The 62,821-nt window shown below is 56.4% G+C and overlaps 1 protein-coding gene across 5 annotated transcripts; it reads right to left on the reverse strand.

Moving 5' to 3' along the window:
• Positions 1 to 31,562: 31,562 nt before the first annotated feature.
• On the reverse strand, positions 31,563 to 59,398 carry MFNG (MFNG O-fucosylpeptide 3-beta-N-acetylglucosaminyltransferase). 5 transcript variants are annotated; one of them, XM_042993213.1, is made up of 8 exons: positions 58,935 to 59,398; positions 53,720 to 53,768; positions 53,298 to 53,400; positions 52,724 to 52,877; positions 50,439 to 50,524; positions 48,600 to 48,765; positions 39,920 to 40,012; positions 31,563 to 32,119 (listed from the first exon to the last, which is right to left on the reverse strand). In XM_042993213.1, the coding sequence occupies exons 1-8, from the start codon at positions 59,187 to 59,189 to the stop codon at positions 32,081 to 32,083; spliced, it is 945 nt and encodes a 314-aa protein (XP_042849147.1). In that variant the 5' UTR covers positions 59,190 to 59,398; the 3' UTR covers positions 31,563 to 32,080. The 5 variants fall into 5 exon arrangements, with proteins under 5 accessions (XP_042849147.1, XP_042849148.1, XP_042849146.1 ...); XM_042993211.1 differs by lacking the exons at positions 31,563 to 32,119; positions 39,920 to 40,012 and adding exons at positions 45,131 to 45,287; positions 46,939 to 47,024; XM_042993214.1 differs by lacking the exon at positions 39,920 to 40,012 and having other exon boundaries at positions 31,565 to 32,119.
• Positions 59,399 to 62,821: the final 3,423 nt, after the last annotated feature.

The following is a 62,821-nucleotide window of genomic DNA, read 5'->3' on the forward strand; positions in this document are numbered from 1 at the left end:
ACCGGCCCCGCCTGCACACCCGCGCTGCACGCCCAGGGCACTTCTCGGCGACGCCCCCATTCCATCCACGCCCACCTGACACCCCCCCCCCCCCCGGCCCACACATCGCTGGGTCCTGGCTCCCGCGCGCCACCCCCCCCCTCAACGCCCGCACGAGACCTGCCGCCAGCCCCTGCCCGGAGCCCGCGGGTTTACGATCCGCACGCCGTGCCGAGCCCAGAGGCCGTGAAATTGGCTGCGAGCGTCAAGGGATGCGGCTGCAAATTCTAAGCACAGGGAAGTAAGGCAGAAACCGGGCGGGCTGCGGGCAGCGGGAGGCGGCGCGGGCGGGAGAGCGGGCGGCCCCGGGAGGAGGCGGGGGCGGGGGCTCCGTGCGCGCGCTCCCGGCCACCCCGCCCGCCCCGCCACGGAACAGGTGCCCCGCGGGGGGCTGCGCCCCGGACGCGCCCCCCGGGGATGGGCACACCCCGCCGCCAGCCAGATCCGGACCTGCCTCGGCCAGGGCGCCCACCGGATCGCAGCTACGCAGCCAGGCTTTCGCCCTCCTCTGGCTTCTCTGCTCCCACCCGCACGCCCGCCCGCCTGCCTCTGACCTCTGCATGACCAAAGGCTGAGCTCCACCCGCGCCCCCACCCCCACCCTGCCTCCGAAACCAAAGGAAGGGAGAGGGAGGGCATCGTCCGTCCAGGACGCCGGGCAGGCCCTCTCCAGTCTCACTTCATCCCCAGCCGCACTGTCACGCCTTTACCAGCGAGGCCGCCTCGAACCCGGGACCGCGGACTCTGCCTCCGTTTCCTCATGTGTGCAACAGGAGCGCTGCCGAGGGTCGTTCTGAGGATTGAACGAGGGCCACTGGACAAGCTCAGAGCAGCAGTCAGGGCACATGGCAATCGTTAGTCAGTACTGGCCTGGCCTTGCTGCAGAGAAGCGGCCACCCTTCTCTGAGCTCAGGCTCCTTGAAAAAATGCAGATGGCTTTGTTGCCTCCCCAGGGTGAGTGGGAAGAGTCTGGAAGACGCAGCCCCCTCAGCCGCCTTCCAACCGGCAAACGTGGGTGAATTAATATCCTGGAAGCGCACTCACGAGGCAGGTTCCCCGGGCCCCCCCATGGACCCTACTGAATCAAAATCTCCCCCGCAGCGGCCCAAGATTCTGCATTTTAACAAAGGCACTCCCGGACCCACCGGGTAAGGCTCCCTTTCTTAGCCCAAAGTTTGCGGTCCTGTGTAATTTGATCCTCAAACTACATTCCAGACTCATCTTCCCAAACTCCACTCCAGGCTTTCCGACCTCCAGACCTCGGCTCACGTGGTCTCTCCACCTGGCCTGCCCCCACCCAGAGGCCGGCTGGACCTCTTTCACAATCCTCCGGCCAAAATTAAACAAGATAATAGACCGTGTTTTGCCCCGTGCCTGGCACATAGCAGGTGCGCTATCCCGGGGATCCTGCACCGCCCTGAGCAGAAGAGGCTCCAGCCTCTTCCCCTCCCGCCTCCCAGGCTGCGGGAGCACCTGACCTTCAAGCCTGTAGTGCCAGCCCCCTCGGGGGAGGGTCACAGACACCCAAGAGACGCCTGGCACACAAGCCCTACTGTGCGCAGGCCCCACACTGGGCACTCGGCTGATGCCCCACGCGTCCCCTCTCTCGTCCGGGACGGAAACTCATCTCTGTAGGTTCCTGCCTGAGCCCCAGACCCAGCAGCTATCCCTGAGTCAGATATGCTTGTGCGTGTGTGTGTGTGTGTGTGCGTGTGCGCGCGTGCGCTGAATGCAAAATGCACAGTCCAACCTCAATAGCGTGTCGATAAGAGGAACTGTTCCACAAGTAATTTTTGAGGGCCTACAAGTCTCCCCCTGTGTGGACCTGACAACATAGTAGGAGACAGACAAGAACTAGCTAAACACGCAGAACCACAAACGCCCCGAATGCACACACACACACACACACACACACACACCAGGTAATGAGAAGCGCAGGAAGCAGGGAAGATGGGCCATGCTGACCCCACTGCCTGTGTCTCTCCCCCATCCAAAGAGAACTGCGGAGAGGACAAAGACAAGGCCAAGGAAGGAAAATGAATCAGGCCTGAGTCTTGGGGCTGCGCCCAGAGCAACCTGGTCGGGAGGCCCTCAGAGCTGTTCCCCACTTTCCCCTGGGAGAGGTGGGGACCCGTGTGCGCATGCACATGCCGCGTCACACTCAGAGGCACATCCGTGCACAGGGATGTGCACACACCAAGATACGCCCTGCCCCCTCCCAGCCCCTCTGCACATCCCAGCTGGGGGGAGGGGGTGGGGCGCAGGCAGCTCTCAGGCCCTTCTCATACTTCTGCGGGCACCGCTCCCCCCCATCCCCGGCCCAGCTCCAGAAACAGTTTCTATGTATTTCAGGGGGTGAACATGGAAGCTGAAAGGAGAGAGAAGGATACACATACACACACACACACACACACATACACACATACACACACACACACACACACACACACACACATACACAGCCCAGGACCCACTCCAGAGAACCAGGAATGAATAAGGAAGACAGATGGGAAGGGGGAGGGAACTCATCTAATCGACACCTACTATGTGCCAGACACAATGCTCCACACTTGACATTCGCTTATGTAACCACGCTGGAAAAGTTAGGAAACCGGTATCATTATCCCCACTTTATATCGAGGAAGCAGGGCCTTCTGGAAGGGAACCTACTTGCCCAAGACACACACTGTTAAAAAGAGGCAGAATTTGGCCCCCAGGCCCCTACTCGTTCCACAAGTGAGACGGAGGGAGACACAGGGGTCGAGGGGGACCGCGGCCGAGGCCATAGGGGGAGAACAAGAGGCACGCTGCTGGCTTCGGGATGTCACAGGTCACCCACCCTGAGGGGAGGAGCACGGGAGGCTTGTGGACCGGGCCTGAGACCCCAGACCCTTTCTGCCCCCTCAGGGCCTCTCTGGGGCCTTCCTGGGGGACTGTCTGCAGAGCAGAGGGGAGGGGCTCTATTATTCCAACCCCCCCGGACACCTCAGACTAATAAGGGCTGCCCGGAAATAATGGCAGTGACTCTGCCCCAGGTGCTAATTGAGCCACGAGAAGGTTAATTTAATAGGGGATTGGACCAGGACAGCGGGAGGCAGAGGATTGAGTTAACCTTCTGGACTATTAATGCTGTCCCTGAAGAGGCCTGACTCGCTAAGGAAGGAGGCTGCAGCTTTCAGGCAATCCTGCTCCCTGGCTTTCTGCTCTGCCCGGCAGACTGCGGGGTGCGGGCAGAGGATGGGCCTGGGCCCGGGAGGTGGGGGGCACCGTAGCCGGCACGGGCGAGGGTAACGGCGATGGGCACCTCCTGGCCCTGTGCGCGGACGCCACACTCTCACGCTCGCTCACTGAGCCTGCGAGACGGCAGCCACCGCCTGGCAGGCGCAGGGAGAGAGCGGCTGACCCCCGTGTCACACACAGCCACTCGGCGCTCAGCGGAGGTGTCACTGGAACCAGTTCTGCTTCCAGAGCAGGCAGGCTGCAGACTTCAGGGGACAGGGAAGTCACACCGGGGAGCGGGCATGGCGCGTACTGGAGCAGGCTCAGAACGGCTCGGCCAGAAGCACCCATTTCTGTCACCCCGCCTATCTCGGGTAGAACAATCAAGACCGGACTAGGAATCCAGAAGCAGCCTCTACAAGGGGACCCCTCGGCCCCGGGCATTCGCCACCCCCACTGCGCAGAGCTCCCTGTCCCTCCATAAAGGATGAGAGCGCCCCGCGGGAAGGGACCTGCCGCCCCAGCCTGTCTCCCTGCACCTGCACCTGCGGAGCTGGAGTAGCGAGATGGGGGCAAACTCTCGCCAAGGACTCAATCACCAGCCAGCTTACTCTCCCCTTCAAGCCTCCGTGTGCTCATCTGTCATCTGTCAAGTGTCCACACGAGAGCAGCCGGCCTGCCAGCCCCACAGGACTGCCATGAGGATCCAAGGAGAGAAAAAGAAGTTCTCTACGAAGTTAGACTTGAACGGAGACAGGAGCGCCGGCTCCGAGCTGGTGGAGCGGGAGGCCAGGGGAGTTGGTGTGCCGAGCCCCCACCCTGTGCCAGGCCCCCCGCCCCCCAGAGGCCCACCGGTGTCCTGTGGCACCCCTTACCTTTCTAGCCACCCCCGCCCCAGGTGACAGATGAGAAACTGAGGCCCAGAGGGGCGTCAGGAATGCCTAAATCACAAAACACAGAGCAGCCCCATGGGCCTGGAAGTAGCGGGCGCTGTCCCCCTGGCTGTGTTGTCACATGCATTTGCACACACACCCTGGCTCTGTGACCTGGCCGGGGCTGATGGAGAACAGGGCCTGCGGGGACAGGGGAAGAGGCGCCCCATATGAAATGGGGGGGGGGCAGAGGCGATGCCTCTGTGAGGGGAGGGCACCTTAAGGAAAGGGGGCCCCACACCCACTTGGGGCACCTGGGAAGGGACCGCTCACTCAGAGACTCTTTCCCCCTCCCCTTGTCACCCCTCCTACAACACAAGGGACATAACCACATTCAGCCACACACCCTCCCGCTGACATGACACAGTCCGGCTGCCGGGGGTGACCCCTCATGCTGCTGTCCCAGTGACGTCACTGGCAGCCTGGAACTGACGTCACACCCACAGGCCCGAGCTGACGTCACACACACTTCTACCTGACACCCCCCCCTTCGATCACTCCTCTTTGTTCCTGCCCAGGGGCAGATGGCCCAGGGGACCTCGCCCACGCACCCAGCTCCAGGGTCACGGCTCACTCCGGACAGACGCCTACAGACAGTGCGTGTGTGTGTGTGTGTGCGTGTGTGTGCGTGCACATTCCTCGTAGGAATCCCACATATTTGCACACATGTGCAGGCCCACATGCCCTACGGATGGCCTAGACGCAGCATGTCCCACAGGTGCCCACAGGCCACGGGACCAGGTGCGTGAGCCATGCACACACACGTCCACAGGCAAATCCTCCCAGCACTCCCCCCCCCAAGATGCGGCTCCCCACATGAAAATGTCCCTCAGTAACTAAACCAGGCAGCCCAGGGGCTGGCAGCTGCCACCACATTCTTCCAGGTGTTGCTAGCAGCCCCCCTCCTCACCCCCCCCCCAGCTTTCCTCCTCCAACAACCTGGCCTGGTGACAGCGACAGCCGCACCCCGGACACACACACACGCAGACACACACACTCTCAGTCCAACACCTGTGTCCTGGCAGGGGGAAGAGGCAGTGCCCGCCAGAGGTAGCCACTGAGGCAGGAGGAGTTGGGGGGGAGGGGGGGGATGGAAGGGGCACAGGACAAAGCTACAGAAAGTGCCCTCAAGTACCACGATCCTCCTGAGCTAAGCCGAGGGCCAGATCCACCATCCGTCTTTCGTCTGTCTCCTTGGGCACGCCTGACACACCGTGGCCGCTCCTGTCCTGGACACACGCTTCCCGAGTGCGCGCGCACACACACGCGCGCGCACACACACACACACACACACACACGCCAGCCTGCGCCCTCCAGACATTCCAAGAAAATCCTGCTGGGGCTATGGACAGTGTGTGTGTGTGTGTGTGTGTGTGTGTGTGCACGCGCGTGTGCAGACAGAGCAGGGTCCATCCCTGCACACAGCCCTGTGGGCACGCAGCACCCTCCCCACGTGCACACACCGCCCCACCAGCCAACACGCCCACCCCCCTGCCCCCATCTTCTGCCAGTTGCTGGAGTCCACACACACACACACACACACACACACACACACACACTCACAAACACACGCAGCCCGGCAGTGGCCCCAGCCCTGCCAGAGCGCAGTCTACGCCGATTTCTGCCGCTTCCCCGGGGCAGCTCCCTGCTCTCCCTGCTTGACCCACGCCAGCACCGCGGAGACAGGGGGCAAAGCTTTTGCAAGGGTCCCCACCCACCCAGGGGACCCCCACTCCCCGAACCTGGTCCTCTTACCAAATCCACCGCCCTCCTGCGGGTAAAGGGGGTAAAGCCCCACCCTGTCCCCCTCCCCCTGGAGCAGCGCCAATCCAACCCCCCTTACCGGCTGCGAAGACGAAGCCCTCGACCCCGGCGGCGCTCCGTAAGAGAGGGGGGCTAGGGTCCCCGATTCGCGAGGATGGAGGCAGAGAGGTGCCGTGTGGCACTGACTGGTACAGCCGTCCACCATCAAGCCTCTGCACCACCCCCCAAAGATGCTCACCTCACCGACCGTCCTCCGCGTCCTCCCACCCCGTCTCCGTCCACCACCACCAGTTCGCCCGCACAGGGTGGTCCCCCGGGGGGGCGCGGGGGGATGTCTCACGGCGATCCCCAGACCCGGGAGCCCCTGGGGGTGGCTTTCCCGGTCTCATCCTCCCCCTGCTGTGGTCCCCCCACCCCAGCAAGCCCCACCCCCACCGGCGGAGGAAGGGTGCCCTCCGGTCCCAGCCCTCACTCCCACCGCCTCCGGCGGCCGCGGGCGCTCGGATCCGGAGGGATTCACTCACCTCCAGCCCAGCCGGGATCCGGGCCGAGCGCCGCTTCCGGCGGCGGCGGCGGCGGCGGCGGCTGCGGGGCCTGCGCGCGGGTGCGAGTGTGCGCGGCGCCCGGCCGGGGCTCGGTGCGTGTCGTGTGTCTGTGGCGTGGCCCGCGTGTGCGTGTGCGTGTGTGTGTGTGTGTGTGTGTGTGTGTGTGTGTGTGTCTGCGAGCCGGCGTGTGCGCGCAGACACCGCCACCCCCGCCTCCCCGTCGCCGCGCCTCTGCCTCGGCGGGGCCCGCCGCCCGGGAGGGGGCCGGGGCGCAGCGTGCGTCAGGGGCCGCGGCCGGCAGTCTGTCCGTCCGCCCTGGCCCGCCCCGGCGCCCGGCGCCCTCCGCAGGCCTTTCCGCAGCGAGACCCCGCCCGCCCCCTCTCCCGGCTGGATCCTTCCACGGACACACGCACACGCACAGACACACGGCCGCGGGGCGGGGGCCGCGCCCGGCTCCAACGCCGCAGCTGCAGCGCCCCGGGAGGCGGCGGCGGCCGCGCGGACCACGGAGGCCCCCCCCACCGCGCCCGGCCCCTGCCCGGCGCGCCCCCGGCCCCCGGCCCCGCCCGGGCCCCCGGGCCCCGCTCACCCCGCCGGCGCCGGGTCCCGCCGCCGCCTTCGCCAGCGCATGCAACAGCTGGAGGCAAACTTGCCGCGGGGCGGACCGCCCGAGGTGCGCAGCGCCCCCCAGCGCCAGCCCGAGGGCGCCCGCGGCCCCGACTCCCCCTCCGCCGGCGGACCCCCCTCCTCACCTGGTCCTGGCCGCCGCGTCCCCGTGCTCCACGGCTGGCAACCCGAGACGCTGCCGCGTTCCCATTTTATGGGCGGGCCAACTGAGGCTCGGGGAGAGGAGCGACTCGCCCAAGGTCACACGGCGAGCTTGACCCCAGAGACGGTGTTAGGTTAGACTCCAGATCTCTACCCTTGTGCAAGGGTTTTGGCGGCCGCTCACTACCCTTCACCCCCCCCCACCCCCCCACCCCCAGACGCTTCTTAGGCCCCGGCCCCTTCCCGGCCAATGTCCCCGCACACCTGTGCCACCCGCCAAGGGGTAGAAGCTAGAGGGAGGGGGTTGCGGATGCAGAAAGCAAGCTCTGGCATCGGGGCCTGTACCCCTGCACTTGGGCACGCAGGCATCTGGTGGGGAGACTCGGCTCGTGGCCCGCGTACACGAAAACGCAGGCGCCTTCTCTCTACCCCCAGGAGCCACAAACCCACACGCGGGAGCCCTGCCTGGAGCAGGTGCTCTGCGTCGCCCTCACTTTTATGGGGCCACATGCGCCAGTGCCTGTCCTCAGGTGGTGCACAGCAGAACGTCAAGTTCAGGCTGCAGGAAGGCGCAGCGGGAGCATCTCATCCAGGCCAGGAATGGCAGCACCTCCCTGGAAGGAGCCACTGCCTCCGCCGCATCTTGACGGATGAGTAGTAGCTGGTCAGCTGAAGAAGGTAGAGAGGCGTGGGAACAGCATGTGCAAAGGCACAGAGGCATGAAACAGTCTGGTGTGTGTGTGTGTGTGTGTGTGTGTGTGTGCAGGGAACTCCACGGAGTTGGGTATTACTGGAGCAGAAAGAACGTCTGTTCAGAAATTCCTCCCTCCTGTCAACTGAGAACACAAGAGCAGGTCCAGGAGGGGACCAGAGCTGGGACGCAGGCCACTGTTATCTCCCAGACAACACCGTGTTCCGCCACCACTGCCCTCTGCGACTGCACTCCAGGCCGCCTAGCACACTCCTATCCACCCTTCAAGGCCCCTCACTGCAGATCCAAACAAGTCATTATGCTGTCTGTGCCCTCTAAACTGAGCCCTCCTGGAGGGCAAGGGCTGTACGGACCGCGTCGTAGGTTCCCGCCACAGGGCTGGGCACCAAGCAGGGTCCCAGCCCAAAGTCCTCCGGGGAAGAATCTGTCCCCACCGCCCCGCCCACCTCGGGAGCAGACACAATGGCCCTTGCGCCCTCTGGCGGATAGAGCGCGAAACTGCAGAGAGCTCCCTCTTCTGTGACAGCGGCTCTCACGCTCAGAAGCTTCCCAAAAGGTGGGCACTGGCGAGGGCCACCTAATCCGCCCGGGCTCAAGGGACTGAGCCATGATCTCAAGGAATACCAGGCAGCGGGCGGCCACACGGCCTCTTCCGGCTCTGCTTTTGTGACTTTCCCAGCCATTTGCCGAGGGGCAGGTCACAGCCCCCTCTGGGCCTCAGCTTCCCTTTGATGAAATGAGAATGACAAACGCCCCCCCCCCCTCGTCCCCAGCACAACGCTGGGCTCACCACATGAGCACCCCCTTTCCCCTGGGGACCTCCAGGTCTGCCTGGTTTAGCTCTGGTGCTTTTGAGCTCCAAAATGTTCTAAGACTCTCCCCCCTGGGGATTGCCCTCACTAGGCAGACATAAACCGGAAAGCCTTTCAAACTCTTAACTGAGTCACTGCCACTAAATAGAAGACGGAGTTGGCCTGGGCTAAGCGAGGGTCGCGGCAGATTACGCTATCTGGACACCCGATTGGGCCTTCTCCAGACCAGCGCTGTCTGATAGACTTTTCTGGGATGGTGGGAGTGTTACATCTGCACTGTTCAAAACAGTGGTCACTAACCACATGTGGCTATTGAGTGCTTGTGGTTGTGGCTGCTGTGGCTGAAGAACCGCATCTTTAATTTTTGTTTTATTAAGTTAGATTTGAATTACTCTAGGGGCTAGTGGCCACCATGTTTTGTGGCTGCCGTGGCTGAAGAGCCGCATTTTTAATTTTTGTTTTATTAAGTTAGATTTGAATAGCCGTATGTGGTTAGTGGCTACCCATGTTGGATAGTGCAGGTCCAGAAAGACAGCAACCTCCTCGCTAAAATAGAGCCCATAGAGAGCTCTCTGTCCCTCTCTCTCTCTCCCTCTCTCTCTCTCTCTCTCTCTCCCCCCCCCCCCACACACACACACACACCACCCTGAGCCCCCTGGCCAGGGTTATGATAAGGAGACTGCCTAGAATCTAAGTGGGCAGGTAAGGTTGAGACAAATGTGGGCAGCAACATGCCCATCTGTGCCCATGGTCACTGTCCTAGGTTAGGCCTTGCCATCTTTCACCTGGACACCTGCAACAACCCTCTTCCTCACCCTCCAATAGCTCTCATGCAATGATGCCATGCAGGTCCCTTCTCAGGACAGTGCAAATGATTGGCAGCAGCTGCCCGGGGCCTCCCTCTGCAGGAAGTGTCATGATCAACTGGTGATGTCTGCCTCGGGGGCAGACACAGGACGAGCCGTGCGCCCTCCCTGCTAGGGACTGAAACCCAAACTCCTTAACTTGCCCAAAGAAAGCCCTCTGCAGTCAGGCCTTTCCCGACCCCCTCCAGCATCTTCCCGCATCACCCCACGCGCGCTCCGGGTCCCGGCAACACCAATACCCGCCCTTTCCAGAACATTCCATGAAACTCTCACCCCATGCTTTCCACGCCGTTTGTGCTTTTGATGCTGTTCCTCCCTCAGCCTGGAAGCCTTTCCTCCTCTCCTATGGCCTCCCCACCTGTCTGCTTCCAGTCTTTAACCAGGTGCTGCTCAAAAACCACCACCTCTATGAAGCCTCCCCTGACCACCCCTAAGCGGAGCTGGCCAAGCTTCTTCTTCCTCCACTGGTTCCCGGAACGCTGTGTGTAGGTCTGAATGACAGCACGCGTCACGTCGTACTGTTAAGCCTTCTCACTCTCCCCTCCCACCCACACCGAATTTTCCTCCCTCCCTCCCGCCACGGACAGCCTCCCAAGGGCTCGTTGAGTCATCGGCGGAGTGATCCGTGGACGGGGAAAACGAGCAAAGCAGAACCATGCCGGAAGCCTCAGTGCCAGACGAGAGGCAGGTACTTCCGGCTGCCTGGACCCCTGTCCTGAATCCCTGAATCCCTGTTCTGGAATCTTCCAGAGGTGGTCGGAAGCGCCCTCTAACCGCAGCCCAACGAGTGCCCCTTTTCCCCCCGAGTTGACCAGATGTGGCTCACGTCCAAATGAGCCCAACGCCCGGGCCGCGTCACCGCGAGGACGTGTCTTCCGGAAGCTCTTCCCTTATTGCAGGGCTTAGAGAAGAGAGCAGTTAAGAGTTAGGAGCACACGCGGGCCAAAAGCTTCCTGCGCTGTTTCGGGTTGAACGGCAAGATCTACCCCTTTGGACTTAGATGAATTGCTTTCCGCTCGGTCTACATGGCATTTTGAGTTGATTAAGAAAATTAGGTTAAGCAATTCTTTTAGAGAAACACGCGGACACCAGAGTGTGCATGGGGTGTCACATTCCTGGTTTGGATCCAGACCAAAAATCAGATTTTCTGCTGTGCCTCCGATGCGAGAACGGGGGCTACCATCACCGGAGACAAGAACCAGTGATGAGAGACAGAACCCAGGAGGGAAAAACTGAAGCTCCCCCCCCCCCCAAAACCTCTGCCCCTTGCCCACCATGGAGCCACCCCAATGGCTATGAAGACAAGAAGACCGAGCTTCTCAAGAAGGAGAGTCCTTTTTTTTTTTTTTTTTTAATTTTTTTCAATGTTTCTTTATGTTTGAGAAAGAGAGAGAGAGATCAGGGGAAGGGCAGAGAGAGAGGGAGACACAGAGTCGGAAGCAGGCTCCATGCTCTGAGCTGTCAGCACAGAGCCCGATGTGGGACTCGAACTCAAGAAACGTGAGATCATGACCTGAGCCGAAGACGGATGCTTAACCGAGGGAGCCACCCAGGCACCCCGGGGGAGTCCTTTACATAGGGATGTTTTGTTTTGCTGTGACAGGTCAGGAGCTGGGGGGTGGGGGCGGGAGTTGGGAATCGCAGGTCACAGGTGAGATACAGGGGAGCCCCCAGAGAAGCCTTGGTTGTGAAGGAATTTGGAAGAACACACACATTTCCCAAAGGGATTTTTAAGTCATTTCGCTGTGGGGTGTGCAATATAATCCCCCTTTCCCCGCTTCAACCTCCCCAACCACCTTCCATACTTGCTTTAGAAAAGTCTACATGCTTGGGGCACCTGGGTGGCTCAGTCAGTTAAGCGACTGACTCGGTTTCAGCTCAGGTCATGATCTCACGGTTTGTGGGTTTGAGCCCCTCGTCCAGCTCTGCGGGATTCCCTCTCCCTCTCTCTCTCCCCCTCCCTCGCTCACACTCTGTCTCTCTCTCTCAAATAAATAAATAAAAACTTTTTAAAAAATAGTCTACATGCTTATCATATTAGTCATCTGTTACTGTGCAACTCAGTGGCTCAAAACTCAGTGGCTTACATCAGCAAAAAGAAAAAAGAAAAAAAGAAATGGCTATTATCACACGGCGGCCGTGGTCAGGAACTTGGGACCGGGCGATTCTTGCTTGAGAAATCTCGGAAGATTGAATCATTGCTGGGGCTGCACTCATCTGAAGGCTGGACTGGGGCTGGGGGATCTGCGGCTAGGGTGGGTCATCCCTGTGGCTGACAAGTTGGTGCTGGCGGTTGGCGGGAGGCCTCAGTTTGTGTCCCATGGACCTCTCGCCAGGACTGCTCAAGCATCCTCCCAGCATGGCGGCTGCTTCCCCCCCAGAGCGAGAACAAAGAGGAAGCCACAATGTCTTGTATGACCTAAACTCAGAAGTTACGCGTTCTCAATGTTTGCAATTTCCTGTCGGTTACACAGGTCTGCCCTGGTCGTTGTGGGAGAGAACCACACAGGGCATGGATGTCAGGAGGAAGGTACCAGCGGCAGCCATCTTGGCGGCCAGTGGGGTTGAGATCAATCAGCCATATTTGGGGAAAGGGAGAGAGTTCTGCATCCAGACTGGCAAAGGTGAAAACAGGATTTGGCAGGTGGATATCAGAGCTGGGGGACCGAATTCCATAGGATTCTATGGTTCTGAGAGTCTGTAGTCCTCATATCCATGAATCAAGGGCAGCTCAAAGCTAATGGGGCATGAAGAATGTACACACAGTTCCCGATGAGTCTAGACTAGAGGCCGGCTGGATGTGTGGGCCCCTTGAGAGGGTGCCTGTGAGGGCCAAGGCCACACTCTACAGAATATTTTGAAGCGTTCTCGGGGAGACCCTTTGACCCAGCGATCCAATTATGGGAGGTCTCTCAGGGAAGTTCACTAAGGGTGCTGGTGGCACCCTGCCTGCCTGCCTTGGAGCTGAGATTCCTGGGTAGTGAGGTTGGCTCAGCCGTGTCCCATCTGGTCTGTGCCCTGGGTGCCCAGCCACTCACCAGGCACAGGAGAGTGCTCTGGGAGGGCCCTCCTGAGCTGGCCCACCCAGTGGTGCAAGGGTCAGACAGGCAGCCTGCTCCACCCCAGGTAGGGTCTGCTTGCATGTGACAGATCACCTCCCCCCAGCCTTCTGTGCCAGGAGTCATTTCTGAGACACCCCCCCCCCCCCGCCCCAGGAAGAGCCAGAAGGGGATGAGGGGAGGTTCAGGCTCTGTGCCTCTAACTGATTTCTGCTGCCCATTAGCCAGAGGCTGCGGAGCCCCACACTGTCAAGGTGTGTGCTATTTGGGTCCCAGCACCCTTATATGGGGCTTCAGAATTCTGCCATGCAGGGACTCTGCTGGAGCCTCAGGCCGGGGCCCTGCAGCCAGAGCGGGGGGGTGGGGGGGAGGGCAGGGATGTGAGTCTCAGCTGGCTCAGCGGCCACCAGGTCAGCCAGGCAGCCTGCATTATTAAGCCATCTATCTGGCTCTGCCCAGAGGGATGCTGGGGGTGGGGGTAGACTCACAGGCACTGCCTGGGTCCGGAACTGGGGCAGCCGGAGGCCCTGGGATCTGGAGGTCACCAGCCTCGTGGCCAGGCTTCTCACTACTGACCTGCCGCCGGGCTCCGAGGCGCGGGAGGCTGCAGGGACCGGAGAGGCGCTGACTGGCCGGTTTCTTCGCGTTCTTTCCCTGCTCGACAACTTCCCGGCTCTGATTCCGCGGGGTAGAGTGCCAACTCCTTACACTAGCATCTGGAGTTTTCCGCAACCTGGCCACATTCTACCTAGAATCAGAATCGTGGCTCAAAATGGGGGGGGGGGGGGAAGAAATTTACTCTGTTTTTCAGGCTCGATGCCAAGTGTTCCCCATGAATTCAAGTGTCCGTGGGAGCACCTGGGGGGCTCAATCAGTTAAGCGGCTGACTTGGGCTCAGGTCATGATCTCACGGTTCGTGAGTTCAAGCCCCGCATCAGGCCGGCAGCGACAGTGTGGCACCTGCTTGGGATTCTCTCTCTCTCTCTCTCTCTCTCTCTCTCTGCCCCTCCCCAACTTGTGCACACGCTCTCTCTCTCCCTCCCCCTGTCTCAAAATAAATACATAAACTTTTTTTTTTTAAGTTTGAAGTCTCAGTGAGCAGCGACAACAATCCTACGAGGTGCTTACTGTCATTACGCCCATTTTACTGATGAGGCTCAGAGATGCTAAGCAGTTTGACCAAGATTTCACGGAGAAGGAAAAGCAACACCACAATTCACCCAGGTTTTCCTGCTGATGGAACCGTGTTGCAGCCACAGGATTTGGGGGGGGGGGCGGATTTTAGGCTGGTAGTCCCATTCTTAGCCTTTATACTTGATGTTCTCTCAGCCTAAAATCTGGGTGTCTCGAGGTCCCTGTGGGCGAGAGAGTAGCTGTGTGGCCCCAAGGCTCTGTGGGAAATGGAACGTACCAAGTTACTCAGACCCAAACCCAGATGCCACCTTGATGGCGCCTGGGCTCCCCGCAAACCGGATCCTTCAACAACTCCTGTCAGCTCTGCCTCCCAAGTGTATCCTACACCCAGCCCCTTCCCTCCCCACCGTTGCCACACAGCAAGGGGAGGGTCCCTCCTCTCTGTTCACCCAGAAGCTCTCATGCGGGAGGCACGTCACAAAACGTTTGGGAAAGAAAATGATCAAGTTCATGGCTGAGGGCACAAATGAAGGTGGGAGGGAAGCGTCATCAGAGGAGGAAATCGGCTGTCTGGGAGGGCAGGAAGGTGAGTGAATTCACTTCTGCCCTGGGGCCCAGGGGTGGGGCACTGGGCTAGGGGAAACTGGCACACAGGAAGAGCTGTCCCCGCTCCCTGCCAGCCTGACAGGGGCACAGGGGCATGCAGGCAGGGCACCTGGAAGGGACAAGATACAGAGGCGTGACATGGCCAGGACGGCAGGGGACAACTGGGACGCGGGAAGGCCACCCAGGACCCTGTCTCGTCCCTCCTGGGACTCTGCAAGGTCCTTCCCAGCCCAGGTCCAGGCGCCCGGGCAGCATAAGCTCTGCGCGCGCCCCGGATTTCCCTGGTGGTGTCTCTCCCTTCCTGGACCACAGCCCAGACCTCAGATAAAAGAGCGTCTTCTGCCCTTGCTCACCCACGAAAATCCTTCGGATTGCTCTGTCTGTGCTTTCTCTCCAGCTTCCCCCAAATCTCCTGCTTCCCCCGACCCTCTACCACTTCCTCACTTGGGACCCGTGGAACCAGGTCCCCCAGCGCCCTCATTTTACCCCCAGCACAACCACTAGACAAGCCTTGGCCTCCCCGTCACCAAATACACCGGGTTTCCCTGGGTCTGACCAGGCCGGCGTGGGGAATTTCAGCGGAGGGAATTTTCTGCCAGAGGCCCCCGTTCCGTTTCCTCCTCCCGGGTGCCTTGGGGGTGATGGGGGCAGAGCCCTAACAGCGGCACGCTTCGGCCCCCAGCACCACACTTCGGCCCCCAGCACCGAGAGAAAGAGGCCCCCCTGCGCCGGGCCTGGGGGTGGGAAGGTATGTGTGAAATCAGGGGGCCGTGTGGGAGCCGGGAGGGGAACAAGGCACGTGTCAAGGCCACAGCCAAGCAGGCTGCGGTTCTGAGCAGGCCCCGGATCCCTGGGGAGGGTACCAACACCCCCCCACCATTTATAGCACGGCTGCTATAAAGCGACTATGAAGCGAAGGGATTAGTCAGGACTCGTTGGTTGCCAGTGACAGAAACCCAACCCCGGGCCCAGGCTGCACTGGCTTAAAACTCGAAAGGAGAGATACATGGGCTCCCATAACAGGGCAGGCTGGGGAGGCTCGGCCTGGGGAGGACTGGGAGAGGCCATCTGGAATGCCATCAGTATTCTCTCCATCTCTCTCTCTCTCTCTCTCTCTCTCTCTCTCTCTCTCTCTCGTCTAGTTCCTTCGGGACAGAGTCCCCCCAGCCCCGGGCGACAGCCTCCCAGATTCACAGGGAGACAGGGAGAGCCTCGCTTCCCCTTCCAAACTGAGCAATCCTAGGGGAGGACTCTGATTGGCCCAGCGTGGGTCACCTGCTTACCCCCTGGACCAATCGCTGTGGCCAGGACGAGGAGGGCAAGTTAATGGCCCAGCCTGGGTCAGGCATCCGCACCCTTGTCACCAGGGGAGGGCCCGTCAGCAGAAGAATTGGAGGAGGGAGGGACACTGGGCGGACACGAGCGAGAGCAGCAGGGCCGGTTTTGTGTGTGTTTAATAAACATCTTATTGGGGAATAATTTTAGAGTTAGAGGGGGGAAAAATGCAAAGGGAGCACAGAGGGCTTTGCTGTATACCTTCCCCCCCACCCCCCCCCCCCCCCCCCCGCGCTTCTCATGACGTTAACGTCTTACGTAACCACAGCACGTTTGTCAAAATTAAGAAATTAGCCCTGGTAGGTTGCTGCGGCCCCAACTCCGGACTTCACGTAGATTCGCCCGTCTGTCCGCTGACGTCCTTCTTCTGTTCCAGCATCCCGACCCCAAGACCACACTGCATTCAGTCCTCACGTCCCCGGAGTCTTCTCTGCTCTCCGGCGGGTTCCCATTCTTCCCTTGCTTTTCATGACCTTGGCAGTTTTGAAGGGTGCCGATCAGGTGTTCTGTCGCAGGTCCCTCAACTGGGGCTTATCTGATGTTTTCTCCCACCGTGGGTCATGGGGCGGGGAGAAGAGCACAGAGCTGTGACGCCCTTGTCACCCACTGTCTATTGGGGGGTCCGTGACATCCACATGACTGGCGATGCCAACCTTGATCACTTGGGTAAGGTGGGGCCTTACCTCCGTTTTACGGAGGGGGAAACTGAGGCTTGGGAGGGCTAAGCGGCTTGCTTGCTTTAGAACGAGTGGTGAGACAGACTGTGAACCAGTCCTGTCTGGCTCCCACTATCCCACAGTTCCCAGGAGTTTTAGACGGGGAAACTGAGGCAGGAGCCCAGCTCTAGGCATGGGGAGGTGAGAAGGGCTCACCATGGAATCTTCTTGAGGCTTTGCAGCAAGAAGACAGAGACCAAGAATTCTCTTTGCGGGGCACCTGGGTAGCTCAGTCGGTTGAGCATCTGACCCCTGATTTCGCCTCAGGTTGCGATCTCAGGGTCGTGGGATCGAGCCCTGCTCAGCATGGAGCCTGCTTGAGATTCTCTCTCTCCCTCTCTCTCTCTCTCTCTCTCCTGGTCCTTTGCCCCTCTCCCCCGCTTGCACTCTCTCTCTCACTCAAAACAAAAACAAAAAATTCATCTTGCAGGTGTGAGGCCCTGTGGGGACGGGCCTAGGAGACCCCCGGAGACTCTAGCCAGCAGGGGCAGAGAAAGGAGACAGGCTGGCACAAAGACAGGGGCTCAGCCAGGTAGGAAAAATGAAGGGGGGAGGGAATGGTAAGTATGACCAGGCCACAGCAATCCGGGAAGGCTCCCGGGAAGAGAAGGCTGAGAACAGTGAAGGCAGCTTACGTGCGAGGGCTGTCGCGGGAGACGGGAGAGCAAAGTGTTTATAAAACCATGGGCGGTAGCCTCCAACAAGACTGGGTTCAGTCTCTTGCATATTGCCGCCTGAAGAGGGGTCTTGGGCAAGTGGCCACCTCCCAAGCTGCTTTGGGGCTTTCTGTCTCCCGGGCTCTGCCTGCCCTGCTCCCCCGAAATGCTCATTCCCGCACCTGCCGTCGGACCACTCCGTGCTGGACCAGCCACATTCTTCGCAGGGCCCAGCGACAAGCGAAAATCTGGAACCCCTTCCCGTGTTCAAAAACGATCAAGACTTTCAGGACGGTGAGGCAGGACCCGACAGCAGGCGCGGGGTCCTTTAAGGTGGGGGGTGACGGCACAGGTCACATGCCCAGGAAGCTGAGCCGGTTCCTGGCCCTCAGTGACCACCCTGACCCGGCGATCTGACGGCCGTATTTTCTCTACGGTCTTTTGGCCATTAATCCCTGGCACCGCTGGGGCCGTCGTGGCTGTTCTGCCCTCACGTGATTTGTCCTTGTCTCGCCCTGGGCGGAAGGCTGGGTGAGGTGAACTCCAAGGTGCTCCCGACCGTTCGATCTGATGTCCTTTAATTTTATGGCTTTAATATCTTCTGTCAGGAAGCTTCCGAGCTCCCGTGTCTAAGATGCCAAGAGTCGTGGGGTCAGGGCTTCCCTCGTGTGGTGTCGAAATCCCTGCCGTCCCCAGGCAGGGTGCAGGCATTAGAGGACAAAGTAACTGTGGCAAGGATTTCAGTCACTTACGGTTTTGCAAATTTGAAACGTAAAATTAACTGCGGATCTTTGTGGGAATCGCTGGGTTCTAGAAAAGTGCCACGTGTCTCCCAAAGCCCGTCGGTCTGTGACGGTGGGTCCGAAGGGTCCCAACCTTCCCTCAACCGGGTGCTCATCAGCCTGGCTGGCCCAGTTTTACATTTCGCGCCTTACTCCTCCTTTGGTGTCATTTTATTTATTTTATTATTATTATTATTTTAATGTTTATTTTTGAGAGCGAGAGAGACAGCGTGAGCGGGGCAGGGGCAGAGAGAGAGAGGGAGACCCAGAATCCGAAGCGGGCTCCAGGCTCCTGAGCGCTCAGGACAGAACCGGACGCGGGGCTCGAACCCACGGACCGCGAGATCGTGACCCGAGCCGAAGTTGGACACCCAACTGACTCAGCCCCCCGGGCGCCCCCGTTCCTGCTCACTTGTTAACTTTGCTTCCCCAACCCCTTTGTGGTCAAGAGGCAGGATATCAGAGTCGTCAGCCGGCCTGCACGCATCTCTTACCGCTGCCAGGAAAACACGTGGAGCTCACGGCATCTCTCTGGGGCTCAATTTCCTCATCCGAACATTCGAGACTGAATTAGCCCTGTGTCATTGGTTACTACTCTGGCTTAAAACTTCTAGCGGTGGGGGAAAAAACCCACCGCTGTCTGACTCTGCTCCCAGTTTTGTGGGGCAGGAAGCCCGGAAGGGCTCAGCCGGGCAACTCTCGCTTGGGGTTTTGATGTGGGTGCAGTCAGATGCCATCTGGGGCGGCCGTCGCTGTCACAGCGGGGCTGTGTGGCGTGTCCGGGGCGGCTGGCTCACACGGCTGGCCTCTGGTGCCTGCCGTAGTTTGGCAGCCGTGCTGGAGCCGGTGACCGATACGCTTACCGCCATCACGGCAGCTGGGCTTTTTCCAGAACGAGTGTCCCGGGAGCCAGCAGCTCCGCGGCCTTTTCGTACCTGGCCTTAGAAATCACAGCCCATCACTTCCACGGCTTTCCGTTGGTGATGAGCGCATCCCTTCACTCTGGCCCAGATTGAAGGGGAAAAGACACAGATGCTGCTCCTTAAATAAAAGTGTCCAGAAACTTGGGAGCGGGTTCCAACACCGTCACGATACGGGGCAACTGGGTGGCTCGCTCGGTGAAGCGTCCCGCTTCGGCTCAGGTCACCATCTCGCGGTGCGTGAGTTCGAGCCCCCACGTCGGGCTCGGTGCTGACGGCTCGGAGCCTGGAGCCCGCTTCCGATTCTGTGTCTCCCTCTCTCTCTGCCCCTCCCCGATGCATGCTCTCTCTCTCTCTCGAAAATAAATAAACATTAAAAAAAAAAAAAACCCTGTCACAATACACACAAAGCACTTGGAATAACGCTGGGCACCCAGGAAGAACTTAAACGTGTTTGCTGTTGGATCATAGCCCCACATAACAAAAATGGACCGGTCGTACAAAATGGTCTGCTGAAACACTGAAGTAGGGGTGAAAGTATTAACAAAAATTCTCCACTTCAGAATAAGGCGTAACCATCGGTTGTGAACAGGAATTTGATTACGCCTGTGGAATGTGCTGGTTTGGAGGCGTAGGATTTCGCACAAGGAAAGAGGAAAAGTAAAAACAGGAAACACAGCCCTTAAATACCTGCACGTGGGATTGTGTCATACCCCGGGCCAGTGTGGGGTCTCTTATGTCACGTTGTCCGGCCAGGTGTCCAGGGGCGAGCCTCTGAAGTTTGCACATCTTTTTCCCCACGAAGCAATCAAGGCGTCGCTCTGGGAACCCACGGGGGTGTTTCCGGAGCAAGCCCAAAATAAAGCTTTCCGGCACAAAATTGATGACTTCCGTCACTAAAGGCAGAGAAGGGACCGAGAGCACAGAGGCGTTATTCAAAGACGCTCGCCTCGTGGAAAAGCCAGGTAGAAGCTATTCTGTTGTCGGGAAATTTACAGACCCAGCCACACGGTGAATGACAAGTCAGACAGAACACGTTCAATGACGTTATCGTTCATCCAGTGACACTCTAGGGAGTGTGGGCGTGGTCGGGACAGTTAGTGGCCAACGATGGAGAAGATGGGTAGTTCTCGCACATACGTGCTGGTGGTTATTCCCCTTCTCTCTTTTTCTTCTGCAGAGATAGAAACTTTCCCGGATGCATGCCCAGATAAAGGCTACATTTTATTTCCCAGTTGACCGTGCCGACGGGCGTGGCCACGTGACGGGATTCTAGCCAAGGAAATGAGAGCAGAGACAAGCGGCGCCATTGCCTATTCCTGCGTGCCTCTCCTTTTGTTTTCCTGCCCTTTTCCCCGGGGCTGGAATGTGGTTGCAATGGCAGGAGCTGGAGCAGCCATCTTAAACCAGGTAGGCGAGCCACCTGCAGGTCGAGGAAGGCAGGTAATATAATAAAAAGCTGCAACCTATCAGCGTGGGTCCCATCGTGCTCAGACTGTTATCTCGGAGAAAAGTACGTTTCTCTCTTATCTCAGTCACGGGTATTCAGGCTTTTGTTATAGCACACCTGTGTCCTCAGGAATGCATCTTTAATTTACAAAATTAAATCTGTGGCTCGAGTCTTTCCAACACCCGCAGCCTGATCTGCCCCTATGTGAGGGAAATGTCCTCCAGAATGTCTTTGGGCCCCAAATAAGTTACTCAACACGGGTGCTGCAGAGGAGGGCGTTTTTTGGTTACGCCGATGCTAACTTCGCGAGCCACGGTGCAGACTGGAAGGGGCCGCTGAGATCAGGACTGACTCTCGGCCACCACATAGGCTGCAAGGAAGGGTGCGAGCTACGTGGATGGAGGCACCTGCTGGCTCACAGCGTATTCACACCGCGCGGCTGGCAGGCGACAACGTGCTTCCTCGTCTTCGTTTGGTGCCGAGAGAAATGGAGAAAATTACAAGTGCGATCAAGCCAAGGCCACCGAGTGGACGTCTTTTGAGCCAGCTGTCAGCAGAGATGGGCCGAACAAAAGTCTGCCTTTCCAACCTGAGCAACTCTCACTGTCGAATGAAGGTGCACGTCAAGTTTTTTTAAAATGAGGAACAAGAGTGGGGGCCTGGGGGGCTCAGTCGGTTAAGCGTCTGTCTGACTTTGGCTCAGGTCATGATCTCGCAGTTCGTGGGTTCGAGCCCCGCGTCGGGCTCTGTGCTGACAGCTCAGAGCCTGGAGCCTGTTTCGAATTCTGTCTCCTTTTCTCTCTGCCCCTCCCCCACTCGTGCTCTGTCCCTGTCTCTCAACAATAAATAAACGTGAAAAAAATTTTATAATTCTATATCGTACAATATTTTTATAATCTTATAACTAGTCTTTTCAATAATGATAATAAACTAAAATGGGGGACACGATTCAAAGTCTTCCTCCGTGGACACGACAAAACCAATGTAACCCATCCCTTTGATTTTAAGAGACATGAGTTGGCCATACAAGTCAGCGCCTGGGATAATCGGATTCTGTCGCCTTGGGGCTAAATTCCCATTTTCACATCTGATAAAAAGATACCAGGGTTTTGAAAGACCGACTGTGGGACAAATTTCTTGATTCCCCCACGGCCTGAGTCTGTCCCAGCACTGGGCGATTTTCTCCACTGCTCAGGGGGAGAAATCGATGACACGGCAACGAGCATATTAAAAGCCCCATCCGAGAGCTGTCACCGCACAAGAAGGAATGGTTTCCAGGGTGAAATGCAACCAAAGCGGGGGCCGGGCGGCTGGCCCGACAACATCCCAGCCCTCGAGTGGGCTGAAAGCGGCACCTTCTCTTCTGATGGCGCCGGGAAGAGGCTGCCCTGTGAAATCGCTTCTTCATCCGCTCAGGGGCTGTGTCCAATCCTCACAGGTCCGGGACCACCTGACCGCCACCAGGCGCTTGTGCCCATCCGCCCCGCAACCCGTGGCCGAGCGATGGTGAAGTCGAGACAACAGCCGCCTGGATGGGAACAGCTCAGGTCATGATCTCACGCTTTGTGGGTTCGAGCTTTGCATCGTATGGGATTCTCTCCCTCCCTGTCTCTCTTTAAAAATTAAAAAATAAAAACAATAAAAGACGGAGAATCCAAACATACTTATCCCTTCCAGTGACATGAAGGCCCTTTTCTAGGTGCCTCACGTAAGGGGAATCCTCCAGAATTTGTCATTTGGGGTCTGGCTTCTTTTTCACTTAACATCATGTCTTCCGGGTTCATCCCTGTGATAACACGGATCCGAACTTTATTCCTTTTTTAAGGCTGAATAATATTCCATTGTATGTGTTTGTCTTATACTTAAAAAAATTTTTTTTTAATGTTTATTTCTGAGAGAGAGAGAGAGAGAGAGAGAGAGACAGAGGCAGGGAGCAAGCAGGGGAGAAACAGAGAGAGGGGGAGGACACAGAATCCGAAGCAGGTTCCGGGCTCCGAGCCATCGGCACAGACCCCCGAAGCGGGGGCTCGAACCCACGAACCGCGAGATCACGACCTGAGCCGAAGTCGGACGCTTAACAGACTGAGCCACCCAGGTACCCTGTTTATCTTATACTCTTGATACGTTTACACATGTGAGTCTCGGCCTTCAGAGTTCTTTCAAATTCCTTTGGGTCTACACCCGGGACCGGAACCACCAGATCCCGTGGTAATTCTACACTTGCCTTTCGGAGGCATCGCCCAACTGTTTTCCACAGCCGCTGCCCGATCTTACATTCTACCGTTAACTATAAACATATTTTATTTAGCTTTGTTTATTTACGACAGATCTTTTCCTAATTACCGAAGATTGGTGGTTCACCTGTGCCATTATGGAGTCTGGGGAGCGAGACTGCTCTGCGGGTGTTCAGTTTTGTGGGTCTGGATCAGAAAAACCCAGCTGCTGGTGGCGCCTGGGAGGCTCAGTCGGGTCAGCATCTGACTCTTGATTTCGGCTCAGGTCGTGATCTCACAGTTCACGGGTTCGAGCCCCGCGTCCGGCTCTGTGCTAACAGCTCGGAGCCTGGAATCGGCTTTGGATTCCGTGTCTCCCTCTCTCTCTCTCTCTGCCCCTCCCCAGCTCACGCCCTGTCTCTCTGTCTCTCTGGCTCTGTCTCTGTCTCTCTCTCTCTCTGTCTCAAAAATAAATAAACATTTAAAAAATGTTAAGAAAGAAAAGAAAGAAAAAGAAACCTGAGCTTCTAAGGTCCTGTCGTGCTCAGACTAAGATGTGTGACGCTGTGTGAGAGGGTCTGTGGGCGCACGTCCAGGCCACGGTGCTGGGCGTGGGGTCAGTCTGCTGTGTCTGCCCCAAACTGCTCCGGAGGAAGGGCAGCTGGAGGCGAAGTGGCTGGGGCCGGGCTGTGGGCATGGAGAAGAGGCGGAGATAGGTGGAACAGCGTGGGGACAGGTGGAACAGGAGAGAGCAAGGCCCGGGGACCCGCCTGTGAGAAGCCACGCATCCCGCGTCCCCTGCCTAAACTGACAGACGGCTGGCACCGTGCCTGGGACGGGCCGAGAGAAGAGGAAATCATGCATTCATTCGACAAACGTCCTCTGAACACCCGCCTCACGGCGAGCCGGCCTGCAGACACAGGCAGACCCAGCCCTCCTGTGTTGAGTCCCCAGCCCTGCCACGAGTCTCTGCTCTCGCCAAGTGCGACCAGCCTGCTGAAGGTCTCCCCCAAAACACGCACCTCCACGCAGTAACAGCCACCGTCCATGAAGAGTTCAGCACGGGCCTACTAAGCGCGTCAGACGGATTCACACCCAATCCTGACGACAACCCCCGTTTTACAGGTGAGAAGGTAACTGTAGCTCAGAGAGGCTGTGTCACTGCCCAACGTCACACAGCTGAGAGCTGGGGGAGCCCACGCCGGTCGCCCCAAACGGCCTCTCTAAATCCGAGAGCCTTCCCCGAAGACCCCGAAAGCAACACCGGCAAGGAGGGTGACGTCACATACGGCACAGAATCCGGTATTTTCCGAAGCCCCTCTCAGAGGGCCGGAGTCTACCGGGGGTAGCTTCCCGACCCTTCCCCAGGTGTCCCTGGGTCCACCGTCCTTCTGCCCAGACTCCTCAACACCCACCCCTGCCCGGAGCCTTTGGCGGTGATGAACCGCTCCTTCTGGAAAGTAGTGGCTGACACGCCCCACCCCCCACGGCGGCCTCCCCGGAAAGCCTGGCGGCTCTCCCCAGAGCGGCCCCACCTCCTCGAGGGCAGGCAGGACTGCCGAGAGCAAACATTTTTTTCCCCTTTGTCACATAGAGTAATAGACTCTTGAAAAATCACATACTTGGAGGATCACAGCTGAATCTTATAATCTGAGACTCTCCATCAAAGCGCCTGACGACCATCGACTAAGAGAATCTCGGAGTCCGTGACTCGAGAATCCCGGCACGCCACCATCCCTCCATCACGGACCGGGCAGTGGCTGCTGTCGCGGAGCGGCCCAGGCTGGCAGGCTGACACAGGGCAGGCCAGGAGAGCCGGGGTTGGGGGTGGGGGGGGCGGTCAGGGAGGTGAGGAAGCCTGGGGGTGCAGAGGACGGGGTGGGGGTGGGAGGAGGGAGGCTCAGCCTGTTGTCACGCTAGAGGAAGCAGTTGGCGGGTGAGGCCTGGCTCCGTTACTGATGGTTTTTAATTATGTAAATCAGCCCAGGGCCTGCGCCTGGCACAGGCTTGGCATCCATCAGCTGGCAGCAGAATTAATCAATAAATAACCAGCTGGATGGGGCCTGGGCAGAAGCACCCGGCCACACCCCCACCACTACCCCCGAGGGGTCCTCCCAAGCTGGCAGGAGTAAAGGGATTACGGGCAGCTCAGGCCATCAGTGTAGCACACACGCACACACACACACACACACACGCAGAGGCACCACGCATATAGCTATAGCTTTGGAAGCCTCATAGATGCACACAGGTGGATGTGCCTGCACACACAGGCTCTGGGCTGTCGCGGCCCCTGTGTGCGCGTGCCCCGCATGTATCTCCCCCCCGCAGAGCCCAGCGCGCGCCCGGGAGCACAGCGGTTAGGAGGCAAGGTCTTCATTCCAACCTCACACTCGTCTCGGGTGGGACGGAGCTTTGCAGCTCACGGCCCACACCGCTTGACCCCCACAGCAGCCCCGCGAGGCTGGCCCGGCTGGGCCGAGGCCCCCGTTTTACAGACAAGCTGAGTCGCAGAGAAGGGACTTGTCCGAGGTCACATCCGGCCGTCTTTCCTCCTCCTCGCAGCCACCCTTGCCCCCACCCACCCAAAGGTTTGAAGGGCTCTAGACCCAAGAAAGTTGGGGGGGGGGAGTGGGAGAGGGAGCAGGAGGGCCCCCAAGCCTCCCCCTGAGAGCAGGGGCCTTGATGACCCGGCAGAGAGCAGGGCGGGCCTGCAGCACGACTCACCCCGCACCCCGGTAAGGGCCAGGCCGGTGGGGGGCCTTTCCGCTCTCCTAGGGAGCAGTGATAGATTGCTCTCTCCACCCGGCGTGCTCACCCCCCCAGTGCTGCCCCCATAAATCAGCCTCCCCATCTGGGCCTTGGCTGTTCCTTGATCCCTCGCCAGCTCCGGCGTTGTTATTTTCAACCATCCCCCGTGCAGGAGGGGACTCACAGGAAGACTCGTAAAATTAATGGACGGGTTTCCTCCTCCCGTCTTCCCCTTTCTCTCTGCGCCTGGCTTTCCGCTGGCCTCTACTTCTCTCCGGTTGGGATCACTAAATACCAAATGAGGAAATGACCCGAGACATGAATGAGTTTCACCGAGCGCACCGTGGGCCCTCTGTCTCTGGGTCCGGCGGACAGGGCAGCTGGGGTCAGCACCCGCTTCCCTCGGTCTCAGCCCAGGGGGTTCCCAGCTGCCACCACCTCCCCAGGACGCAGGAAGAGAAAGCGGGAAGGTGCCCCTGCGTGGTCGAAGCAGACTCAGCGGGCCCTGGGGGCAGCCCGGGAAAGAACCTTGAGAGCCAGGGGCCCCCCAGGGTGGTCAGGCCTTTGGAGCTATCACTCCTCGGAACAGCTGATAAAGACACTGGACTTCGGAAAAGGTCCAGGGCGCACAGCGCTGGGAATTCAAAACCACACGAACAGTGGTTAGCCGCTCGGCCTCTGGAGCCAGCCTCTCCGAGTAGCTGTGTGATCCTGGGCAAGCTGCTTCACCTCTCTGTGCCTCAGTTTCCTTCTGGGTAAAGTGGAGTGAGGAATAGTACCTCCATCATAGGTGAGTGGGCACATACCCTTTAGAGGAGTCACTGGTGAGGGCGCCTGGGTGGCTTAGTCAGTTAGACTCTGGGTTTCAGCTCGGGTCACGATCTCACGGTTCGTGAGTTCGAGCGCCACACCGGGCTCCGCGCCGACAGTGCAGAGCCTGCTTGGGATTCTCTCTCTCTCGTCCCCGCCCCCCTCTGCCCCTCCCCACCTCTCTCTCTCTCAAAATAAATAAATTAAAAAAATTTTTTTCTTAAAAAGAAGAGTCACCAAGGACCACAGTCAAATGCTCTAAACCTTAGCAACTGTTACCATAATTAAAGATGCTCGTACACAGACCCAAGAGTGCATCAGAATGCCCTGGAGGGCTTTTAAAACCCACACTGCTGCCCTCTCATCCCCACTCCCTAGGGTTTCTGGTTTCTTCCTCGGTAGGTCTGGGAGGGGCCAGGAGTTTGCATGTCTAACACATCACCAGCCAAGGCTGGGACTGCTAGTCTGGTGAGAACAACTGAAGCCCATGTCAGTGCTCACTACCCAGCTCAGCTGCCCCACCCCCTTTACCGCTTGGGAACTAAGGCCCGGGGAGGGGAGTGTGTGCGACCTCCTCCCCAACCTTTCCCACTGACTCCAGGAGCAAAGAGGCAGAATTTGCCTTCCCTGCCAGAGGTAATCTTTTAATCTCTTTGGTTTTAATCTTGCAGCATAAACCCAAACCCGCGGGGGGGGGGGGGCAGGAAGGGGAGGGAGGGACACAAATCTGTCCTGGCGAGGAGAGTAATCCAGGCTTTTAACCCTGCATTTCATCACGGATCTTTTATCCCATCTCTGCTTTCCTCACCCCTGGCTCCTGAGACGCACTCCGCATAGGAGATGAGGAGGCAGAGAGAGCAAACAGATGGGGTAAGGCTAGGTTGGAATCACATGTTAAAAAGACTCCACTTGGAGAAGCCAAGCTTTCATTGCAAAACAACATAAAACAGAAATGATACGTTGTGGTTCATTGCCATTAAGAGTAATAGTCATCAAAAGACACCACTAAGAGAAAGAAAAGCCAACCCACAGATGCAGAAAAGCTATTTCAATACATATATCTGACAAAGGACTAGTACACAGCATATATAAAGAACTCCTACAAATTAATAAGAAAAAAAACTTTTTTTAATAGGCAAAAGATATGAAGTGGGATTTGACAAAAGAAAATCTCAGAATCACCCATACCCACATGAAAAGACACTCAATGTTATCAACCATGAGAGATATGCAGACTAAAACCACCACAAGCTATCATTCACACCCACAGGAACAGCCACAATTGAAAACTGAAAATATCAAATATAGGAGAGACGAGGATCAACTCTCATATGCGACTAGTGGGAGTAGCAATGGTTCAACCTGTCTGACGGTTTCTTACAAAGTTGTGCATATATCTATGACCCAGCCATTCCACAACTGGGTATCTGCCCAAAAGAAGTGAATGTATATGTCTACACAAAGACTTGAACATGAATACTTTCTGCAGCTTTACTCGTTATAGCTCCAGACAGGAAACCACCCAACTGTCCATCAACAGAATAAATGAATAGACAAATGATGGCATAGCCCACAGTGGAATATTACCTAGCGCTTAAAAAAAAAAAAATCAGGGCTCCTGGGTGGCTCAGTTGGTTAAGCTTCCGACTTCAGCTCAGGTCATGATCTCATGGTCCATGAGTTCAAGCCCCGCTTCGGGCTCTGTGCTGACAGCTCAGGACCTGGAGCCTGCTTCGGATTCTGTGTCACCCTCTCTCTCTGCACCTCCTCCACTCGTGCTCTTTCTGTCTCTCTCTCTCTAAAATAAATAAACATCAAAAAATTAAAAAAAAATCAACTATAGATATGCATACCACAATCTGGATGAATCTCACAAGTATCACACTAAGTCCAAGAAGTCAAAAGCAAGAGAACATCTGCATGACTCTGTTTAGATGAAATATAAGTACAGGCAAAGCCAGTCTCTGGGGATAGAGGTCAGGATCGTGGTTGCCCTTTGAGAGAGGAAAGGTTAGTGACTAGGAAGGGCGTAAGAAGCCTTCTGGGGTGCCGGGAATGTTCCACAAACATAGGTAAAAATTCACTGAACTGTACACGTAAAACCCGCACTTTCCTTTCCTAGATGCAAATTATACCTCAATATTTTTTCAGCAACAGTAAAAAAGAAATGAAAAGACACTATATTTGAAACATGTACTCAGACCATCCCCCTCCCCTTTGGCGCTCAAAGGACCCAGGACCCAGCCCAGCTCTGCCACAGCGTGGCTTTGACCCAGCCTCAGTTTCCCCATCCCTGAAAAGGAAAGAATCTCCAATAACCTCCCCAGTCTGTGGGGAGGATCCGTGTGAAAATAGAGGCGAAATGTTCTCTTGGATTGTCACAACCCTTGTGACCCCCTCTCAGGGCCTGGCAGAAATTGGTGGGGTAGGGTGCATGAAATTGATCCCTGGACCTGGGCTGCCTGGGGATGGGCCTGAAGGAGTGTGAAGAGGTCTTCCCAGACAGGCTACCATTTGCTGGCCACCCACATCCTCAAGACTCCAGGCTACTCCTATCCTGCCCTCCCAGGTAGACCATCCAGACCTCCAGCCCAGTGCTAAACGGTACCGTCACTGCTGTCATCATGGTTCCTTCCAGAACATACCTGCAAGGCACAGAGCCCCTGCTTGACGGCCTTCTCCTCTCTTCCCCCTTGCCCTGCCATCATTGCCTGGCAGAACCCCTCCCCCAAAGCTGGAACTACCATAGGACACTGAGGGGGAGATAAAACCCCCAAACTAGCAAGGCCCCGAAGGGCCTGGGTCCCGGCATTCGCAGGCAGGGCTCCTTCCCCTCACCCTGTCCAGCTGTCTTGCCTGAAACAGTCACAGCACCTGAAAAAAGCCACAGGCTTCACTTCGGGGTGTATAGGACACTACTGTGCCCTGGGGCCGAGGTGGCAAAGTGCCCTTCTCGTGTCCCGTCTCCCATTTACGTTAGTCATGAACTCACGTGGCAATGTGCCCGGCGAAAGGTTCCACTTCCCAGCCTCCCCTGCGGTGAGGCGAGGCCAGTGAGGGAAACATGTGTTGTCAGGCGGGACTGAGGGAAACGTTCAGCCAGTCTATACCCACCACCCCAGAGAGCGGATGTGACGATGGAGGTCCAGCAGCCACTTTGGAGCATGAGGCGACTTTGAGGGCGGAAGCCGCGTGCCAAAGTTGGTGAAACTAAGAGGAAGAAGGAACCTGGGTCCCTGACGACACTGCTGGGTCCCCCACCACCTCTGGACTCTCCTACCTCCCGACGTCCTCTGTGTGGAACAGAAGTAAGCCTCAGTCTGGTTCAAGCCACCATGACTTCCACTCTCTGTTATCCGCAACAGGAAGCAACCCTGAACTGATACACAGAAGCCCTGCAAGGTTGCAATTCGTGGCCTGGAGCGCAGGAACGTTTGCACATCACAAAGAGCAAACACACCAACAGGCGAAACGCTCACCGGATGGGGTAAAATCCTCCTTTAAAATGGTCTTCCTCTGGCTTTGCCACGTGAAGCGGAGTAGCTGGCAAGAAGCTCCCTGGGGAAACCGAGGCTTGCGGTTCTCCCGCAAGAAGGGGCACTGTTCAGCCACGCTGTGACCTCCCTACATGACCGTCCTACGATGCGGGGCCCGGGGGCTGGGAACTGAGCAAGGGCAGCAGACAGCCTGAGTTCAGGTCCCTGCTCCACGAACTGCGGCCCTCTTTGTGCCTTGGTTTCTTCGCCTGTAAAATGGGCGCCCTAGGGTGAGGAATACAGAGCCCGACCTGGGAAGAGCTTGGAGCGGTGCCTGGTGCGTAGGAGGGTCTCGAGACTGTCAGCCACGGTTCTCATGTTCGTGCTGAGAACTTTCTTTCTTTCTTTTTTTTTTTTTTTAATTTTTTTTTTTTACATGTATTTGTTTTTGAGAGACAGAAACAGAACACAAGTTGGGGAGGGGCAGAGAGAGAGAGGGAGACCCAGAATCCGAAGCGGGCTCCAGGCTCCGAGCTGTCAGCCCAGAGCCCGACGCGGGGCTCGAACCCACGGACCGCGAGATCGTGACCTGAGCCGAAGTCGGACGCCCAACCGACCGAGCCGCCCGGGCGCCCCTAGAACTCTCTTTCTTTGTGTCTGCTTGTAACACGAAACTGAACTTACTCTCCAGTTTTGGAACATTTCATCCCCGCCCCCCCCCCCCCCCCGCTTCATACTCACTGCCCTTATTGGAATCAACCCCCGGGAAGAGCCTCCTGGCCCAGGAGGTGGACCCCAGACCTTTTCCTCTTGCTTGGGTTTACGCGAGCAAAACCCAAGCGTGATTGTAGGCGATTCGCTTGCCAAGCGCCAGGGCAGAAACTTCAACGCGTCCGTGCCACTGAGGCAGCGTCAGGAAGCTCCCTCCGTCCCAAACGATCTCCCCTCCGACACCGACTGAAATTCCACACTAGAGCCAGAGGACCCCTAGGAGGAGAGGCCATTTAGAAGCACAGCATCTTGGAGTAAATGCACGTACTCAGGTCAGCGTCGGGGAGGCAGTCTCGGCAGGGAAAGGGAGGGCAACGCCGCAGGCGAATTTTTGGATCTTCTCGGGGCAGTGCGAGAAGCCTGCAGCCTCTAGAGGCTGTGAGCTCAGTCTCACCCACCTACACATGGCGCGCGCGCGCACACACACACACACACACTGATAATCGCTTTACCCCAGCAGTAGGGGCTTAAGCGGCTATGTAGGCTAGCACCCCCCGTCCCCCAGCTGCACCAGTCACCTCTGTCCCGAGGCGCTCGGTTCCCAGAGGCTCAGCAAGGGACGTCTTCAGGGCTGGCGGCTGATGGGGTTTCAACAGAGCCAGTCAGCTGCCAGTAACACACAGCCTCTCTCTGTCTCTGTCTCTCACGCACACGCAGTCGTGCCCAGACGCACAGCCGGAGGCAACACGCGAGACACGGGCGCACCGAACTGTCCTCCCAAAGGTGTGACAAAGGGGGACAGGCCACACAGAACGGTCCTGTCCAGGAGGAGGCTCTGGTCTGTGTGCTCCCAGAAACAAGGCAGCTGCACAGACAGGACCGCTCCCACCCAGATCTTTCCCCGCCCCCCACCTCTGGTGCCCCCCATCCCTGCTCCTAGTCAGGCGTTGCACCCCCAGAAGTTCTCAGCTCCCCTCCTCCACAGGAGCCCCACATCATCTCCCCGGGAACCAAGCCCAATCAGGGTCCTCCTTCCCACTCATCCCCTTTCCCAGCACTCAAGGCCCCCCAGGAATCTTTTCACCCCCCCCTCCCACTTTCCCCATTAACGCCCCCTCCTAGCCCTGGGACTGTAAGAACCCAGGCATAAGAACCACGTCTGCCCTCGTCTCCCCCCGCTGCGCCACAGGGCTACGCACGGAGGTGCAGGGCCCCAACCTTCCCCTCCCCCTGCCTAGGGCTCACCCCCTCATCTCCCCCCCTTGGGGAGCCGCTGGCGGCTCCTCTCGTTTTCCAGCGAGCGCGTGACAACAGAGATTAGAGCAATTAGAGAAAAGTCATCAGAGGGCAAGGCAGGAGCCACCACGACACCCAATTACCAGGGCCGGCAAGACACGGGTGAAGCACCAACTCACTCACACAGATGACAGATTTGCACAAATTCCAAAGCAAGGGAGGGGCAGGAGGGGGGAGCCAAGTTCCATTTGAGATTCTCTTGTTTCCGTTTCAACCTGCTCTCTGCTGTTTGCGGCAGCTTTCACATCAGTGAGGCCAAGAGAGGCAGACGGGGCGGAGGTGATTTCAGTCCCATTTTATAGAAGAAGCGACTGCGGCCCAGGGGATGGGGAAGAACAGTTGCAGAGCGCGTCCAGGCCACAGGCCGGACCTTCCCGGCTGAAGGCGGGGATCAGGGTGGCCCCAGCCCCCGGGAGAGGTCCCCGATGGCTTTCCGTCCCGTTCTCTGCTCTTCTCCTCTCCCTGAAAATAATCGGCAAAGGGTTGAAGTACACGGGCATGCTGTCTGGGGCTCACGGTGGGCTTGGCATCTGCACGGGGGTGACCTTGCCCTGCAGCAAACGACAGAATTATTTCACCGATGGCTGCTGTCCCCAGCTGGTCACGGTTTGCCGAGCCCGGTCAATGTGCCGTGTGCTTTTCCTCCCTGGCAGGGAGCAGTGCGGGTTTTCTCAGCATCTGAGCGCGGGTGGTCCATTTTCATGCCCCCTTATTAGGCCTTTCCCAAGCCTGGCCTGGTCCCCCCATGGCAGCTCCCCCCACCCAAGCATCTTAACCTTCCTGCCTGGCCCACCTTGCCCTGAGCCTGGCCTGGGCAAGAAGCCAGCAGTGATGCAGGAGTGCCCCCTGGTGGTGATAGCCTGTACCGCCCACTGGGACTCCAGCCAGGGGTCTAGCTAGCCTCACTCCCCACCCACACCTCGCCGACTGCCTGACTGCCTGCCTGTCGGGGCGAAGGGAAGACTGGGAATCTGTGGAAGAAGCACAAAGACCCGAGGCCTGAGGAAGTTGCGGATGGCTCCATCCCTGTTCCAGCAGCTGGCAGCAAGAAGGCCCCTGGGTGGCAGGTGGATACCAGGCACAGTCAAGAAAGAGGGCAGGAAAGATGTTCAGCATCAGCGTGGCCCATCAGAGGCGCTCGGGAGATGTGGGATGGATGAAAAAAAGAATAAGCGGATGAGTGAATAAATGAATTCGTTGTTTCCTAAAAGATAGTGCGAATATCACTATCAGTAAGCAAGCTGATGTTTAGATAATATTGATTAACTCCTTTAAAAGCGATGTACTTCTTTTTACATGTGTTACTTATTATATATCTGGCCCATCGGATTAATTGTATCAAGTGTATTTTCGGAGCGCCTGGGTGTTCAGTCGGTTGAGCGTCCAACCTTTGATTTCAGTTCAGGTCACGATCCTAGGGTCGCGAGATCAAACCCCGCACTGGGCTCCATGCAGCACGGAGCCTGCTTAAGATTCTCTCCCTCTCTCTCTCTCTCTCTCTCTGTCTCTCTCCCTCTACCCCTCTCCCCAGCCATGCTCTCTCTCTAAAAAACCATAAACAAACAAACAAATATAAAACAGATGTCTTTAGGTACAAAAGGGCCAATGCAAAAAAAAAAAAAAGAACTTTAAACATGTGGGTATCCTCAGGACCCAGCAAAGAGGTGTTTGATTAATGCTAGTGTAATAAATTAATGAATGGAGACACGGCCAGGCAGACTGTGGATGGTCTTATAGAGCAGTATATGGGTCCCAAACTCGGCTGTATGTTGGAATCACCTGCTTTAAAAAGCATCTCTGGGCAGGTATGTGTCTCTGACCGTCAGGTGGCTGAGGAGGGAGCCCGTGTGTTTGGGCACTCAGTTGGGGCACCGTATTAAGGAGCAGCCTGACTTCACTGCCATTGGAGAGTGTGAAACTGCCACCATCAGAGGAAGCAAGCCACAGTTGGCGACCTGGGATCCACTCGCTGGGTGAACGGTCGGCCCCAAGGAACTTGACGCTATCACTCAAGGGAAGAGAAGTGAGCTTCTATTTATGTAAAGTACTTCTAATTAACACAATGTGTAAAGTTGATGCGCATTTACTATGATTGTAACATAATGGCTAATTATTTCTCATTTATTCACCCTGCATATCATATTTTATTTAGCATGTCTTTACTATCAGTCAGTATTACATTAATTGCTGTTCAGAACACAGAGAATTTTCTGTCCTAAGTTTATTGACACGTTAGCTCTTCACTTATTGAAATTTTCATTTATTGGAAGTTTCTCCCCTTAAACAGAAAAAAAAAAAAACCCTTATTGAAAACTGTGACTAGTTAATTATCAATGTAAGGTAGTTAATGTAATTATAATCTGTTTATCTGTTTTAACTGGATCCTGGTTTCCTCATAACAATTTTCAGTTACTTTGTTGAGTAGAAGTTGAAGGAGCGAGTGGTTTAGGGTGGGCTTTGTAAAAAGCCTTCCAAAGCTACACATAGTCTAGAAAATGCAGGTTGAGTTCATATTTGATGTGTGAGTTGTTATCTTGTTAGATACTATTAATAAGAAAAAAGAATTTCCAGTCGTGAATTTTCATGGCTATTCCTCTGGGAAAGAATTGAGAGAAATAAATTCTGTATTATTTGCAAAGATTGACATACACATTGAGATTTGAGTCTAACTTTTTATATCAGTTTAATGGTATTCAGATACCCCCTATCCTTTTTTTGAACTTTGAACGGATTTGTAAAACATAAAATGTGAATAGATTTGTCATAGCACGGGGTCAAAAATTAGTCCTGTTGATGGCAAGTTATTCGATATTAATTCCCTTTTATGAACAAATGCAATTAAGTTGCAAATCCCTTAACAGAGTGCGGTGTTGGGCCAATGTTTTAATCGGTATTAGGAAATGTCAGATTAGCATCCCCAAGGAAGAAGAAATCTTTGGCACAAGGCTGAAAACATACGTGTTAGTTTTAAAGCTGTGCCTTTGCTCTCTTACATGGCTACAGGGAATATAAATCGGTACATCCTCTCTCAAGGACAATTGGAGAGTATCTATCTAAATGATAAATGCACCTTCTCTCTAATTCACCAGTCCTGCTGCTAGGAAATTATCCTCCAAAATCCTCAACACCTGAACATAATAACATGTGTACAAGATAATTCACTGTAGCAGTCATTTGCAGAGCACGTGACTGGGGACAACCTGAATATCCATCAACAGAGGGCCAGTTAATAAAAACCTGGATAGCCGTGCTTTGAAACACTACGTGGCTGTAAAAAAGAATGAAGACTCGTCAGCAACAAAAAATAACCCAATTAAAAATGGGGCAAAGGACTTGAGAAGACATTTCTCCAAAGAAGATGTACAATGGCTAATAAACACATGAAAAGATGCTCAGCATCACTAACCATTAGGGAAATGTAGATCAAAACCACAATGAGCTACCACCTCCCACCCATTTGGAGGACTATTAGCGAAAGAAAGAAAGAAAGAAAGAAAGAAAGAAAGAAAGAAAGAAGAGAGAGAAAGAAAGAAGAGAGAGAAAGGAAGAAAAGAGAGAGAAAGAAAGAAAGAAGAGAGAAAGAAAGAAAAGAGAGAGACAAAGAAAAGACAAAGAAAGAAAGAAGAGAGAAAGAAAGAAGAGAGAGAAAGAAAGAAAAAGAAAGAAAGAAAAGAGAGAAAGAAAGAAGAGAGAGGAAGAAAGAAAAGAGAGAGAAAGAAAGAAAAAGAAAGAAAGAAAAGAGAGAAAGAAGAAAGAAAGAAAGACAAGAGAAAGAAAGAAAGAAAAGAGAGAAAGAAAGAAAGAAAAGAGAGAGACAAAGAAAGAAAAGACAAAGAAAGAAAGAAGAGAGAAAGAAAGAAAGAAAAGAGAGAGAAAGAAAGAAGAAAGAAAGAAAAAAAGAAAGAAAGAAAGAAAGAAAGAAGAGAGAGAAAGAAAGAAGAGAGAGAAAGGAAGAAAAGAGAGAGAAAGAAAGAAAGAAGAGAGAAAGAAAGAAAAGAGAGAGACAAAGAAAAGACAAAGAAAGAAAGAAGAGAGAAAGAAAGAAGAGAGAGAAAGAAAGAAAAAGAAAGAAAGAAAAGAGAGAAAGAAAGAAGAGAGAGGAAGAAAGAAAAGAGAGAGAAAGAAAGAAAAAGAAAGAAAGAAAAGAGAGAAAGAAGAAAGAAAGACAAGAGAAAGAAAGAAAGAAAAGAGAGAAAGAAAGAAAGAAAGGAGAGAGACAAAGAAAGAAAAGACAAAGAAAGAAGGAAGAGAGAAAGAAAGAAAGAAAAGAGAGAGAAAGAAAGAAGAAAGAAAAAAAGAAAGAAAGAAAGAAGAGAGAGAAAGAAAGAAGACAGAGAGAGAAAGGAAGAAAGGAAGAAAAGAGAGAGAAAGAAAGAAAGAAAGAAAGAAAGAAAGAAAGAAGAGAAAGAAAGAGAGGAAGAAAGAAAAGAGAGAGAAAGAAAGAAAAAGAAAGAAAGAAAAGAGAGAAAGAAGAAAGAAAGAAAGAAAGAAAGAAAGAAAGAAAGAAAAGAGAAAGAAAGGAGAGAAAGAAAAGGCAAAGAAAGAAAGAAAAGAGAGAAAGAAAGAAGAGAGAAAGAAGAGAGAGGCAAAGAAAGGAAAGACAAAGAAAGAAAGAAAGAAAGAAAGAAAGAAAGAAAAGAGAGAGAAAGAAAGAAAGAAAGAAAGAAGAGAGAAAGAAAGAAAGAAAAGAAAGAAAGGAAGAAAGAAAAGAAAGGAGGAAAGAAGGAAGGAAGGAAGGAGGAAGGAAGGAAGGAAGGAAGGAAGGAAGGAAGGAAAGAGGAAGGAAGGAAGGAAGGAGGAAGGAAGGAAGGAAGGAAGGAAATAACAAGTGTTGACGAGGGTGTGGAGAAAATGAAACACTTGTGAATTGCAAGTGGGAATGGAAAATTCCACAGCTACTGTGGAAACAGTATGGCAGTTCCTCCAGAAGATTAAATGTAGAATTACCATACGATCCAGCCATTCCACCCCGAGCATATTCCCAAAAGAATTCAAGGCAGGGATGCAAACAGATATTTGGACACCTGTGTTCAAACATCACCTGTATTCACAGCAGCCAAAAGATGAAAAGAGTCCCAAGTGTCGGTGGACGGATGAATAAACAAAATGACATACACCGACAGTAGAATAGTCTGAAGCCGTAAAAGGGAAGGCGGTCTGATACATGCTGCGGCACGGATGAGCCTTGAACACGTTATACTTAAACATGAAAAAATTTTGCTGACGGTCGCGCAACGTTGTGAACGTGATGAACGTCACTGAATCGTACATTTGAACTGGTTAACGGGCACCTGGGGGACTTCGTCAGCTGAGCCCCCGACTCTCGATTTCCACTCGGGTCCACGATCCCGCCGTCGTGGGCTCTGCTCTCTCTCTTTCCCTCTGCCCCTCTCCCCCACCCTCTCTCTAAAACAAAATGTAAAAAAAAATAAGAAACTAAAACGGTTAAAAGGCCAAATTTTATGTGACGTAGGTTTTAACACAATGTTTTCCATTGATGATGGCATTTTTGTAAAGGGGTGCAGGGACCTAACTCCTCCTCTTTGATTAGGGGTCAGCCTTGGTTACTGGCTTCTAATGAAGCGATGTTGCCCGACTTCCTAGGCCAGGTCGTAAGAGGCAAAGCAGCATCTACCTAGCGGTCCTGTCTGGGAGCCCCGAGCCAACCTGTACGAAGCCCAGCTACGCAGTGAGATCAGGCCAGAGAGACCTCACAGAGATAGAGGACAAGGCCAGCAGGTGTGAGCCACGTGAGAGAGCCTTCAGGTGACCCTAGCCTCAGCCCTGAGCCGCCCCGGTTGGCACCAAGTGGAGCGGAGACAAGCTGTCCCGCGAATCCTGTTCAAACTGCAGATCCGTGAGCGAAGTAAGTGCTGCCGCTGTTTTAAGCCACTAAGTGCTGGGGGTACTTTGTTACGCAGCGCTGAGTAAATGGAACAGTAAACATATTCCTTATGTATTAGAGTTTATTTCGATTTAATTTAAAAATAATCAGATACAAATACGACAGATTTAGACTGCATAAAATGCCTCATGCCAACCAGCTGGTAAATTGGGTATTTTCTCTCTCATGGTCTGTATGCCGCATCTATAAAGCCATTAAAGGTGCAAGGATACTTTCACCTGAATACTGAATGAAGTCGGGGAAGTCAAGGGGCTGCAGAGACATAGCCGACTAGGAACACACTCGGGCTGGGATCTTTACCCCAGAAGGCGAGGATATGGGTGGGAAAGACAAAGTTTGCTGGAACTACATGGTATGAAGGGATATGTTTCCAACTCGGTAGGGCCAAACTCAGAATAAACTTGGTCAGGGCACCTGGATGGCTCCGTTGGTTGAGCGTCCGACTCTTGATTTCAGCTCAGGTCGTGATCCCAGGGTCATAAGATTGAGCCCCGCGTCGGGCTCCGTGCTGAGTGAGGAGCCTGTTTAAGATTCTCTCTCCCTCTGCCCCTTTCCCCAACTTGCTCTCTCTCTCTCTCTCATAAAATAAAACATTAAACAAAGACAAACCTGGCCAGCAGGTCCTTGAAATAAAATACAGAAGGTGGAGAAGTTATATGAGTGATGTACGTATCACACAAGGTGGGGTTTCGAGAAGCTTGAGATGGAAGTTACGGCCAAAGCAAGAGAATTTCTGATCAGGACCATTGAAGGGCAAAAGGTTTATTAGGTAAACTTAGAAGAAGTTAAAAACAAAGGGATAGTGTGTGCCCACTCTTCCATCCCTGTGTATGTCCCTCATCACACCATCGTGTTCTGGAACTCTTGCTTGTTTGCTTACCTGTTTACTTTATCTCCCTGTATTAGTCAGGGTCCGCTAAGCACTGTAATAAGCATCCCAAACCCAAGAGCTCGACTCAACACAAGTTCATTTCTGGTTCTTCTGACAATTCAGTGCAGCCCTTTTGGTGGACAGGCCTCCACGGGGAGATCCTGGGACCTGGGTTCCTCCCATCTCCATGTTCTGCCCTCCCCTAACCCATGGTCCTCCCTAGCCAGCCAGCAGTGAGAACAGAGACCTCTTGTGTGGGAGGGTGTTACAAGTAGAGGACATCCAACAGCCCAAGTCAGTCACATGGCTGCTCTCACTGCAAGGGAGGCTGGAAATGGAGTCCATCTTGGGACCAGAAAGATAAGAAGTACCCCCTCTGCCCTACACCCCCAGTATAAGATCCCTGGATGCCAGCTCGCATCCACCTAGCTCATGGTATGTGACATCATGCCTGGCATAAATTTGGAGTCTGTCAGCAAATCAGTGGTGCTTGAGCTGTGTCATGGGCCTTGGACTGAGTGAGCACTTTCCTTGTAAATGCCCTGGGATGGGGGAGGGGGAGGTGTCATCACTCCCGTTTCTCAGATTGGGAAACTGAGGCTCTGGTAACTAAGCAGCATGCACAAGACCACGCAGCTAGCCTGTGCCAGGGGCAGGTCTTAGACCCAGAAAGCCTCTGCTACTAGATGTCTGTCCTTTCCACTCCCCTGGCTGCCTCTCCAGTACACACACTTGCTGACTTGTTATCAGGGCGTTATCTTCAAGGTTATCTTCAAGGCCACTCTCCTTTCTAACAATCAATGAACCATGTTTGACAAGCTGTGGGTTCCTTGGGGTGGCAGCTACATCTTGCTCATCCCTACGTGCCCCTTGGCTACCAGCACAGCCCTTGAACACAGTAGGCACTCAAACCATGTTTGGGGGATTCATTTGTTCACACGGGCTCAGGCTCCATGCTTTGCTGCTTGCACAGTATGGGGGTCATTTACATCTTATACAAGAAATGGAGGGGATATGTATTCTATGACCCCTCTCTGCGCAGTCAGAGCTGTCTCTGACAGCAGGACCAGCGCTTGCCCTGAAACTCACTGCTGAAGCACATATGAGGGTTGCGTGACAAGGAGGCCAAGGCCACAGGTGTCGCCTCTTCCGCATCTGGGTTAGACCATGAGCCCCCACACATACACACGTAGAATGCTCTGCCCCAGCTAGTCCCAGGAAGAATAGACGGAGGGGAGAGCGAGGTTTCTGTCCATGGTGCTGAACTCACCTCGGGTGCCATCTCGTTCTTTAGCCCAGCGGCAACTTACAGCCTCCTGGGGAACCAGGTGAACGTACAGATTCCCGAGCCCCTTCTTTGGAGACTGGGATTCTGAGGATCTAAGATGGGGCCCTGGAATCCCATTGTACCAAGTACCCATGATTCTAATGCAGCCGTTCTGATACCGGCTAAAGTTGACTCGCTGAAACGGTCGTTGGTCCTGATGAAGTATCTGCTATGTGCCCAGCGCTGCACTAGATACTGTGAGGCACAGAAATGCACCCAGCAGAGTCTCTGCTCTGGGAGAAACTTACAAAGCATTCCGGAGGAGATGATGGAGGCAAGGATGGAAAGTACTCCCTCTGTCTTATGTGGACACTGTGGTAGGTCCATACTTCACCTTTAGCCTGCAAGGTGTGATAAGGAGTCACCTGAAAACAGTAGTACCCATAACCATAACCAACATTTGTGTCCTTCCTTGGGGTCTCCCTAGCCCTATCTGCAAAGGCGGTGTGTGATACATTCTCCTCCTTCTGATCTCCTTATGGCTCGAGACCCAGATCCACCATCACCTCGCACATCAAGTCTTCTTGACCCCTGTTGCCCTGTAGGCCCCCCAAATCCGAGTCCTTCCTCCTTGTGCTCCACGGTCTTGTTTCCTCATCGTTACATGATGTGCCATGGTTTCAATACGTCCCAACTAGGATCTGAGCTCCCTCTCAAGGGTTGGGCTTGCACCTGATTCCCCTGTGTAACCTCTAACACAGGGATGCCTCCCCCTACTCACCTAGAGGAGGTGAGCAGTAAATTCTTATTGGATGGGTGGCTAGGAGGAGGGGTAAGTGGGTGGGGGAATGTGCCCAATGGCTGTGCTCAGGGAGAAAGCCACTGGGTTACACAGCAGCTGGAACAAGTGCTCAGAACCAAAAGAAATCAGGGTCGGCCTTGGGGAAACCAGGCAATGGGCCAAATGCCATTCAGGCAGGGCCAGCTTCCGGTCAAGGTCTGCCTCTCCTTTCTCTGGGTGTTTGGGGAGAACAGGAAGTGGAACCAGGACGGCTGTGTCTGATGAGAACAGATGTTATCTGGCCCTGAATGTGGGACATGGGGGAGGGGGAAAGGAAGGGGGAAAGAGAGGGGGGAGATCCAGAACCAACAAATGGAACATCCACATCCACAGACCCACTTTATTTTACTTTCTATTATGGAAACTTTCAAACACACCCCAAAGTAAAAAGAATAGTATAACGAACCCCCACGTTCCCATCACACAACTTCAAAGACCACCCCTATTTAGCCATTCTTATTTCATTCTTCCCCTCAACCTCTTTTTTAAAGAAAATTCCCGGGGCTCCTGGGTGGCTCAGTCGGTTGAGCGTCCGACTTCAGCTCAAGTCACGATCTCACGGTCCATGAGTTCGAGCCCCGCGTCGGGCTCTGGGCTGATGGCTCAGAGCCTGGAGCCTGCTTCCGATTCTGTGTCTCCCTCTCTCTCTGCCCCTCCCCCGTTCATGCTCTGTCTCTCTCTGTCTCAAAAATAACTAAATGTTAAAAAAAATTTAAAGAAAATTCCCAACATTACATCATTTCACACATAAATATTTCAGAATGTATCTCTTACATATTAGAACATTTCTTATTTAAAAAAATAAAAAAGAGGGGCGCCTGGGTGGCTCAGTCGGTTAAGCGGCCAACTTCAGCTCAGGTCACGATCTCGCGGTCCGTGAGTTCGAGCCCCGCGTCGGGCTCTGGGCTGATGGCTCAGAGCCTGGAGCCTGCTTCCGGTTCTGTGTCTCCCTCTCTCTCTGCCCCTCCCCCATTCATGCTCTGTCTCTCTCTGTCTCAAAAATAAATAAAACGTTAAAAAATAAATAAATAAATAAATAAATAAATAAATAAACAAATAAATAAATAAATAAAAAAGAACCTCAGGGCACCTGGCTGGCTCCGTTGGAAGAGCATGCAACTCTTGATCTTGGGGTCATGAGTTCAAGCCCCACGTTGGGTGTAGAGATCACTTAAATAAACTTTAAAAAAAAAGAACCTCAATATCATGATCATACCTAATAAAATTAACAATTTCTTAATACCATCTACTACAAAGCCCATGTCCAAGTTTCCTCACTTTTCGCAAAAACACCTTTTTAGGGGCACCTGGGTGGCTCAGTCAGTTAAACAGCCGACTTCGGCTCAGGTCATGATCTCACACACAGTCCGTGAGTTCGAGCCCCGCCTCAGGCTCTGTGCTGACAGCTCAGAGCCCAGAGCCTGCTTCGGATTCTGTATCTCCCCCTCTTTCTCTGCCCCTCCCCAGCTCACTGTCTGTCTGCCTCTCTCTCAAAAATAAACATTAAAAAAAATTTTTTTTTAAAAAACACCCTTTTAGTGTCCATTTATTTGAACCACGATCTTAACAAAGTCTATGCGTTGCATTTGGTTCCTATGCCTTTTCAATCTCTTATCATCCGTAACAGTCCTTCCTTCTGCCTTTGATTCCATCTTTACTCGAAGAAACAAAGTCCTTCCTGGAGAAGAATCCCCTTTGTGGTGGGCTGAACCCTCGTGGTGTCATTTAACACGTTCCACTGTCCCCCCATTTCCTGCAAACTGGTATTTAGATCCAGAAGGTTGGCTGGTGTAGGGTCAATTATTTGGGCCAGCCGACTTCCTGGGTGGTGTTGTTTCTTTCCTATGGCATCATTATCAGGAGCACTGAAGGTCAGATTTTCCCCCTTGGGGTGATACTAAAAATGCTGAGCGTCACCAGGCTGATCACCCACCTGGGTGAAACCACCTGGGCATCCACCAGGGGAAACGAGGAGGCCACTGCGGTAACACAGGCGAGACTGACAGTGGCCCAGACCCGGATGGCGGAGTGGAGGTGATGGCCGGTCCAGCACCCCTGCCGTCCCCTTTCACAGCCGAGAACAACCGAACTCAGGGCGGGGAGCTGCTGTTTCTTGAGCAGGCATTACTTGAGCGAGGAGCTTTCTCTGCAGCCTCTCAAAACCGCTCCGCACTCAATGTAAAAGTCACTGTGTCAATCCCACCGGTGGGGCCAGTGAATAGTGAAGTCACCTGCCCAAGGCACAGAGCCAGAGATGGAAAGGAGAGGAGTCTCCAGAGTTGTCCCGCACTTTGCTCCAAACCTTGCTTCTGGCACCTCTAAGCCCTGGGACCTGGACCCATGGCCTTCTTCCTCTCTGGGCCTCAGTTTCCTAATCTACAAAATGGGAATGATACTTGCCCAAGACCAGTACAGGGTGGTCCAACCTTGCCCCTCTCCCCCACTGCCCATCCTGCCCGTGGGGCCCACGCGGGCCACCTTAGTCCAGAGTGCAGGCAGCTTTATACTCTCCCACACAGACATACAAAGGGTTAAATCCAGACACCCACCCCCTTCCTCCATCCCAATTCTGATCCTTGCTGACTCTGCTCCCCCTCCCTAGCACAGCTATTCTGGGACAATGGAGGCAGCAGATGGCCCGAGCCCTGTTCCCTCCACCGACCCCCAGGATCTGGGAACAACCCGCAAATCTGCTGCTGCTTCTAAAAGCAGGCCGGCCGGCAGCCTTCCACACACAGGGCGGAGAGGACAACAGCTGCGGAGCACATCCCTCCATCCCCCACCAGGGCTGCAGGGCCAGGGCCACCCCTGCTCGGTTCACGTCCCACAAACCCAGCATTGGGTTAGCCCAGAAAGAAAGGAGGCCTTGGAAGAGCCCAAGCAGCCCGACTCTGCACTTGACCTGCTGTGTGACCACAAGCACATGGCAGTCCCTCTCTGGGCCTCAAGCTCCTCCGTGGAAACCAGGGCTGAGGCACTGAACTGGCGTGCAGTGGTTCCAAAGACCCCAGACGGAGTTGCATCAAGGACAAGGTTCTTCAAGGGCTGGAGGGTGTGCTCCAAGGAGCCCCCAGCCCTGGCTGTCTGGCTCAAGGCCCCTCCATGCCTCAGGATCTCTCCTCTGTCTTCCCGCCTGCCCCCAGCCCAGAGCCCCATGGTGGCCCGATATCACCCGGAATGATGCGCGGGGAGAAGAGGCCTCGCATCCTTAAGCCTCCCCAACCTTTGCGCTGGCATTCCTGAAATTTCACTGTGATCGCTTTCGTTCATTCATGCAACCTCTTTGGGACCTGCAATCCTAAGGGTGCTCGCATTGATTTATCTCCTACCGTGGCTGTCAAACTGTCCCTTTATCTGACACCAGAGGCTGACTCCCTCAGCTGAGTCTCCTCTCTGCCTCTCCCAATTCTCTGGCTACCCCCAACCCAGGCTCTGAGGGCAGAGAGAAGGAGCAGCCCCCGGCACACCAGCACCTCATGGCACACACGTGTCCTTCTGCGCAGACCTGTGTAGAGAGGGGACGTGCCGCACGCACACCCTCGCACGCCCCGGCTGACCGTGACCCAAGCACACGCTAGTAACGGTCACCGTTCACTGTTCACTGAGCCCTTTCTTCCCCGCGCCCGGCTCTGTGCATTTCACGCAGATATCAATCCATGAAGAAGGTATTCCTTTTCTTATCTATTAAATGGGCAAACAGGCCAGAGAGACCAAGTGGGCTCCTCAAGGTCACGCAGCCGGCAAGGGCAGAGCAGAGACATGTAGCTCAGGACCCAAACCAACACCACCATCCCCACTGTGACAGGCAGAGCAAAGACCCCCGCCCCAGCCAGGAACACAGTGGCTGCAGATCTAACAGGAAACTAGACCAAGAGAGGTTTAAACAAATAAGGGTTTAATTTTCTTACAGAACCAGATGCCAAAAGGGACAAGTGTGCATGATTGTCATGGCCTTTCCTTCGTGATAACGAGGCAGCCACTCCAGATCTAGACATCGCACCCACATTCACAGCAGGAAGAGGGGATACGGGCCTGGTCTTCCCCAGAAGCCCTTCCAGAAGCCTCCCTATTGGCTTCGTTTAGTTCACACTAATAGACTGAGCAAGGGAGGCTGGGAAAATGACCAAAAAGATCATCACGACCGGCTGGGGTCCATCATGAGCCAGGATCTGAGTCTGGGCAGGCTGATTCTCTAAACAAAATGGGATCTGTTAGCAAGGGGTGGGAGCAAGGAGCTGGAGACTGGTCGGCAACACCCGTATCTGCCACAGACCCTGGATTCTGCCACTATTCCACCTGGGTCCCCTCCGTGACTGGGAATCCAGCCAAGGGAGCCGGGAGTAGGCCGGCCCAGTGCTTGGCCCCAGGGGGAACGACAGAGACCAGAGCTGGGGGTGGAAGGCCAGACCCCACCAGGGGCCCAGGTAATTCTCTAGAGGGTTAGGACCCCTGAGCCCCAGCCCAGCTCAAGGGCCCCCCCTCCCCCATGCTTATTCAATCCAGCCACTCAAGACCCACAGAAGCCCAGTCCCTGGGGCCTCTCTGGCCCTCACCTGGTGCACCTGTTCCCCGGGCTGTCCAATCCACTTCCCGGGGGCCTAGCATGCCTTCACTGCCAGCCACCATCCAACCCTGGGCTGGTCCACCGCTCAGAGGCCATGCCAGGGACTGTCCACCAAAGGGCACTTGCCACAGGTCCCCAGGGCTGCCTGGGGAGGCGAAGGATAACCAGAGGCCTCAGCCCAATCTTTGCCCAGCAGTTCAGGGTTCATCTGGCCACCAGCTGTGGGCACCAAGGAGTATCTGGGTAGAGGAGACAGTGGAGGGAACGAAACCTGTGGAGAGACCAGAAATGGGCAAGATGGTCACCCTGACCCCCACGCTCAGTCCACGGGCTCCTGGGGGGGGTGGGGGTACACGTCTCAGAGATGGTTTGGAGAGGAACTTCTCCACCACGGCACTATTAAAATTTAGGGCCAGAAAGTTCTTTGTTGTGGGGCGGTCTGTGCATGGTAGGATGCTTTGCAGCACCCCTGGGCTCTACCCGCTAGAAGCCAGTAGAATCCCCCTGACTCATAACAATCAAAACTGTCTCCTTGGAGGGGCGCCTGGGTGTCTCGGTCGGTTGAGCGTCCGACTTCGGCTCAGGTCATGATCTCACGGTCTGTGGGTTTGAGCCCCACATCAGGCTCTGCATTGACAGCTCAGAGCCTGGAGCCTGCTTCGGATTCCGTGTCTCCCTCTCTCTCTCTGCCCCTCCCCTGCTCATGCTTGCTCTCTCTCTCTCTCTCAAAAATAAATAAACATTAAAAAAAATGTTTTTTGTAATGTCTCCAGACATTGCCAGATGTCCCTGGGGGGACGGCCCCTACTGAAAACCAACTGTTTAGAGAGAGTTCAAGGGCCAGAGATGCCATGAGGAGACCCCAGCCGAGGCTAGACTATCCGATCACATGTACCTGAGTCCACAGTCAGCTCTAGCTCTTTTAGGCAGGAACCTTTGGATTCTAGAATCTTCAGGCTTAGAGAGAACCGAACATCCATTCTTAAACCTCTTGATAGTATAGCCACAGCACGTACACCCTCACTGATGAGGAGCCCACCCCCATTAGAAGGCAGCTCCCTTCATCTTAGAAATCTGAATTTTTTCCCTATGTTGAGCCAAACTCTGCCTCTTTGTAATGGCCAACTTGTTCGATGCAGCCCTGGCCCCAGGGCCCTTGAACGGTTGTGAGCCCTCTGCTCCACGCAGACCGCTCTGCACAAGTTCAGAGCCAGGCAGCCTGGTTCCCCCAAGGGTTCCATTTCAGGTCAATCCAAAGTCAAGACCGAGCCTACAAGGCCTTGGGGAATCCTCTGCCCCATCTCCAACCAACCACATTGGCAACTCTCTCCCCTTTCTTCTGCGTGTCAGCCACACCGGCTTCCTTGAGCAGGCCCGCCCTCCCAGCACGTCGAGTCACAGGCTGTGCTCTGACAGGCCTAATGTTCCTGTGGCCTGTTTGAGAGCAGAACCGGAAGGTGCCTCGGGGGCATTTTAGCCCTCTTTCCAACCATCTACCCACGGAAGAGAACCACGGAAGAGTATCAAGGAAACAAAGAGCCTACAAAAGCTCAAATAAAAATTTCCCATCGGGGCCTGAAGTTCTTCCATTAGAGCATCTCCTCTGCTCAGCGAAGACATTTCAGTCTTCCAGGGGCTCCTGAAGAATCCCAGAGGATCAGGACGGGGAGAGCCCTTCAGATCCACAACACGCTGCCTCCCTGTGTTACAAATGGGGAGACCGAGGCCCAGAGAAAGCAAGGTATTTGCCCAAGGTCACGCAGCAACCCTGGGGCAGAGCAGGGACTGAAATGCATCCCCTCGGCTCCCGGTTCTCTGCTCTCAGCCGCCAGGGCCCTCCTTCCCTTCGGGCTCTCCCATCTTTGGACGCCTGGATTCAGCTCCCTGTCTTCCAATCCTACACTTTGGGCCCCCGGACTCACCTGGAAGGGTCCTCCTCAGGGGAGAAGGGGCCTTCTAGCTTAATGACATTGAGCTTCCCCTCAAAGACGCCATAGCTGAGGGTGACCTGGGCAGAGAAAAGCGGAGCCGGAAGTGCAGGTTGGCCGGGTGTCCCTCAGGGGACCCCACGAGGGGGCAGTGTTTGCGCAGAAGCAGGGAAGGCACATAAGGCATCATGAGGGGCACGCAGAGCCTGCCTCTGTACCTGAAATCCCACCCTTCGCCCTGAGAGCTCCGCTGAGGAGCCCACCCCACTCCACAAGGCTCTTCAAGCTTGGAGGGCACGGCCATGCCCGGACTCCATTTGGGTGCCCAACAGTCCACCCTACCTGTGAGGCTGGAATGAGTCCCTTGCCTACAGACTAGGAAACTGAGTCGCGACAAGGGAAGTGAGTTCCAGCAAATTCCATGCGTGGACAGAGGTTGCCTGAGACTCACGGCGGGGCCGTGGCCCTCCCTCTCCTCCAGGAGCTTCAGGTCACTCTACTCGCAGTGAGGACATGAGATGATGCCCCTTGTCGAGGGACAGCAGAGCGCAGCGGTTAAAGACTGTAGGCTTAGGGGCCATCCAGGCAGGGCTCAAATCCCCTTCATGCCCCGTGCCATGGTTAGCTCAGCTCTCTGGCCTCAGTTTCCCTACCTACAGAATGGGAATGTCAGTACCGGCCTCGTGTGAACGTTGTAAGGAACCAGAGAGTTACAGCAGATAAAGCCACCGGCCTGGTGCCTGGCACAGTGAGTATTCTGGAAATCCCAACCGTTAGGGTACCTGGTTTCGGTTGTCCCAAATCTGTCCCCCTTTTCCTGGCTTCAGGCCCTGCAGTCCCATTGGGACCAACCCTGCCGGCAGAATCAACACTAAGTCTTGGCCCTGGTAGGAGACAGGTGTGACCCAAGCAGGCCTTCCAACTGATGAACACCAGCCCCGGGACAGGGCGGAAGGGACAGCTCTCCCCTGGCGGGTGCGGTGGAACCCTGGGGCTGCCACCCCACCAGCATGAGGGGCGAGCCTGCCTGAGGGTGAGCCCAGTGTCGGGAAGACAGGTGACAGCGGGCACAGCGTGAGCAGGCAGACTCAGCCCCGCCTGGCAAGCCAGCCCGCGGCTTCTCGGGGACGCGAGCCCATAAGCGTACTCGTTTGTTTGACCAGCCTGGGTTGCGTTTCTGTCCTCTGCCACCAAAGGACTCTGACTCGAGCTGTTGGGCGGAGGACCCCAGGGGCTTTCCCAGCCACGTCTGGGTGAGAAAGAAAGCAGGGGGCTGCGGGCAGGCAACCTCTGATGAAGGGGGGACGACCAACAGGCAACGTGGCAAAGGGCAGGCCTGGCCCCTTCGGAGGGATGCGGGAGGATGGAAGTTTGAAGAAGGGGCAGAGGGACAAGGGGGAGCGGGCAGCGAGGGGAGCGGTCTGAAGCTGAAGGCAAGCTTCTTCTGCTCCGTGCAGGTCCTTCCAGCTGGCATTCAAGGACCAGAGCAAAGAACTTGAGCATCACAAACGTTAACCCTTGAGGGTTGGAGGTGGGCAGGGCTGAGCCGCTGTGTGCCCTTCTGAGGGTCCTTTGCCACCGTGGGCCTCGGTTTCCCCATCAGTAGGGGACAGCCCCACCCGCACCCTTCCCCCACTGCCCCGAGGCCGGCTCACCTGCTCTGGGAGCTGGGCGGCCCCCAGCAGCTGCAGGGTCTCCAGGTGGGAGTGGAAGAGGGGGCTGGGCTGCAGGTGGCCCCCCAGCTTGCACTCGACAATGTAGCCCACGGTGCAGTCGTCGGGCAGCCGGATGAGCGCGGCTGTCTCCACGAAGCGGGAGCCACTGAGAGACAGAGCCGTGCTGTGGCCACCGGCCCAGGCCCTCGGCACCTAGAGCTCTCCCTGCCTCCCAGAAGGCCCTCCCTCATCTGCCTCCTGTGCACTGGGTGACCTTGGGCAAGCCACCAACCTGGGGAGCCTCAGTGTCCTCTTCTGTGAAATGGGCGTGATAACGGCCCTGCCCTCACTGGGCCATTGTGTAGATTAAGAGGAAGAGCGGTAAGAAGACGCCCCTTCTAAATGTGTCCCTTCTTTTCTTTATATTCATTCACTCATTCATTCATTCTTTGTTGAGCTTAAGGATCTGGCTGGTGCCAGGTGCCATGCTAGGGCTGCGGATACAGAGATGAGAAAGAAATGCTTGCTGCCCTCTTCTGAAGGGAGACGGGGGGACAGGTCGTTCCAGACTAAGACTGGCACTAAGAGGGAAGCATGAGGCCTGGGAGACACCGGGAGGGTAAGGTGGGCTTCCCAGAGGAGGTGGCAGTCTTTTGCTCTGCTTTTTATGTCACTCTGACAGTGGCAGTCTTTAAACGGAGTCGCACAGGGTATTCTGGAGTCAGCCAGATGTCGAGGAGGGGAGGAGCAGTGTCCCAGGTTAAGGGCACCACCTGACTGCATACCCCACGAGCTCCCCCGGGGGCCAGCCTGCCCCACTGCACAGGGTCCAGCCTTCCCTCCCCATCCCAGCCCGTGCCCGAGGGTTGCACCTGCCCGGAGGGGGTACCTTTCCCAATTCACACAAATACCCCGTAAAGGTGGGCAGAAGCCCAGATGGGGGCACCAGGCACAGGGATGACCCCTGGTCACGAGTACATAGCTGCCGTCGGCATGCCCCGAGGACAGCATTACCACCTCTAACCGGGACCTGAGTTCCCCCCACCCCCCCCGCACTTGGAGGACCGCTCTGACCCCGCCCCATCCAGATCGGAGCAGGCCAGGGTTGTGCAGACCTTGGAGCCAGAGCCAGCAGCTGAGTGACCTTGGACTAGTCACTTATTCGGCCCCTCACAGCCTCAGTCTCCTCAGCTGTGGAAAGGAGGCTAACACACCTTCCTCCCAGGGGCTGTGATTACTCTTGGGGAAGCACAGGCCTGGCTCAGAGCCTCTCTCAGCAGCCTCTCCAAGCAGACCTCGAGAGGCCAGGCCTTTGCCACGTACTCACCAAAAACCCACTCTGGGGGCCTCTAGGGCTATCCCAGTCCAAACACCACCTCTTCCAGGAAGCCCTCCTCCCGTCTCCAGGCAGAAGGCGCCCTACATCTTCCTTCCTCTGAATGCCCCTAAACTTGGCCTTCACCTCCCCTGTGACGTTTACCCGGAAGAAGAGGGCTGCACGTGGGACTTAATACTTGCCTGGCTCAGACCAGGTGCCGACCCAAACATTTCCCCATTTAGCCCCCACAACAGCCCTTAGCTATTAAATTATTAGGTTTTACAGAGGGGGGCACGGAGGCTCCCAGAGATGACACAACTCGCCTGTGAGTGTATCCCTGAGGGCAGGAAGGCAGGTGGCTTGCTCACCACTAACTGTGTAACTCTGTGACACAGCATGAATGCCAGACAGTTCCTCAGGGGCTCACTCCCGAGCCCTTCCTGCTGCAAAGGCCGCCCGCACCAGGCCCTCCCCTCCTCCCCCTGCCCCCTCCCCCCGCCCCACCTTGGGGCTTTGCTTACCTGGCCCACGGGGCCATCTTCAAAGCCAGTTTGCGGTTGATGCAAAAGCCAGCGCCCCCAGTGGCAAACCAGAACTGTACCAGCCTCTGGGGGGAGAGGTAGGGGAGGGCCAAGGTTCAGGGTGAGCCTGGGGGGTGGGGGCGACGGCCAGACCACCCCTCACCCCCAACCAGCATGGCTCCAGGCTTGGGAGCGACACCACGATCACCGGCCAGGGGCACTGGCCTCGCCACTTACAGCTCCTGGGAGGGAGAAAGCTTTTCTGCACGAGGAGAGAAGGGGGCCTCCCGTGGAGGAAAGAGAGAAGGACAGACGGGCCCGCGAGCCCCCGAGGCCAGCAAACCCCTTGACATCGCAATCTCAGGAATCATGAGTATACCTTTGGGGTGTAAACCACTCTCTGCCCCCACCTCCTCTGTGGGGATTTGTGAAGCCAGAACTCCTGAGCTTCTCTAAGGCTTTCGGCAAGCACCGTACCCTCTCGGCTACACCCGCTCGTGACTAACGAGTTCCCTGAGGTTACCCTCTCCCGAGTACACAGTTGGTGCTTAATTGATGCATGCGGCATTGGGTGTGGGTTATCCCTCTTGATGCAGCAGTGAGAACCCTGGGCAGGAAGTCGGGAAGCCTGAGTCTGGGGCCTCGGCCTCCTCCACCGCACAGCCGTGTAACCTTGAGAAAGTCACCGCTCCCCTCTGGATCGCAGATTTGTCACCTGTGAGTGCATCTGCCCCGGTTGTGAAACCCAAGGGTTCTCCTGGCCCTGTGCCCTCCTCCTGACCACCTCAATGAGCTACTTCTGGAAATGCCGCCCTCTTAGATAAAGCAGGGTAAACAGGTTCTTAAGGACCTGGCACACAGTAGGTGTCCAATTGATGCTTGTTTGGTGAACTGTGGGCTCAGGGCTTCTGCTCCCAGATAACTAAAGTAACAACAGCAGGTCACTGTATACGTGCCTTAACCCTGCGCACGGGTATATGGGGTCCTGTGCTGCAGATGAGCCGACGAGGTGCAGAGAAGTGAGGTGCAGAGAACCGAGGTCCCCGAGCTGGGACTGAGCCCAAGCCGGAGCTCTTGCCCGATTCTGCTGCCCTCCCCCCCACAACCCAGAGGGTACCCCAGAATCCGAACAGGCTGGGACACTTTGGGGCGGAGTCTAGGGAATCCCGCCTAGGAGTCTGTGCGAGAAGAATATTCGTGCACGTCCTGGAGTCGGGGCCTGGGCGGGCCCAGCAGTACTGAACCTGCTCGGGAAGCACGAGGCTCAGAGAGGAAGGCCGAGCTGGTCGCTAACACTCACTAGTGTCATCACATGTCGGGTCCCATCCCAAGCACTTGGATGGGTGACCTCGCTAAATTGTTTCTTATCTTGCTCACAACCGTCCTGTCAGGTGGGGACGCTGATCGCCCATTTCACCGGTGAGGAAACTGAGGCACAGAAAGGCGGGACGACTTCAACGAAGGTCACGAAACCAGGAGGCGGCACAGGTGGCCCGTGAACCCAGGGAGTCGGGCTCCAGAGCAGAGTTCTCAACCCCTCCATCCAAGCGTGTGGTGGTGCGGGGGCCCTCTGGGGCACCCGGAGCCGACTCACACACACACACACACACACACACACACACACACACACACACACCCCTAGGGCCCGGGAGGATTTAATTAGGGCTCAGAGGCCCCATTAGCCGCTGATAATTAAGGTTTTGTGTTTCCTGCTCTTGGTTTCCCTGATGAAGCAGATGGTGAGCCGGGGAGGCAGAGAGCCCTACAGCCTGGGGCTCCTGCTCCACACGCTGCCTCCAGGGAGGGGGACCCCCTGACTAGCCTTTTCCCTGGGGCCAAGGGAGCCCCCTAGGGGCCTGGCGGGGCCTGGCGACCCGGAGAGAACCATGCTACGCACGGCTACTAAAAAAATGCGTCCCTATTTATCTGAAAGTCAAATGTAACTTTCATCCTGGTTCGGGGCTTGGTTTTTTCCCCAAATCTGACAGTCCTCGTTAGTGCCCATCTAGGTCTGGAGCTGAAGCTGGGGACCCCGTTGGGCCAGGTGTCACCTCTTTAGTCTGTGGACAGGAGGGGTGCGCAGGGGAGGGGCTCAGGGGCTGCGGGCAGCGCAATCGGCCAGCTGGCCCAGCAGCACTGGGCACTTGAACCGCTGGTACAATACATGACGATACCAGGGGCTCCAAGCCCTGCCCCTGCCTGCCCTTGCCCATCCCCCCGCCCCCGGCCTGGCCGCAGCCCACACCCGTGGCCTCCGCTGCACAAGGAGGAAGGGAGGGACGCACCGTGCGGTTGTGCGGCCTGGGCTCCGAAGCGCGGATAGGCCGGTTCAGGCTGGGCCGGCCTAGGTAGACGTCTCGGGTCTGTGGGAAGGTTTTTAGCAGCTTCAGCAGTGCCCTTGGGTTCACATAGTTGTCGTCATCCACGTGGCAGAACCACCTGTGGGGATCCAAGGGGGGGGATGCTAAGCTTGGAGGAGGGTTCCCAAGGGCTGCTGGCCAACCAGGCTCCCCCTGAGCCCCCCCCCATAATAAGTCAACAAAATCAGGGAGAGTAGCTGACATTTAAGGCACACGGTCTGAGCCAGACAGCATCTCGTGTGAGCTCCCGAGAAAAGTGTGCCCACTTAACGCGTGGGGACCAAGACTCAGCAAGGTTAAGACACTTGCCCAAGATCCCACAGCCGGTAAATGGCACGACTTGAACCCAGACAGTCTGCCCAGAGACAGACCCCAGGAGGCCCTACGTGATGAAATTCACAAGACCCAGCCAAACTTCACTTTCTTGACACAAAACCCTATTCAGGAGCCAGCCTGAGGCACAGGCCACACCTGTCCCCAGAGACCCAGGCACACTCACCTCAGCCCGCTGGCCAAGAAGGTGTCGAACTCAGCAGCCATCTTGCAGGACAGGGCGGGGTGGCTGTGCTCAGCGGAGCAGTTGGTGACCACGAGGTGGGACCCTGGAGAAGTGGGGACGAGTCAGAGGACCCTGCCCAGGTCCTTCCCACAGCCCCGCACCCTGTGAGAATACAGAGCAAGACCTCAGACAGCCTGGAGCATTCTCATTCTACACACGGGGAAACTGAGGCCCGGGAGAGGTGACCCTCCCCAAACCCATACCCGTCTCCAACAAAGAAGCCTGCCCCTCATCCTGGACAAAGGGGGATCCCCACATGCTAAGGGTGGGCAGCCCTGTTTCCTGAGGGCCCCGGGCCAGGGGACAGCCACCCTACCTTTCCCTGGTAACAGCTGAGGGGCCCCCACCCCACCCAGAATTACCCAGTCTCTCCTGGAGGCCTTCATCTGGGCTGTCGGTGAAGACAAAGGTCTACAAAGGAGAAAGGGGAGTCAGGACTAGAGTCAGCCAAGGGCAGGCCCCGGGGGTCGCTCACAGCCAAGCCCCTGCTAAAACACCTGTCCACACCCCTGTCCTCCATCAGTGACAGACACACCCCCTCCCACCATCACACGTGCCTTTAAGACAACATGGCTTTCTCGGCTACGCCCCACCCCCAACACACACAACCCAGCTGTCAAAGCCACACGACTTCATGGTGCACACCAGCACCCACGGGGACCCTACCGGAGTCACATCGTCTTCTATCTCACACACATGCACACACTGCAGTCCCACGTGGCCCCTCCCTGACCACACTTACACAACCCTAGACGCTTTGACAGGAGACAGACTCTGTGCAGACCCACGCACGGGGACACCGCACTGCTTGGGGAGACAGTCACGGCTTTCAGAGCCACGGAAGCTCTCTGGGCGGCCACAGGGCCCTTGCGCAGCTCAGAAATTTTACATCGTGATCCAGTCCAGCTCTCTCCCAGACTGGAGAGGCGCCCCACCAGCAGCTTGCACGCTCCTGGTCCCTGAGGACCTCACTTAACCTCAAGACAGGTGTTGTGATCTGTCTCCCTCGCAGATGGCGAAACTGAGGCTAAGTGACAGACTAAGGTCGGACAGTTGGCGACTGCTGAGCTGGGATTCGAGCCCACAGGCCTTGGACCTCTCCTCCCCACCTCCCAGGCAGGTAGAAGCCGCTCAACCCCCAAAGAAACTGAACACAAACCGAATGAGCTGCAGAGACAAACCCTCCACGGGCAGCTGATGGCAAGACAGAGACCGGCGGCCGGGGACTGGTCTGACCCCCATTCCACACCGAGCAGAGCACGAGCGCCTCTCCCTGCTCCAGCAGGTCCCCTCACCCGCCCAGCACAGCGAGGGCCTCCTCTGACGCTTAGGTGGCCCTGCCCAGGGTCCTGACAACTTTGAACTCTTTCCAAGTGAGGACCAAGGAGAAAGCATCTCACCCGTTTAAAGGGCCTCGACACCCCCATCTGTCACTCTGGCCACGCTAGCCCTGCCCTCCCTCCAGACTTAGGGCCTCTGACCGCAACGCCCCTCCCCGCTCAGCCACAAACACCTCCCTGCTTTCCAGGAACCGGCCCTTCAGATCAGATCAGCGCCGGCTTTGAGCCTCAGTTTACCCAGCCGGAAAATGGGGAGTAGTGGTAGCTGTGAGGGCAAAGTGAAATAGCGTGAGAAAGAACGAGAAAGAGTTGGCAATGAAGTCAGGCTCAGCTTCTTATCTCAGGGGGGAACTGAGGCACAGGAGGCCAGAAGCCAGGGTTGGGCACAGGAAGAGGCAGGAGGGAACCAGCCCTATCTCCCCAGGACCCATGGCCCTTGTTCTGAGCCACTATTATCTTTCAACGGGTTATTGCAAGACCGTCAGATCTCTTTTCCTGTCAGGACCAAAACCAGATAATACCCCCTACCCACCACCCTACCTAGTACCTTCTGTGGCTCCCTACTGCCCCTGGGATAAAGGCCAGCGTCCTAAGTGCGGCCATGAGGGGCCACCCAGTCCCTGTGCCTGATGCAGCCTATCTCATCACTTCCTGCCCCACCTCTTCTCTTAAATTCAAAGGCCTTTCAGTTCCCCAAATGTGCCACATACACGCACACCCTTCTGAGCCTTTGCATATACTGTGCCCTCTTCTTGCCCGACACCCCTCCCATGTGCCCCTCAGCCTCCTGTCCCTCCTTATGGTAACAGCAGCCCCTCGGTTATGGAAATCTACCCTTTGGTCTCTCCCACCAGACAGTGACACGCTGAAGGGCACGGGCCTGGTCTGATTTACGCCCCCCTGTCCCGGCACTGGCTCACCTCCGGGAGGCCTGGGTGGCATCCACCTTCTGAGCCCGTCTCCCTCGGGTCTGTCCCCCACCTTTTCAGATTTAGCTGACACTGTAGGTCCCTGGATATCCCTGCAGAAAGTGTCGGTGCTGGTCCCCTTCTCTATCCCATCCGCTGCCTCGGGGATGCTATCGAGCCTCTTGGCTTTAAACACCATCAAGAAACCATGAAATCCCACCTCATCCAAGACCTCTCGGGGGGGGGGGGGGCTAGCAGGTGCCTCACACTCAGTGCGGGAGCCCCCCCACCCACCCACCTGTGTTCCTCTGGGCCCTCCCCATCTGGCTGGGACCCAGCACCTTGGGGTCACCATGCCTCCTCTCTTTCCTTCACACCCCACATCCAGTCGTGTCAGCAAATTCTGCTCACCCAATCTACAAATTACCCAGGATGCGACCTCTCCTCACCAGCCTCCACGGCCACCCAGCGGCCCAGCCCACTCCTGCCTGCTTGGCTGCAGTCACCTTTCCCCTGGTCTCCCTGCTCGGTCCTGCCCCCACCGGGAGCCTGTTTTCCACACAGCCCCCAGAGAGCCAGTAAAATAAATCAGGCTTTTCTTGCCCTGCTCCTTGGCAAACTTTCCACCAGATAGTGGAACTCTCTCGAGTTGGGAGCATGGGCCAAATGGGTCAGGGATGTTTGCCGATGGATGAATAAGCCGGAATCGGTGGGGGGAGGGGGAAGGAGAGGGTCCCGCAGCAGGGCCGGGGGGCTGGGCGGGGCGCATGAGGCCCGTGTTCCCGTCCCTGGGAACCCGGAGATTGGCACAGAGCAGTGGGCAGAGTTTCCTCTGGGCCAAGGGTTGCATTTAATTTGTTTAAGGAGGAGACTCTGACAATGGTTAAAACCTCACAGGAAAACAAAAGGACAGTCAGCCTGCTGGGGTCAGGGGAGGGGGCGGCTGGGGGCCATCTGCTGCAGGGGAGGGGAGATGTGGGGCCCACAGTGCTCCCCCCACCCCCACCCACCGCCCTCGAGGGGACTGTGGGGAAAGGAAAGGCTCCCCATGGATCACAAAAAAGGGCCTCCCCCAGCCCACCCCCTCTCCCCGGGACAAAGGCCGCACGCGAGCTGCCACAAAGGCCCACCTGCCACCCGGCCGCCCTTAACCAGCTGGGGCGGGCGCCCAGCCCTGGAGAGTTAACCAGCTCAGGCCTGCTCCTGCTGGCAGAGCTGAGAGAGGCTCCGAGACCCTCCTGTCCTGTGCAGACGGGGAAACTGAGGCCTGAGAGGGAGAGAGCCTTGGCCAAGATCACAGAGACGGATAAGCCAAAGGGCTCAAAGGGTGGAGGCGAAGAGGACCCAGAGGCAGTGGGATGGCAGGGTGTCCCCCGGTCTCCCTTCCTCTTCCTCAATTTGAGCATCCTGCCTTTTTTCAACTCTGCCTCAAAGGACGAGGTTTCTAGCCTCTGCCCCTCGTGCTGGGGGCGGAAGGTGAGAGTGTGATGAGTGAACTCATCTCCTACCTCTGTTTAACTGTGCTCAGTTTCCTGGCCTATAAAACAGGACCCTCGGTGCCTGCCCCTTGGGGGCTGTTGTGAGGGTTAAACGGAGTGAGGCACGTGCAGCCCCTTGGCTGCCGAGCTACCCGGCAGGTACTCCCTCTGGCTGCCTAGTTGGCATCTGGGACTGAGCTCGAGGCAGGGAGTGGGCAGCTGCTTCCTCTCTTTGCAGACCTGGTCCTGCCAGGGCCAGCCACCCAGGCTGAGCACCCAAGGACCCTCTCCTGGGGCCCAGTGACCAGGCAGCTCTGAGATCCCGGGTCTCAACAGAGAGGGAAGGGTCCCAACCGGGAGGTGGGACCAGGGCTCTGCGCCCCCAGGCCTTCAGGGTGCTGCGGACAAGCACTTCCTCCCTCTGGCCTCAGTTTCCTCATCCGGGGCAAGGGCACCACCATGGCGATCAAGACAAGGCAGGAAAGGGCCTCAGACCACGTGAGGCACGCTCCCGGGTACACACAGACACAGCACCGTAAACAGGAAGGTCTGCGGGGAGGGCCAGGCTCAGCGGCTTCCGCAGGAGGAACCAGACTCTCCCCAAGAGGAGAAGCTGTGTGTGGGGGCGCCCCAGGGAAGAACCTGGGTGCTGGGGTCCCAGTGGAGAAAGGTTTAAATAGGGTGCCAGGACATCACGGCCAGGAAGTCAGGGGTGGGGGTGCCCTCTCCCCAGAAGGCCCTGGGCTCTTGCCGACATCACCTTCCCGGCTCTTCAGTGTCCCGGGAGCCCCCAACCCCCTCCCAAGGCTCAGTCACTTCCTCCCACTGAGCCAGCCGCCCGCCGTAGGGACAGTGTGTGTGTGTGTGTGTGTGTGTGTGTGTTTGTGTGTGTGTGTGTGTGTAAACGTGCCCCTCCACCTCTCCCAGAGATGGTTCCCCAACAACCCCAAATCACTGACCTTGCTTGGGGAGGGCACCGGGTCTGGGGAGGGCAAGAGCCAGAAGGGACTCAGCTTGTGCCCGGAAAGACATAAGCCACATGCCCCCGCCACACACACACACACACACACACACACACACACACACACGATCCCACAGCTGGCCCCCGCTCCGCTCTGACCTCTCCTCAACGGCAGCCTCAACCACCACCCCCACAGCACACCTCCCTCCCTCCCTCCCCCCCTCAGAAACTGCCCCACAGGAAAGGAGCACAGGAGATGAGGGCCCGCTGCCCTGGACACACCCTGGGCAGCAGAGGCAAGGGGACAGGGGTCGTCGGCAATTCTGAAAGGATGCCCCCCGCCCCTCTCCCTCCCAAACAGGCCCCACCTAGACCTTCCCGTGTCCTCGGCAGCTCAGCCCCTGTCCTCCACTCTCCCAGCCAGGGCGGTAGGACAGCACCCGGGGCCTGGACTGGGTGCAGCCTGGCCTGGGCACATGTCAGAGTCAGGACTCTCAGAGGCCTCTACCCCAGCCGCCCAACACCCCACCCCCCCCCGCCCCCCACCCCCCCGCATTGTCCCCATCGCGGGGCTGGGCCAAGGTGGGCAGGAGCAAAGCCTGTGCGAGAACAGCCAGGGAACAGAGGGACACCCCCCACCCTGCCCCAGGAGGGACTGAGGAGTGGGCATGAGGACCACCTGGCTCCAGAGCCAGTGAGGGGCACAGGCAGGGGCCGCAGGAGCCCTTGATCCTGGGAGGAAGGAGGAGCCGGGAGTGGAGTCCAGACAGGGCAGGTGGGCAGGCAGCTTCTCCCTGGAGGCTGCCGGGGACCCCAGCCCAATGGAAAGGCTTCCACGAGTCCCTCAGGTCAGGGGCCACTCTGGGGGCCTACAGTTGCCCACTTGTCACCTGTTCCCTGGTCCTGGAGACCCACGTGTCCAGCAGCAGCTCCAGGCGCGAGCGGTGGAAGGCTCGGGTCGTCTTGACCGTGATGAAGACATCACGCAACTGCAGCTCGGGGGACAGAGGGCTCGGCGGGCCCAGCGCGGCGGCCTCCCGCGCGCCGTCGGGGGACAGGCTCGAGTGGTACCGCAGGGAGAGGAGCCCCGTGCACAGAAGGGTGAGGAGGGCTCCCGCCAGGCCCCGGAGGAGGCGGCACTGCATTGGCCCCGGGACCCCAGACGGCTCAGCCCCCAAATCCCAACCGGACAGCGAGGGGAGGCTGGTTAGGCTGGGGCGCCGGCAAAGGCCAAAGTCTGGTGGGCCCCAGGGGCAGGCGAGGAGGGCCGAGGTGGGGGCTGGTGCCCTGGGCCGGGACGCGGAGCCATGGCAGCGCCGCCGCCGCGGCCGCTCCACCTGCTCCCGCCGCGCTCCCGCCCCGGCGCTCGGGCCGGGCCCCGCCCCTGCCTCCAGCGCAGCCCGAGGGGCGGGGCCGGCCCTGGGGAGTCCCCGAGGCGGCTGGAAACGACACAGGCACCGCGGAAGGGACAGCCCCCGGCCCGGCCAGCTGCTCTAGTGGGGGCGGGGGCGACAACAAACCCTCCACGCCCCGTGGAAGGGAGGGGCCGCCCCAGCCTCCCCACTCCCCGGAGACCGTCGGCTGAGCCCCTTCAACACCCGTTATTTTCGGGGCTCCCGCTCGCCAGCCTCCCGGCGTGTCCTCTGGCTGTATGCACCTCCTCCTGCGTGCTCTCCCCCATCCTCCCCGTCGTCACCCAGGTTCCTCTGGCCAAGCTTCGTGCCGTTGGGACGTCAAGGCTCGGCTCAAGGAAGGGTCCCCTCCGCCACAAAGCCTTCCCTGCTGCCCCCTTCCCCGTCTCCGGGGCACCTACGGTAGGTGGCTCAGTTCCTTTGCTCCTCACGCCGCCGGCGCTAGGATAGTTATTCCCAGTTGATCGCTGAGCACAAAAGGCGTGGAAGGATCTAGCAGCTCAGCCACAGAGCCAGTGGAACCCAGGTCTCTGGGCCTCGTCTGGGCCACAGGAGGCCTCGAAGCGTATCTCTCCTGCTGTAGTCTGCCGCACCCCATCTCACTCAGCAGTCTGTATTGCCGCCCTTCTCCCGGCCAGCTGTGGACAGAGGGCCTTCTCCAGCCACCTTTTCCATCATGCTGGACACAAGGCCACTCACGTCTCATCCTTCCTCTGACGGAGTCCCCATCTCCCTCAGAACACAAGCCAAAGATCATACGGCAGCCTGAAGGCCCCAACCCCACCTCCTACTACTCTCCCCTTGTTCCCTCCCCTCCAGACCCACTGGGCTTCTGGCCAGTCCAGGTGCACACCTACCTCAGGACCTTTGCACGTGCTGTTCCTGCCTGGACCTTTCCCTAGAGGTCTGCATGTCTCGCTCCCTCACCTCCTTCATTTCTTGACACAAATGTCATGTTCTCTATGAGGCATTCCCAGGCCACTTTTTAAAAACTGCGACGTCAGGGCACCTGAGTGGCTCAGTCACTTAAGCGTCCCTTGATTTCAGATCATGACCTCATGATCTCACGGTTCGTGAGTTCAAGCCCTGCGTCGGGCTCCGTGCTGAGAGTGTGGAGCCTGCTTGGGATTCTCTCTCCCTCTTTCTCTCTCTGCCCCTCCTCTGCTTGCACACATATGTGTTTTCTCTCTCAAAATAATAAACATTTTTTTAAAAATTGCAATGTTTGAGGGGGCACCTGGGTGCCTCAGTCGGTTAAGCGTCCAACTTCAGCTTGGGTCATGATCTCACGGCTTGTGAGTTCAAGCCCCACGTCAGGCTCTGTGCTGACAGCTCAGAGCCTGGAACCTGCTTCAGATTCCGTGTCTCCCTTTCTCTCTGCCCCCCTCCCAGTCGTGCTCTTTCTCTCTCAAAAATAAACATTAAAAAATATTGCAATGTTTGGGGCACCTGGGTGGCTCGGTCAGTTAAGTGTCCGCCTTCGGCTTAGGTCATGGTTTCACGGTTCATGGGTTCAAGCCCCGTGTCGGGCTCTGTGCTGACAGCTCAGAGCCTGGAGCCTGCTTTGGAATCTGTGTCTGCCTCTCTCTCTGCCCCTCCCCTGCTCACACTCTCTCAAAAAAAAATGAATGTTAAAAAAAATTTTTTTAATTGCAATATTTTCTCTCCCCTCATTCATAGCCCCCCAGACCTATCTTGTTTTGCTATGTTCCCTCCACAGCACTTTTCATCTCCCAACACCCTGTATAGTCTACTTCTCTATTGTCTTTCTCATGAGTATATACAGGGAATTCTTTTTTCTTCAGTGAATCCTCACTGCCTAGAATAGTGCCTGACACATAGTAGGAGCTCAAGAAATATTCGTTAAACACAAGAAAGTACCAGATGGTTGGTGAATTAGCCTGGGCCTGCTGTGACCCACACCTGCACTGTGGCTGTTGAGGGAGAGGAAAAGAAAACCAACCCTTTGGAATCACCCTCCTGTGGGCTGGTCCCATGCCAAGCCCCTTTCGTAGCCCATCTTCCCAGAACAGCATCTCCGGGGGATTGATCCCAGGCTTTGGGCCACACAGACCAAGGTTCAAATCCTGACGGGGCTATTTACTAGCCATGTGACTTCGGTCAAGTTGCTTCACCTCTCTGAACTTTAATTTCGTCATTTATAAAGTGGGGACAAAAATAAGACCCGGTGAGGATTAAGGGGTTAGTGGGCTTCTCCACCCCAGTGGAAGGACACCTAACATGAGACCAGGCAAAGGCAGCTGCCTTACTGAGGTCCTGCAACGTCACCCAGATTCCTATGTCCATAGACCAAGCACTGGGCCAGACACACAGCAAGGAAGTGGGGAGGTTCCTTGACCCAAATGAGCATCGTTACCCAGTCTCCACACCCAGGGAGCCACAGACACCCACCGTCCTGCCACAAGGCAGAGAACACCGCAGGACAGAGAAGTCCCAAGGCCTGGGAGAATCACGCGGCCTTCATGGAGACGGTGTCTGAGCCAGACCTCAAAGGACACTACGATTTAGGCAGCCCCTACCTCTGAACTTGGACTTCCCAGCCTCGTTTCCTACCACTCCCCAGGGGGCCACACCCAATGCATTTTCGGCCTCTGAGACTCTGCTCTGGAGGCTCCTTCCACCTAGTAAACATTCCCCCTGAAATCTCCAGGGGCCGACCCAAGTTCATCACTGTGACAGAGGACAGTCATAGGATGACCAAGGACAGCACTTTGGCACACAGGCCCAGTAAGTACTTCTTGAAGAAAGGAATCCCAGACCCTAGGCGTAAGCGGCAGCCCCCGTGGTCATCCTGCTTAGACCATCCTCTCTGGTCCAACTGTCTCAGGGACCTGACTGTGCACGGGGGGGTTGGCGCTTGGCCCCCTCCACTCAGCAGCTGGGCCCCTTAAGCCAAGACCGGACCCTGCTAGCCTTGGTGTCCCCTCTCCAGGGGACCCTCCTTTGATGATCAGACACGGGCAGGGCTGAGCATGGAGATGGCCCGTCTGTGGGGCCCTTCTCCGGTCATTCGGGGGCAGGTAAGGTGATGCCAGCACAGATGCCAGGCGGCTCTGGGATGAGTCAGGAACGAAATCTGACCCTCCCCGTGGGTAAGCAGGGGCCTGAGAGGTGGTTATCAGCCTGATCGGGGGGTGGGGACAAGTCGGGAGCGTGGAGAGGGGGCCCCGGGGCCAGGGAGGCAAGCAAGCAAAAGGCCACCAGCTTCTATGACAAACCGTTTAATGTTACATCATGTGCAGCTTCTGAGTGAAAAAGGCCCGCTCAGAACTCAACGAGCCATACATTCTGGTGACGGAGCAGCGGCCCTTCTCCCCACCGGTGCCTCTGAGAGGTGAGTCACC

The sequence above is a fragment of the Panthera tigris genome, chromosome B4 (genome assembly GCF_018350195.1).
Source record: "Panthera tigris isolate Pti1 chromosome B4, P.tigris_Pti1_mat1.1, whole genome shotgun sequence".
Classification (NCBI taxonomy): Eukaryota; Metazoa; Chordata; class Mammalia; order Carnivora; family Felidae; genus Panthera; species Panthera tigris.

Bases quoted from the DNA above. Each gene is read 5' to 3' on its own strand.
- MFNG (XM_042993210.1), bottom strand. From the start codon at position 59,189: ATGCAGTGCCGCCTCCTCCGGGGCCTGGCGGGAGCCCTCCTCACCCTT. The intron at 50,525-52,723 runs GTGCGTCCCTCC...CTCTCCCCCCAG, and splicing joins CCAGGCCGCACAACCGCACG to AGGCTGGTACAGTTCTGGTT. The intron at 48,766-50,438 runs GTAAGCAAAGCC...TCTGTCTCTCAG, and splicing joins AAGATGGCCCCGTGGGCCAG to TGGCTCCCGCTTCGTGGAGA.